Source organism: Orycteropus afer, unplaced genomic scaffold (genome assembly GCF_000298275.1).
Source record: "Orycteropus afer afer isolate SDZICR_OR568_19922 unplaced genomic scaffold, OryAfe1.0 scaffold00040, whole genome shotgun sequence".
Lineage (NCBI taxonomy): Eukaryota > Metazoa > Chordata > Mammalia > Tubulidentata > Orycteropodidae > Orycteropus > Orycteropus afer.
Window position 1 is genome coordinate 8,341,974 of NW_006921627.1, and position 72,089 is coordinate 8,414,062.

General features: G+C 43.4%; 1 protein-coding gene across 1 annotated transcript; it reads left to right on the forward strand.

The window, feature by feature from the left end:
* Window positions 1-32,785: 32,785 nt before the first annotated feature.
* CCND2 (cyclin D2) lies at window positions 32,786-59,650 on the forward strand. The gene is made up of 5 exons (XM_007937076.2): window positions 32,786-32,980; window positions 34,725-34,940; window positions 37,705-37,864; window positions 47,887-48,035; window positions 59,501-59,650. Exons 1-5 carry the CDS (start codon window positions 32,786-32,788, stop codon window positions 59,648-59,650), a joined length of 870 nt encoding a protein of 289 aa, XP_007935267.1.
* The last annotated feature ends 12,439 nt before the right edge of the window (window positions 59,651-72,089 follow it).

Consider the following 72,089-nt stretch of genomic DNA (forward strand, 5'->3'; position numbering starts at 1 on the left):
AGAGGACGATCAATGATGAAGCAGCTGAGGACCAGGTAGAGAGTTCTGACTGGGGATGACTGAATATCTTGGGTACAAGATGCACAGTGATGGACCACACCTCAATCTTGGATGCCTACAGTCTCATCCAGACTCTGCCACAGACAAGGCCTTGGAATGTGAGCAAGTCACTTAATTTCCCCAAGCTGCAGTTTCCTCATCTATAAAATGAGGGGGCAAGACTCAAGCATCCGTTTCAGCAAAAACATATGATTTTTGAAGATTTCAGGCAATCTGGAGCGGCACCTCATCAGATTTTGTGAAAAGTATATGTAAATCTTAGAGATCCCCACGTGGCACAAATAGTTGGCATTTGACTACTAACCTCAAAGATTGGTGGTTTGAATCCATCCAACAGTGCCACTGAAAAAGGCCAAGCAGTCTGGTTTCATAACAGATTACAGACCATAAAACCCTATGGAGCGGTTCAACTCTGTAACAGAGGGTTCCCTATAAGATAAGTTGGATGCAACTTGATGGCAATGGGTTTTGTGGACTTTTTTTTTTAATGTATAAATCTTACTTTCAAGGGAAAGAAATCATTTTAAATATACCAGGAGTGCTCCTCTCTACTTAAAGAAGCATCATGAAAAAATATATAGCTAAGAAACAAATGTTTGTGATGTGTATACCTTCTTCTCCAAGTGATTTGTGGCTCGTTACAGTAAAAAGATCAATTGACCAAAATGTTCAGCGATGAAGATGTTCCCAAGCTCCATTTTCTATTAGCTAAATGTTAAAAAAAAAAAAAAAATCCTTTATGTTTCAATTCTTGTTACAAAATATTTCTCAAAACCAGGAGTCTACTTTCCAATCCTACGAAGTACACAGCAATGAATGCAGCCTTCTTTGTGACCTTCAGTGGTTCTGGCTTGAGGGCACCATTCTGGGCACTAGGTCTCACTGTCCTGGACTGGAGAGGTAGACAGAGAGGGGCAGATCAGGTTGTCTACCCTGATGCCTTAGCATCGTCTGGAAAGTACATTTTCAATATCGATCCTTGTATGAGCCAGTGTTATTGCATATTCTCCTATTGGAGGACAAAAGAAAGAAAAGCAGTTAATAAAGTTCTGATTGACTAGTCAATTAATCAAAGTTTTATTGAAATGAGTTATCACCGTATACCCCTCATGCCCAACTGCTTCTTCTATTTCTCTTTGCTACCTTAAAGCAGAATAAAATTTCCTGGGACACTGCCTGCAAATCTCCCACTTCTTCCAGGGAGTACCTAATATTTTCTAGCAAAGATTCAATGTTATTTTGTCCTCTCAAAAGCACTCTATCTCAGTGATCATGCAAAAAGCTAATTAGAAGTGTCTCTGAAGAACCAATAAGCCAACATCTATTGAGCATCTGCTATATACAAGCTCTTGCTAGAAGCTATAGGAGACACAGAGGGGTAAGAAGAGCCCTGAGATCAATGCAGGAGATCCTGGGTGGAATGGGAGAACAATGTGGAACAAAAATGAAAATCATAAAAATGACCAGATTTACTGGTCTGATAGAGCCTGGTGAGACCCACTGGCTGCCCTTCAGGTCTGGAATTGAACTGCCCTGTGGCTTCTAGCCAAACAATAGACAGGCATATAGGGTGAACATTTACATCAGGTAGATACATTCCTTAGAATGATCGGATCAATTGTGAGAGAACAGAAGGGCAGTATTTGCATAGGAAGATAGCTCAGGGGGCAGGAATGCATAGGAAGAAGGACACAGGGAAGAGGTAACTACACGGATAAAGTGGGAAGAGAGCTGTTATACTGTGGGGAATAGCAATCAATGTCATAAAACAAAATGTTTATGAACTGTTGTATGGAAAACTAATTTGCTCTGTAAACTTTCACCCAAATGACAATAAAAATTTAAAAAGGGGACAGGGGAGCTGACTTCAAAGTACTTATCATTTGTTGGGTGACAAGTCACAGATACACCTTGGGCTCTGACATCAGACACACTGGATTCACATCCCAGCTTGCCACTTAGCTACTGACTACTTGAGACTTGGTTTCCTTTTCTGTAAAATGGTGATAATAGTAAGAGCTACTCATGGTGTTGTTGGAGAATTAAATGAGATGTTGTTGTTGTTGTTGTTGTGTGCCATTGAGTCAGACCCGATCCCTAGTGACCCCTCCTTGGGTTTCCGAGGCAGTATCACTACGAAAGTAGATTGCCCCTTCTTCCTTCCGGGGAGTGGCTGATGGGTTTGAACCGCCAGCCTTTTGGTTAGCAGTCAAGTGCCTTAGCCACTATGCTACCAGAGCTCCTAATTAAATGAGATAATCCCTGGAAAATGGTTACCACAGGGTTTGGCACATGGCAAGTGGTTCATTATAAGCATTGTCAGAGTTTCTGAGAAATGGACTCATGCAAGAAGCTGCTAATACCAGGAGACACCATACCAGAGAGGTAACAAGATAGCAGACACCCAAGGCCAAACAAATGGTTGTTGTTATTGTTGTTGGCTGCCGTCAAGTTGGCTCCTCACTCGTGGGTCAAGTTGGCCCCTCACTCGTAGTAACCCCATGCACAATGAAATGCTGCCTGCTCCTTTGTTATTCTCATGATCAATTGCAGGTCAGACTGTTGTGATCACAGAGTTTTCATTGGCTGATTTTTTTTTTTTTTTTTTTCAGAATTAGATCACCAGGCTTTCTTCCTAGTCTATCTTAGTCTGGAAGGTCATCTGAAGCCTGTTCATCATCAAACAGCATGCAGACCTCCACTGACAGATGAATGGTGGCTGGGCTTGAGGGGCATTTGCCAGAAATCAAACACAGGTCTTCCATGTAAAAGGAGAAAATTCTACCACTGAACCCCCACTATCTCCAAATGAATGGTAGAGAGGGTATATTTGCTCTAAGAATGGGGTGCAGGTGTTATTGAGAGTAAGGGTCCCAGAACTGACCCCTCATTCCAAACTAGAAAGAGGGTCTGGCTCCCAAAGTGTTTGAGGCTTCCATCACCCAAGGAACTGGTCTGAGCCTCAGCTCTCTGTGGACCGGTGCCCTGAATGGACATAGAGTGGCCTGGACCTCAAGGCACTTGGGTTTCTGTCCCCTGAATACAATTGTGAGCTCTATGGGTTTGGAGATGGTCAGTCAGGGAGGGCTTCATGGAGGAAGTAGCATTGTAGCCAAGTCTTCAAAGCTGGATAGAGTTCCAGGTTAGGAAACTGGAATAATGAAGAGGACAGCATAAGGGTGGCTCCTCCCTCTCTCTAGAGACCTCTCTCTTCTTAGGGTGAGATCCATTATCTCTTCTTCTAGGACTAAACATTGTACACTATTGGGAATGTACTCCTCTTTCTCTCTGAAATCACCCTTCTGATGCGCAAACAGAACCCTGTTTTTTTTCTTGCTTGGCTCTTGGGAGAGCAGCAACCTCAATCCCCTCTTCCACAGAATAGCCTTCTCAGATCTGAAGGCTGAGGTTGCCTTCCCTTGGCTTTGCTCCTCTCCCAGGGACCGCGTTCTGCTGGTCTCCTTGGAGCCCGTACTCATCTCTGCCCACTGCCCAGCATGAGGTGCCAATGCTCGGTTTGAGGCTTCCCTGGCTGGGACCCAGGCTTGTGGCTGCCATCTCCTTGCGTTCCTCACTGTGCTGCCCTGGAGGGGTGGGATGGGAATACAGCCATCCCTGGTGCCCCATCCCAATCTAGCTTGGGGACTTTATTCTCAGCACCCTGGCACCCCACTCATAGACATCATTGGGGATTTTAAGTAAAAAATGAAACACAACCTGGGCATAGCCTCCCATTTGTTGACAAAATACAAGCAGTAAAACATAATTCCAGCTCTGCCACTCACTAGCTCTGTAACCTTAGGCAAATTCTATGCCTCAGTTTCCCAATCTGTAAAACAGGGATAACAGCTATCCCTGTCATAGAGTTGTTGTAAGGACTGAGTGAGTTAATATAAAGGAAGTATTTAAAAGCATGCCTGGTACAGATTTAGGGCACTATTAGTATCATGCTGTTGTTACTATTATTGCTACAGTGGTTAAGAGTGCCAGTTATTAAACAAGGCTGACATTGCAGATATCATTTAATCTCTCTGAGCTTCCTTTATGTGGATAATAAGAGTACCACTTATTATGGATGTGGATAATAAGAGTACCACTTCATTAGATTATTGCAGGACCAACCAAGATGACGTATACTAATGGCTTATGGTAATGATTTAGCATTGCATTTAGCATATGTTGTTGTTGTTGTTGTTATGTGCCCTCAAGTCGGACCCGACTCATAGTGAACCCTCCTTGGGTTTCGGAGGCAGTATCACTAAGGAAGTAGATTGCCCCATCTTCCTTCCGAGGAGTGGCTGGTGGGTTTGAACTCCAGCCTTCTAGTTAGCAGTCAAATGCCTTACGCACTACGCTACCAGAGCTCCCATTTAGCATATAGTAAGTCAGAAAAAGTCTTCTTGTTGTTGTTAGGTGTTGTGGGATCAATTCCGACTCCTAGTGACCTCGGTGGCAGAGTAGAACTGTCTCATAGGGCTTTCTGAGCTTTAATCTCTACAGAAGCAGGTTGCCAGACATTTCTCCTAAGGAGCCGCTAGGTAGGTTCAAATCAGTGATCTTTCCGTTAGCAGCCGAGCACTTAACTGTTGCACCACGCAGTCTCCATAAAGGAAAAAGGCTCACATCACTTAAAAAAGAAGAAGAAAAAGGATAAAGAAGGGGAGGGGAAAGAGGAGGAGGAGAAGGAAAACCTTACATAAGAAGGAAGGGAGAGAAGGAGGAAAGAAAAGAGGGAAAGAGGAAGAAGAAAGGTGGGAGTGAAATAAGGGGAGGAAGGAGGAAGAGGGAGAAAGAAGGGAAAAAAAAAGGCTAGAAAAGTAAGGACTAAGTTCTTTATAACACAAACCAAACCCACTGCCATTGAGTTCATTGCAACTCATAGGGACCCCCACTGGGTTTCCCAGGCAATAAATATTTAGGGAAGTGAATTGCCCTGTCTTCTCACATGCAGCAACATCTCCTTGTCTGCAGTTTTCTTGAAGGCAGTGGTCATCCTCCCTTACCCTTACTGTGTGCAGCATGGTGTTCTGCATAGCACAATCACTGAAGTAAGTAAGTGATTGAACAGCGTTTCAAACATGCCTGTTGTTGTTATTAGGTGCCATTGAGTCATTTCCGACTCATAGAGACCCCATGTGCAACAGAACGAAACACTGCCTGGTCCTCACAATTGCTGTCCTCACAATATGCTTAAGTCCATTGTTGCAGTGACTGTGCCAATCCATTTCGCTGAGGGTCTTCCTGTTATTTGCTGACCCTCTATCAAGCTTGATGCCCTTCTCCAGGGACTGGTCCCTCCTGATGACATGTGCAAAGTACATGAGACAAAGTCTTACCATCTGCACTTCCAAGGGGCATTCTGGCTATACTTCTTCCAAGGTAGATTTATTCGTTCTCCTGGCAACAAAGATTTCTTCTGAAATGGTATATTCAGTATTCCTTATTCATTGTCCAGCTTTCGCAAGCATATGAGGTGATTGAAAAGACTGTGGCTTGAACCAGGTGCCCCTTTGTCCTCAAAGTGATATCTTTGCTTTTTAATACTTTCAAGAGGTTTTTTACCCAATGCAATATGTCCTTTTCTTGACTGCTGCTTCCATGGGCATTGATTGTAGATCCAAGGAAAATGAAGTCCTTGACATTCTAGCCCCAGGAAACCAAGGGAGTAAAATGAATCATTTTGAGAATTTTTGTCTACTTGTTCAACACACATTCATCCCACCTAGGAGGGTACCTGGCTCTGTGGGTGGCACAAATCGCAGAAACCAGCCATTAGGTTGTTTAGGGTAGTGGTTAGGAGACTTTGACTTTAAACAGACTTTGCAACTTACTGGCTGTGAGATTTGTGTAAATTTCTTAATCCTTCCTAGCCTCAGTTTCTTCCTTTACAGAATGGGGATTGTAAAAATGAACTCATGATGGGGTTGTGGGAATTAAACAAAGTACATGTAAAAGTCCTGACATAATGTCTGATAGAAGTAAGAACTAAATAAATGTTGGCCCTTATCATCAACATTGAGTTTTCTAAAGCCTTGAGGACTATGGGACATTCTTATTCATTCAGTAGATTTAGGGAAACTCTTGTACCTTCTTTGTAAAAGGGTCCTGTTAGGTCCCTGGGTAGTGAAAACGATTTGTGCTCATCTACTAACCTAAAGGTTGGAGGTTCAAACTCACTCAGCAGTGTCACAAAAGAAAGGCCTGGTAATCTGTTTCCCTAAAGATTATAACTGAGAAAACAGTTCTCGGAGCAGTTCTGTTCTGTGACACATGGGGTCACCATTAATCAGAATCAACTCAATGACAACGAGTTTAATTTGGTTTGGTCTTGTACCTTCTTCACTTTTCAGATTAGGGTCAGGTCGTGGTGTGGTAGTGGCCTGAGTCTCTGGAATGGCTGTGCCCAGTGGATGGACATCACTGAACTGTGGTGATCCTGTTTCAGGGTCATCATTCTCCTCTGGCTGCAACTGTCATTCCCATCATCATTAACCCCCTCCTTCTGCAGAGATGGTGAACACTCTGGCATTGTTTCTTCTGGCCAATGGCTTCTGTCTGGCCTGTGATTGGTACCCCCTAGATTCCTTTGCAATCCAGGCATCCCAGCTATGTCAGCGTGACTCAAGTTGTGTGTGTCTGACATCTGCATGGCCCCATAGAAGGCTGGCTACAACCAAAGGTTATTTGGAACACTGATGAATGTCTGAAGGCTGTCAGGTTATCTTTCTGGGGTTAGGCCATTAAAGTGGCATCTGATGTTTTATGGAACAAATGCAACAAACTTCAAGGTGAAATCCATGGGGCAGGTTCTATACATGGAAAGAATGCTTACCAAAGTAAACACAGTGGCAGTTAAATTTGGAGGATTTTGGTTTTGGGATGTTTTTTGTTGTTGTTTTGTTTTTCAAACCTGTGTGGGTTTTCTTCCACAAGGTTTTTTCACTTGAACGCAAAGCAGAAACAATTCCCTAAAGTGAAGCACAGCAACTCTGTAGCAACAGATTTGGTCAAAGCTGGGAATTCTGGGTGATCTATAAAGACTATGGATCCATCAATCTGGCTCATATCACCCCAACATGAACTATCTGCTCCATCCTTACATTCTCTACCCAACCTTCTCACACACACATACTAAGGAGAGTACTTTTTTCAAGCATGCTGAAATTCCCATGGGTGCTTTTTATTCCACGCCTTTAACATCTCCCTCCACCCACTCCAACCCCAAGGTGACTGATGCTCCAGCCCCACCACAGAATTTTCGGTCCTTAGAACACATTGCTATTCCCAGGCTTTGTTGCTTCTGCCCAGATCATCCTTCCCTTCCACCTCTGCCTGACATTCACCCAGCCAAGTGATCCAACAAAGAATCCAACCAAAACCAGACACACTGCCAGGCAATGATACAAAGAAAGGTTAGCAGACCAAGCATCACGGCCTTCCAATCCTTTAAGCCCTGACTCAAGTGCCACCCCCTCCAGGCAGCCTTCTCAGCCATCCCCTCAACAGAACCTTGCAGTCTCACTCTTCTCCCACAACACTTAGTGGACTCCTATTTCTTCTGTCTTATATGAAAGAGAAAGCTACATGTTTATGTGTCTGCTCCCCTATAAGGTTTTTGAAGATAGAGACTTCAATGTGCTTATTGTCTTTCTTGGATCAGAAAACCTCAAAGATTTTCCCCTCCTACTGACACCCAAATGTACAAATAAACAAGCACAATGATGCATGATGGAAGATTATAAAAGCAACAACAACAAAAAAATTGTTGGTAGAAGAAACTGCACCAAACTCCAATTAACTATAAAACTATAACCATTAACTATAAAAACTCACTGCCATCGTGTCGATTTTGACTCATAGCAACCCCTCCTTGGGTTTCCGAGGCAGTATCAGTACAGAAATAGATTGCCCCATCTTCCTTCCAAGGAGTGGTTGGTGGGTTTGAACCGCCATAGGCACTATACCACCAGACTCCTATTAACTACAAGAAATGGTTAAATTATTTGTCCTAAGGTTTAGTAAAAAGGTGTCTCTTGAAAAAAAAGGGAGTTCTGGTAGTGTAATGCCTAAGACATCTGTCTGCTAACTAGAAGCCTGGCGGTTCAAACCCACCAGCTGCTCCTCAGAAGGAAGACTGGGCAATCTACTCCTGTAGAGATACTGCCTCAGAAATGCAAGGAGGGGTTGCTATGAGTCATAATCAACTCCACAGCAGTGAGTTAGTTAGGTCTTGAAAAAAAATGAAATGGTTGAATTGTACATTCTGACTGTGGAGAAACATTCTGTGGTTGTAATGAATGAAATAAATCTTATATGTACTGGCATAGAAAGACTCCAAGAGATTATTGTCCAAAACAACAACAACAAATCAAGTTATAGAACAATATGTTTGGAATAGCCTGATTTGGGTTTTTAAACTCTGATGTCCAAAAAAGAAAACCAGAAGGTAAATCTTAGCAGCTCTCTCTTTGATATGATTAGGAAGATTCTGGGTTATCTGAAAATGCTGGGAAAGCAGGGGATTAAAACAATAAATAAAAAAGAATCATACAGACCTTAAACATTTTATTTGAACTTAATATGCATTTATTTAAAGGAGCTCCAGTGGTATAAGGTATTTGGTTGTTAAGGCATGTGGCTGCTAACCAAAAGGTCACTGATTCAAACCCACCAGCTGTTCTGTGGAAGTATGATAGTTGGAGCTGTATGTCAACTTGGCTGGACCACAATTCTGTGTGATTTAAGCAATTGTGATATTGGTTGTTCCCAAGATGGGATCAGATGTATATGTTTTGAGTAGCCAATCCACTGAAAGGGAGTTTCCCTAGGGGTATGGACTGCTTCCAGTATATTTATGGACATCCTGGGAAAAGAAACACTCTCCTGTGGATCAGTATTCTGTTGTACTGCCTACAACTGTCCATGAGCAAACAATCCACCATTTGGCCTGGATATCTTGGATTCATCATTCGTTGGAGTCGACAGCCAGTATACCGCCTGCCTGCCTTGAGCTTGTCAGCTCCTGAAGCTGTGTAAGTCAGGAAGAGCCTCCAGCTTGATGTTTGATCCAAGAACTTGGGACTTGCCACCTTCTATAAGTGTGTGAGCCATTTTCCTAAGATAAATTCTTTTTTTTTTCTCTTTCTTTCTATAAGCTTTACTGGTTTTGCTTCTCTAGAGAACCCACTCTAACACAGGAAGAAAGATGAGGCAGTCTGCTTCTGTAAAGATTTACAGTCTTGGAAACCCAATGAGGGTCGCTACAAGTCAGAATCAACTGGATGGCAGTGTTGGTTTCTTGGTGCATTTATTTACCTATCTTTTTGTGTTGGTCCAAAGACCGTTTTTTAGCATAGGTCTACTGATTGTAGCTCTATCATCCTTCATGTGTAAACCACACCCCTAATGTATTGTCTAAGATTTCCAGTTTTCTTATCTTTGAAGTTTTTCTCCTTCAGATGACACCCAAATGTACAAATAAGCAAGCACTATGATGCATGATGGAAGACTATTTATAAAAGCAAACCAAAAAAAAAATTGTTGCTGAGAGGAACAGCACTCAAATGGCCATTAACTGTAAGAAATGGTTTAATTTAAGGGCTTGACTTAAGAACATGGATACAGTAAATTGAGTTCAGGATCCTAAACTATGATACATAGAAGCCGTGTGACCTATGCATGTTAAATAACCTCTCTAAGCATCCATTTCTTATCTGTAACATATAAATAATAATAGTACCTGTAGGTAACTAAGGAAAAAAAAAAAAAAAGGTGATCCTGTGTATACAATGCCCAGTACTCAAAAAGGCTTAAACTCAAACTCACTGCCATCGAATTGGATCCAACTCACAGCGACCCTTCCTTGGGTTTGTGAGGCAGTACCACTACAGAAGTAGATTGCCAATATTTCTTCCAAGGAGTGGCCGGTAGGTTTGAACCACCAGCCTTCTCGTTAGCAGTCAGGTGCCTTAGGCTCTATGCCACCAGAGCTCCTCAGTAAGGCTTAGCTAATTTATTATTTTCCTTTCCTACCATTAGAGCACAGAAGATAAGAGATAGCAGGGGACAATTATACCTGGCACTCTGATCACCTTCTCATCCTTTTTTTTTTTTTTTTAAGGCAGCTTCATAATTTATATGAATTAGACATATAATAAGAAGATGATATTCTCCTTTCCATTTTTTGAGAGTGACGTTGTTGTTGTTAGTTGCCATCAAGTCAATTCTGACTCATGGGGACTCCAGGTGTACAGAACAGAACTGCTCCATAGGGGTTTCAAGGCTGTGACCTTGAACATCACCAGGGCTGTCTTCCGAGCTACCTTCTCATTCTGCCTCAAAGATGGTCAAAGTCCATAGATACAGGGGAAAATTAGTATACTCACATTAAACATAGGTAAATGAGAACCTACTAGGAGCTCCGGTGGTATAGTACCTAAGGTATTTGACTGCTAACCAGAAGGCTGGCAGTTCAAACCCACCAGCTATTCCTCAGAAGGAAGACTGGGCATCTACTTCCGTAGAGTTACTGCCTTGGAAACCCAAGGAGGGGTCACTATGAGTCAAATCAACTCAACGGCAGTGAGTTTGGTTTTGGTTTTATGTGCCAGTAACTGCATTAGGTGGTTTGCTTGGAGCTTAGTAAGTGAGTTTCTGTTCCAAAGAACATTACAATCTTATGACAAAGGGCTGGCTCTACATGGAGTAGTGGTAATAATATGGAGTGTCAGGGAGGATATTTTCAGTTGTAAATGATAAAACATTAAAACTAACAAAGTAGCTTAAATACTAAGTTGTTTCATTGGCTCAAGCTATGAAAAATTCCCAAAGTTGGGAACGAAGGATTTCAGGATCAATTTGATCAGGGCTCTGGTTTTAGCTCTCCTCACTGTTTTCAGCTCTGCCTTCCTGTATGTGTCGCTTTGTTCTCAGGTATGGTTCTCTTTACTTTAAAATAATAATAATAACAATAAGGCTCTAACAATTCCAGGACTCATATCTGGGACTACATCAACAAACTGAAGTCCTGGGAGTCACTCCAGACTAGCCATGTTCATGTACTCAACTCTGACTTAGTCACTCTGGTGAATTGGACAGGATTATGTTGATTGGCTTGAGCCAATCAAGGCTCACCCTTAGAACAGGTGATGGGGTCAATTTATTCAATGCTTCTTTCCCTGTGTTAGGCACCATGCTAGTTGCCTTTACATGGATTATCACATTTATCTTCACAGCCCTATAAAGCAAATGCTTTTATCTTGTCTACTTTATAAATGAAGAAACAAAGGCCCAGAGAGGTTAAGCACAGCTGTTAAGTGGAAGAGCCAAGATTCATACTTTGACCCTTTCCTTCCAGACCCCATATTCATAACCACTAAACCATAGCATAGGAACTCTGGTGCCTAAGGTATTTGACTGCTAACCAGAAGGCTGGCAGTTCAAACCCACCAGTCACTCCTTGGAAGGAAGGTTAAGTAATCTACTGACATAGTGATACTGCCTCAGAAACCCAAGAAGGAGTCACTATGAGTCGGATCCAACTTGACAGCAATTAGTTTGGTTTTTTTATTTTAAACCATAGCACAAGGGAGTGCCTGATGTGTTGTGTAGATAATACTTGCTGGGTAAGGGAGAAACACTTGGCTAAAGAAGGTAGAGCCTAAGTGATTTGATAAAGTACTTTTAGAGATAGGAATCATGCTATTGTAGAAATCCAAAGCATTAGGATCAGATAGACTGCCAATCTGCTACGTATAGTCAAGTGGCATTTTCCAAGTGATTTGACTTCTCTGAGCCCACAGATGCAGTAAGAAGCCATCAGAGTGAACAAAACTTCTGTGGGGAGAGTCAAAAGAGAGAATAAGTTTGAAAATACAACTTGGAAATCCCAAATCGGGACAGTAGAAGTCAAGTCAAATTCCATAGAAAATAAAAAGTCCCTTAGGGGGATGAAAAATAGGAAGCTACAAACCATGGACTCTCTATAGTGACAAAACCCAAAAACTCACTTTCATTGAGTTGATTCCAAATACAATTGCCCCCTAGGGTTTCCAAGGCTGTAAAACTTTACAGAAGCAGACTGCCTCATGTTTCTCCCACGAAGTAGCTGGTGGGCTTGAACCACTGGCCTTTTGGTTAGCAGCCAAATGCCTTAACCACTGTGCCACCAGATCTCCTTCTCTACAGTGACAAGTCCAGAGAAATTCTATGGCTCTCTTACCATGCCAACCCCAAAAACCTTCAAGAGACAGATAGAGAGGAAACCTCAGGAACTATAAGAATATCCTAATAAAGAGAATTCCCTATAATCACCCAATTCTGGAGCTGGATGGAACAATGACGATATATAATACAACCTACTTATTTTACAGATTAGGAAAGCAAACATTTACCCATAGGCTTGTAGGTAAAGTGCCTAGCACAGTGCCTGATAAATACTAGGTGTTGAATAGATAGTAGTTCTTTATTTTTGGAAGTAACTTATCCAAGGTCTCAGAAATTAGGTAGTGACTAAGGAAGATGAGAAGTCATGTCTTTAAATGCCCAGTTTAGTTCTTTCCATTGTTCTTAGCTTTTTTTTTTTTTTCTATGATAAGTTCAAGATGAAAGATACCAGATCCTATTGAAAGAAGAGGAAGAAGAGAAATGTAACCTCTTTCTTATTCAAAGCCAGTAGTCCTCCATAGTACACAAAGGGGGAAGAAAACTATCGTAGAAGGAAAATTCTGGAATAAGCACTGGACGAAGAGTTTGCATGAGGATTATGGACCTTCATCTGCCACTAAGTAGCTGACTGATTTAATCTGCTTGGGCCTCAGTTCATTCATTAACAAAATTCGAAAATTGAACAAAATAATCTCAGTTTTATTCCAGTTCTGTAATTCTGTGAAAGTAGTTTCCTCTCTAAACATCATAATGTTGTTGTGGTTATGTGCTGTCAAGTCAGTTTCAACTCATAGTGACCTTACGTACAAAAGAACAGAATGCTGCCCGGTCTCCGCCATCCTCAGAATCATTGCCAGGCTTCAGTCCATTGTCTCAGCCACTGTGTCAATCCGTCTTGTTGAGGGTCTTCCACTTTATTACAGACCCTCTACTTTTCCCAGCATAATATCTAATATCCTTCTCCAGGAACTGGTTCCTTCTGACAAACTAAGAGAGACAAAGTCTGGCTGTTCACAATTTTAAGGCGCATTCTAGCTGTAATTACCCAAGACAAATTTATTTGTTCTTCTAGCAGTCTATGGTACATTCAATATTCTTCACCAACACCACAATCCAAACGCATCAGTTCTTCTGATTTCTTTTTTATTCATTGTCCAGCTTGCATGTGCATATGAGGCTATTGAAAATACCATGGTTGGGGCAGGTGAACCTTACTCCTCAAGTGACCTCTTTGTTCATAAACACTTCAAAGTCCTTTGCAGCAAATATGACCAATGCCATATGTCATTTGATTTCTTAACTGCTGCTTCCATGGGCATTGGTTGTGGATCCAAGTGAAATGAAATTCTTGACAACTTCAATCTTTTCTCCTTTTATCATGATGTTGTTTATTGGTCGAGTTGTGAGGATTTTTGTTTCCTTTATGTTGAGGTGTAATCCATACTGGAGGCTATCGTCTTTGCTTTTCATCAGTAAGTGCTTCAAATATTCTTCACTTTCAGCAAGCAAGGTTTTGTCATCTGCATATCGCATGTTGTTGATGACTCTTTCTCCAATCCTTATGCCATGTTCTTCTTCATAGAGTTCAGCTTCTCAGGTTATTTGCTCAGCATATAGTCTGAATAAATATGGTGAAAGGATACAACTCGATGCACACCCTTCCTGATTTTAAACTATCCACTATCCTCTTGTTCTGTTTGAATAACTGCTGCTTGGTCCATGTGTAGGTTCCTCAAGAGTACAATAAAGTGTTCTGGAATTCCCATTATTTGCAATGCTATCCATAAATTGTTATGATCCACACAACTGAATGTCTTTGTATAGTCAGTAAAACATAGGTAAGCATCTTTCTGGTATTCTTTGCTTTTACCCAAGATCCAACAGAGCTCAGCAAAGATATCCCTTGTTTCACATCCTCTTCTGAATCCAGCTTGAATTTCTCACAGTTGTCTGTCAATATACTGCTGCAACCATTTTTGAATTACCAAATAGGGATCTCTTCCTGTCAGTTGGCCAAGTAACTGTCTTCCAAATTCCTTTGCATAAATGAGTGAGCCCCTCCAGCACTGTATCCATTTGTTGAAACATCTCAGTGGGTATTCTGTCAATTCCTGGAGCCTTGTTTTTCGCCAATTCCTTCAGTGCACCTAGGACTTCTTTCTTCAGTGTCATTGGTTCCTGATCACATGCCACTTCCTGAAATGGTTGAATATCAACCAAAATTTTTTGGTACAGTGGTTCTGTGTATTCCTTCCATCTTCTGCTGATGCTTCCTGCATGTCCAGTAGTTTGCCCATAGGATCCTTCAACACTGCAACTTGAGGCTTGAATTTTTTCTTCAGTTCTTTCAACTTGAGACATGATGAGCATGTTCCTCACCTTTGATTTTCCAACTCCAAATCTTTGCACATTTCATTGTAATGCTTTGTCCTCTCAAGCTGCTTTTTGAAATCTTCTGTTCAGTTTTTACTTTATCATCTCTTCCATTTCCTTTAACTATTTTCCATTCAAGAGCAAGTTTCAGAGTCTCTTCTGACATCCATTTTGGTCTTCTCTTCCTTTCCTGTTTTTAAAGATCTTTTGCTTTCTTTATGTATAATGTCCTTGACATCATCTCGCAACTCATCTAATCTTTGGTCACTGGTGTCCAATGCATCAAATTTATTCTTCAGATGGTCTCTAAATTCAGATAATGTCAAGATCATATTATGGCTCTTGACTTGTTTTCATTTCCTTCAGCTTCAACTTAAACTTACATATGAGCAATTGTTGGGCACAGTTGGGCCTTGGCCTTGTTCTGACTGATGATAATGAGCTTCTCCATAGTCCCTTTCCACAGGTACAGTCGATTTGATTTCTGTGTATTCCATCTGGTGAGGTCCATGTGTATAGTCGCCATTTATGTTGTTGAAAGAAGGTATTTTCACTGAAGAAGCTGTTGGTCTTGCAAAATTCTATCATGCAAACTCTGGTGCGATTTCTATCACCAAGGCTGTATTTTCCAATTACCGATGCTTCTTTTTGTTTCAAAAATTTGCATTCCAGTTACCAATAATCATCAATACATCATGACTGCAGGTTTGACCAATTTTAGACTGCTTAAGTTGGTAAAAATCTTCAATTTCTTCATTTTTGGCTTTAGTGGTTGGTGCATAAATTTGAGTTATAGTCATATTAACTGATCTTCCTTATAGGCTTACGGATATTATACTATCATGGACAGAATTGTACTTCAGGACAGATACTAAAATGTTCTTTTTGACAATGAATGAGATGCCATTCCTCTTCAACTTGCCATTGCCAGGGTAGTGGATCATGATTGTCTGATTCAAAATAGCTAACACCAGTCCATTTCAGTTCACTAATGCCTAAGATATGGATCTTGAAATTCCATTTTCAATTTCATTTTTTACAACTTCCAATCTTCCTAGATTTATACTCCATACATTTCACATTCTGATTATTAACGAATGTTTGCCATTGTTTCTTCTCATTTTGAGTAGTGCCACATCAACAAATGAAGGTCCCAAAAGCTTTACTCCATCCATGTCATTAAGGTCTACTCCACTTTGAAGAGTCAGCTATTTCCCGTTATATTTTGAGTGCCTTTGAACATGAGGCACACATTTTCCAGCACCATATAAAACAATATTTCCCTGCTATACATATGGTTTTCAGTGGCTAGTTTTTTTCAGAAGTGGACCTGGCCATGTCCTTCTTCCTAGTCTGTCTTAGTGTGGAAGCTCTGCTGAAACCTCTCCACCATGGATGATGCTGCTGGTATTTGAAATACCTTGACATCAGCTTTCTTATTTTGGCCCTTCTAGGTCCTCTGGTAGTGTAGTGCCTAAAATATCTGACTGCTAACCAGAAGGCTGGCAATTCAAACCCACCAGCCACTCCTCAGAAGGAAGAGTGGACAATCTACTTCTGTAGAGATACAGCCTTGTAAACCCAACAGGGTGGTCGCTATGAGTTGGAGTTGACTCCATGACAGTGAGGTTTTTTTGTCTTGTTTAAGTCCTTTACTAAGGAACTCTCATGGCATAGTGCCTAAGGCATTTGATTGATAACCAGAAGGTTGGCAGTTCAAACCCACCAGCCACTCCACAGAAGAAAGACTGGGCGATCCACTTCGGTAAAGATTTACTGCCTTGGAAACCCAAAGAGGGTTGCCATGCATTGGAACTGACTTGATGGCAGTGAGTTTGGTTTTTTGGTTTTATTCCCTTGTTATTGCTTTCTTTTGTACTGAACATATATTATCTAATGTGCCATTTCAATTCCATTGTTGTTTCACTTCATATATATATATGTTTAGTTATTTTCTCACTGTTTACCAGAGGGATTACAATTAACATTTTAACCTAAAACAATATTGTTCAGATTATACCAACTCAATTTCAATAGTATAAAAATGTTGTTCTACTATAGCTCTGTTCTCTTCCTTCTTTTGTGCTATTATTATCATACAAATTACATCTTTATACATTTAAGTCATCAACAGTTTCATAATATTTGCTTTATGCAGTTGTGTTTTAAATCAGATAGTGGAAGAAAAAAGTTACAGACAAAAATACATTTTTACTGTCCATTATATTTATCTATGTAGTTCCCTTTACCAGTGCTTTTTATTTCCTTGGGTGGGTTTGAATTACTACCTACTGTCCTTTCATTTTAGCCTGGAGGATTCCCTTTAGTATCTCTTGTACAGTAGATCTGCTGGTGACAAATTCTCTGTTTTTGTTTCTCTTGGAAATGTCGTATTTCTCTTTTGCTTTCCAAGAATAGTTTTGCTGTATATACAATTCTTGGTTTATAGTATTTCAACACTTTGAGTATGTTATACTGATGCCTCTGACCTCCATAGTTTCTGATGAGAAATAAATTGGGAAACTCACTGAGGATCCCTCCTACATAAGTAGCTTTTACATTACTCCCTCCAAGATTCTCTTTATCTTTGGCTTTTGGCATTTTTATTTTGATCTGCCTAGGTGTAAGTTTCTTTGAGTTTGCCCTTCATAGAGTTGTTAAGCTTCTTGGATGTATAGATTAATCTTTTTCTTCCTACTTAGAAAGTTTTAAGGTATTATTTCTTCAAATAGTCTTTCTGTCTCTTTATTTCTCTCCTTCTGAGACTCCCATTATGCACACATTGGTATGTTTGATAGTGTCTCACAGGTTTCTGAGGCTATGTTTCTTTTTCATTCTTTTTTCCTGTCTATTCTTCAGACTGTATCATTTTAATTGATCTATCTTCAAGTTTGCTGGTTCTTTCTTCTGCCAGCTTAAGTCATCTGTGAGTCTTTCTAGTGAATTTTTCACTAGAAAAATTCTATACTTTTCAACTCCAGAATTTCATTCATTATTTTACATAATTCCCATACCTTTATTGCTGTTCTTTATTTGCTAGGACATCATCCTCATATTTTAATTCTCTAGAGATCATTTCCTTTAGCTCTTTGAGCATGTTTATAATAAAAACCAAAATCAAAAACCAAACTCACTGCCATTGAGTCAATTCCGGCTCATAGTGACTCCCATTGGGTTTCCGAAGCTGTAAATATGTATAGAAGTAGCTCTCCCCATCTTCCTTCCATGGACCAGCTGGTGGGTTTGAAACGCTGACCTTCTGGTTAGCAGCCAAATGCCTTATTCACTATGCCACCAGATCTTTGTCTAGTAAATTCAATATCTGGGATTCCTCAGGTACAGTTTCTATTGACTGCTTTTTCCCTCTGTGTATAAGTCATATTTTCCTGGTTTTGTGTGGGTCTCATTACTTTTTATTGAAAATTAGACATTTTAAATAATGTAATGTGGCAACTCTAGAAATTAGACCCTCCCAGTCCAGGATTTATTATTGCCACTGCTTCTTGTTGTTGCCATTACTGTTAGTGTATTTAGTGACTTTCTTGGATAAATTTTGTAAAGTCTGTATTCCTTGTCATGTATGAGCACTGAAGTCTCCGCTCAGCTTAATGGATAGTTAATGACTAGACAGAGATTTCCTTAAGTTCCTTAAACCAATTTATCTCCAGGCTTTGTCTAGAGTATATTTTGGAGCATGCCTTCAGTATTCTGGTGGCAGGTTAAAACTCTGCCTTACTCATCATTTCCTGTTGCAAAGAGTCAGCCAGAGGTGAAAGATCAGGCCTTCTCAGGTCTTTTCTGAGCTCACTCATAGTCCTGCACAAGTGCATGGCCCTCTAGATTCTCAGGAATAAGTTGGAGCTTTTCAAACCCTCCTAAGGACATCACATTCTCCAGTTCTTCCTTTCCAGTTCTTTGATCAGTCCTTTGTTAGCTACAACTGGTATTGTGGCCTAAGGTAGCTGCAATGTTGAACAATTGTTGCTGATTGTTTTAGACAAACAGCCTGGGATAGGACTGTTTTTAGACAGTAATAAGCTCTGCTTCAGGTCAAATAATGATAAGTCCAGAGAATGGAGCTTTACCAGAGAGCCACCAGATAGGTCACATAGTGACTATTCTCTGGGGGTGGGTTTTTTGGTTTTGGTCCAAATCCATTCTGCCCCTTCTAATGGCTGGTAGGTTGTTGTTTTTCAAAGCTATCGTGGTTGCAAAGCTTTGTACTTCAAGCTACTGCAGACACATAGAGAGGGGAATGAGAATATTGTTGTTGTTGTTTTGTTAGGTGCCATTGAGTCAACTCCAACTCATAGTGACCCCATGTACCCCATGTACAACAGAACGAAACACTGCCCAGTCCTGTGCTAGCCTCACACTACTGGCTATACCTGAGCACATTGTTGCAGCCACTGTGTCAATCTATCTCACTGAGGGCCTTCCCACCTTTTATTGACCCTCTACTTTACCAAGGATGATATCCTTCTCCAGGTAATGATCCCCTCTGACAACATGACCTAAGTAGGTCAAATGAAGTCTGGCCATTCTTGCTTCCAAGGAGCATTCTGGCTGTACTTCTTCCAGGACAGATTTGTTCATTCTTTTGGCAGGCAATGGTACTTCAAGTATTCTTCGCCAACACCACAACTCAAAAGCATCAACTCTTCTTCGGTCTTCCCTATTCACTGTCCAGCTCTCACATTCATATGAGGAGACTGAAATACCATGGCTTGGGTTAAGCACACCTTAGTCTTCAAAGACACATTCCTGCTCTTCAGCACTTTAAAGAAGTCTTTTGCAGCAGATTTGCCCAGTGCAACACATAGTCTGATGTCTTGACTACTGCTTCCATTGGTGTTGATTGTGGAACCAAGTAATATGAAATCTCTGACAACTTCAATCTTTTCTCCGTTTATCCTAATACTGCTTATAGGCCCAGTTGTGAGGATTTTTGTTTTCTTTATGTAGACATGTAATCCATACTGCAGGTTGTAGTCTCTAATCTTCATCAGTAAGTGCCTCAAGTCATCCTCACTTTTCAGCAAGCAAAGTTGTATCATCTGTGTATTGCAGGTTGTTAATGATTCTTCCTCCAATCCTGATGCCACACTCTTCTTCATATAGTCCAGCTTCTTGGATTATTTGCTGAGCATACAGATTGAATAAGTATGATGAAAGGATAAAGCCCTAATGCACTCCCTTCCTGATTTTAAACCATGCAGTATTCCCTTGTTCTGTTCTAATGACAGCCTCCTGGTCTAGGTACAGGTTCCTCACAAGCACAATTAAGTGTTCTGGAATTTCCGTTCTTCTCAATGTTATCCATAATTTGTTATGATCCAACAGTCAAATGCTTTTACATAGTCAATAAAACCCAAGTAAACATCTTTCTAGTATTCTTTGCTTTGAGCCAAGATCCATCTGACATCAGCAATGATATCCCTCATTCCACATCCTCTTCTGAATCCAGCTTGCGTTTCTGGAAGTTCTCTGTCAACCATTTTTGAATTATCTTCAGCAAGATTTTACGTGCATACAATATTAATGATATTGTTCGATAATTTCCACATTCTGTGGGATCACCTTTCTTTGGAATGGGTACAAATATGGATCTCTTCAGTTGGCCAGGTAGCTGTCTTCCAAATTTCTTAGCATACACAAATGAGTGCCTCCAGTGTGGCATCTGTTTGTTGAAGCATCTCAATTCCTAGAGCCTTGTTCTTCACCAATACCTTCAGTGCAGCTTTGACTTCTTCTTCCAATACCATTGGTTCTTGAACATATGCCACCTCCTGAAATGGATGAATATAGACTAATTCTTTTTGGTACAGTGACTCAGTGTATTATTTCCATGTTCTTTTGATGTTTGGTGTATCATTCAATATTTTGCCCATAAAATCTTTCAATATTACCATTCGAGGCTTGAATTTTTTCCTCAGTTCTTTCAGTTGGAGAAATGCTAAGCAAATGAGAATACGGTCAAGTCAAAATGCCACAAAGCTTGCTATTCTTAAATTCAGTTGTATCCTTTGAGTGAACAGTCTTAATAATGTTGCAAGCCGTTGATTAATTTTCAAAGTTCTGAAAAGTTGACTTTGACCATTTTAGCCAATGTTTTCATTGCTTTGATGGAGGAGTTGATTTTCAGAGTTTCTTACTCCACCACTTGTGTTTCTACAAAAAAGAACTTCTAACAATTCTAGATCTCCAACAATACAATGGACAGCCTTTAAAGTGCCCATTTCACCACTAGAAGTATTCAAGCAGTATTAGTTGAACCACATAGCCTCTAAATGTCCTTTCAAGTCTCAGATACATAATTCTAGGATTTCACACACCAGATCCAGCTTTGCATAGCACACTCACAAAAAATACGTTTAATAAATATAGAAGGGATGAATCAATACAATACAGTATACAGGACACAAAGCTAGGGAGATAAATTTTTTAAACTATTAAAACTAGCCTGTTGAAAGTCTAATTCCCTTTTTAAAATGTGGAAAAGTTTGGAAAGATGACAGGTAAAGGAAAATCCATTTGGAAAGGCAAAGGTCACAGGCAGTGGTGCTGTGGTAAAAAGCAAGCCTCCCAGTTGTGAAGGACAAATTAGGAAAAATCATTAAAACAGAAATGAGCAATAATAAGTATTTAAGGCCATTCAGAAAGAAGAATTCTTTGTGAAATGGAATAAAATCCAGGAAAATGTTGACAGAAGGAACAAGAAGAATGAGTAAATTATAATGATACAGTTTAAATGTAAAGAATCCATGCAAAGGCTATTTCAGTCCCAGCTCTACCAGTGACAGGTTATGTAATTTTGGATGTAAATAAGCTGCTGTCTTACTTTGATCCTTAGATTTCTAAGGAAGAGTTGGAGTCAGTGTTTTGCCAAAGTTTAGTTATTTGCACACAACATTCAGATTTATAGCCAGGTTTGTAAGGCAATTCCTGTCCTTGTAAGCATACCAGTACTTTCCAAACCTCATCATTTGAGTACTATCATATCGTTTCCACAACAGTGTGCCCTCTGCACTACTATTTAACTCAGTAGTTTTCTTAAATTGACTCACCTTTTTAATTTAAATAATTTGTTGTTAAGAGGAATTTTATATCACTACTAACAACTGAAAGCCGGCAATACTATCTGAAGAATCTCAGGAACATGTGTTAGTTGTCTTTGTAAAAACGTGCTAATATTAGGCCATATCCACTAAAATTAAGACTATTCTTCCACCTACCACATAGAATAATCTTGTTGCACCCTTGGAGAACAATGCACTATCCTGCCTCGAATTCCAAGGTCTAATAAGGACCACAGATCTCTCACCCATCAGTCAGATGCATGAATTCCCCTCTTAATACCCTGAATGAGTTACCACAGGTCCTTTACCTGATCACTGGAGGCAAGCCCTGCCACAGTGAGATGGTTTCTGGAGTCAACTCATTGCTCCCTCCATGATACCATACACCATACAATTTTAAAAATTATATAGAATCTTGTTTAGAAACCATCCCAAATGTGATTGTTTTTTAAACACTAGTCTTTTCCTTCTCAACAGCCACATATTAAGAAGAAAGTTGTGTCTGAAAACACAATTTTGTGAAGTAATTGAGAGCTAAGTAGATTTCATTGGAGTGCACAGAACTAATGGATGAAGCCTCTCACATGTTCAAAGCAATTAAAGATAAGGGAGGAAAGTGGGACCTGGGAAAGTTTTACTTGTTTTTCCTATTTATTAGGACATGCCAGAAAGCATGGAAGATGTCTTGCCTAAGATTGCAACTCTGTGAAATTTGCTTCATTCCCTTTTCACCAAAAGAGTCACTTGTTGCTCCATGAGTTCCGTGTAGCTCAAAGTAAGCCTTGTGTAAAGAGGCCCAGAAGAACTCTGAGCTGTCACTGAGTCACCTGAGTAAGGGTCTGTCTGTATGTGCTCTAATGGGGACTCTGCTTGAGTTGTAGGAATAACATTTTATTAGTTTAACCTATGTGCTGGGATTCCCTTAGGCACGCTAAACAATCTTCTAGTTCTCAGAGCTCTACGTTCCACATAGTTTTCAAAGTTACCATCTTATTGTACTGACTTAGGGCAAGGAAAACAGCATCCATCAGCTGACAACAGGCACCAAGTGCCCTGCTATATGAAGAGCAGAGTTTAAGGAGTTCAAGCCCTTGGAGTTAGATGTATCTGAGAGTGAGAACATACCTCAATCCACAATTTAACAATCCTTATGTAAGACATAATATACGAAAGATGCTAGATAGATATGATTCCTAGACATGACGACGAGTGGTGCCTAAGGCATTTGACTGCTAACCAGAAGGTTGGTGGCTCAAACCCACCAGCCATTCTGTGGAACGAAGATGGGGCAATCTACTTCTGTAAAGATTGATAGCCTCAGAAACCCAGTGGGGGTCGCTATGAGTCAGAATCGACTCGATGGCAGTGAGTTTGGGTTGGTTTTCTTTTTTTTAGGATGATAATAAGGAGCTCTCGTGGTGTCATGGTTAGGGCATTTGGCTGCTAACCGAAAGGTCAGTGGTTTGAACTCACCAGCTGCTCTGTGGAAGAAAGATGGGGCAGTCTGCTTCCATAAAGATTTACAGCCTTGGAAACCCAATGGGAGTTGCTGTGAGTCAGAATAGACTCTATGGAAATGAGTTTTTTGAGTTAGGATGATAATAGAGCCTTTGGAATTTTAGAAGTGTAAAGCTAGAAGGGAACTTAATGATCACTTATTGTAACCAGCTAATTTTGTAAATGAGCAAGTTCTTAATTAGAAATACTTAAGCTACCCCCAAGGTCACAGTGCTACGGGTGGGAGAGTAGGAAGCAGAATGCCAGTATTCTGACTTCTAGCCCAATGTTGTTTCAACAACATGATGCTTATAACATCAATCATTAGCACTGATTCTAGGAGACACCCCAGCTAAGAATCAGAGGTCTATATTCTGCTCTGTCAAGGTCTGGGTGACCTAGGGCAAGTAAATGAGCTACTTTGACCTTGAGGCCCCTAACCAAAGTCAGGACACACTAATCGATACCCTGTCACAGATTCAGGGAGGCTGCATTCATACAGAAAACAGATGCTTTGGGAAAATAACTACTCAAAGAAAGGAATGTTGCTCAGAATGATGGACTAAGGGAACATCTTTATCTTTGGCTACTTTAAAAGGACTAACCAAGCCCCAACCATTGGACAGATATCCACCAACTATTTCTAATAAATTAGGAACATGATTTTAAAACAATTTAAGAACATAATTTTAAAAACTCATGAAATCCAAGTAATAATTACTTGCCTCATCTGAGTTTTTTTAAAGAGAAAATAAGATTTCCATCTCCCTGGTTTAGGGTAGGGTGCGTAATATGGATAAAACACAGCATCTCATTCTATCCCTTTTCATTTTATGGTTTTCTTTCTTTTATAAAGACATTCACTTCTCTGAGAAATTAATTCCTTCCCATGCATTATCATAAGACAATGTGATTCTCAGTGGGTAGGGACTGCATTGCTCAACTCTTTCTTCCTTCCCATCTGCCTTCCAAAATATTTATCGAGTATCTACTGTATGTTTACTGCATCCCCAGTGCGTTGTGCAGTGTTTAGTGCATGCTAAGGACTCAATTTTCATCATATAAATGAATGACTAAATCACAGAACCCAAAGGCATTCTCCAAAGCACAGAAACCTCAGCATATTTGACTTCCATCAAAACCATTTAAACCCTATCTTACAAAACCGAAGTGTGACCCTTACACGCTCCAATGTATCTTTGCACAGACCTGTGATGTTATCAGTTTAACACATATGTGATCTCTCAGCATGAATAACCTGGATGAATGCTATATAGAATTTCAGTTGCAGACTCCCAGATACAGAAGGCGTATTCAATGACTGGCCAAAATATCATGAGGTCCTACAGTCCATCCCCCTGTCTTAAAGCAAGACTGCATCAAATCCATAGCAGAGAATGATGCTTTCCTAAATCGGAAAGATTTCCACTAAATGAAACAAACATAGTCTGCTTAGGTAAATTCTTGAGGGTCTAAATGGAAGGTCAGGCTGATTTCTGGAGGTGAGTATGGTTTTCATTCCAAGTGCAGCAAATTTCACTGGAGTTCTATACCAACTTATTTAAATAATTTGCTAGATGACGTAAAATTGCTGGTAATTACACTACAAAGAGTTAACTATATGAAGTTTTCTTATACAAAAGCCAGTAAATTTGAGCCCTATTCTATTCTCTATTAGGGATATTTTAAATTAGATATACCATTTTATTTTTAAAGAGAAATATTAGGAGAATATAAATTCGGAAGGTGAGGGGGAAACAGTAGGAAAACATGCTTTTCCCCAGTTTACTGGAATCACACAATAGAGATCATGTGCTGCTACTTGATACAACTAAATTTCCTGAGTTTAAATGATTCTAGGAAGACCCACACACAAAACGGCCTGCAGCAACCTAATCCATGATCTAGACTCCCCTCTCTCAAAATATTTTTTTAAAAATAATGTTTCATGATCCTGAAGTAATTGGCGGGCATGGGATGCCAGATGTAGGGCATTTCATCTGAAATCATATGTAAAGTAACCCAAACCATTTGCTTGAGAATGTCTTCCTTGATGCTAGGAAAGACTTTTGGTCCTGGGTTTGCTTTTGCTCCACGGACTAACTGGGGCTGCTTTCAAAAATGGAAACATATGTGGGCACGATGAAGCAAAGACAGGCTTTAGAAGTGAGACACAGGCATTTCCTTTTCAATCCTATTTAGTTTTATTTTTCTCCTGTAGGCTACAGATATACCAAATTTTGGTGACTTTTTTATTTTCAAAAGGGCAAAACTGAATGCTTTTGGTGTTACTTCTTAGCACAAAAACTTCACTTTAATATCCATAATTTCTTTAGTGTTTGATAACCAGTGAAGGCTCACTGCAAAAAGGGAATAAGGAGGAGAATAATAACAATAATAATAAACTATTGTTATTAAATAGGGCTTATAAGAACTCAATTCTATATATCACAAATAAAAATTGGTTTATGGCTGATCGGATCACAACAGAAGTGTGATGTGAAATGGGTAACATCAGAAATAAATGTGGATTTTCTGTTTTAATTTCACCTTCTACATAAGCCCCTCTGCTCTGGATTTGTGCTTTTCTAAGTTGTTTACATAATGCATAGGCTCAGACTTTGTTTCAAGTTCATATAAGAGCAGATGCCCCTACTTAAGGCTAAGCAAAGAGGAAATGCATTCTTCACAGGACTCTAAATCCAACCTAGCTTGGATTGTACAGCATACTTATACAAACTGCTTGTTTCAGGTCAATCCAAAAAAATAAAGAATATCTCTCTCCAGAGGTGCACATTTTGAAGATTATACAACTTTAAAAACAATCTGTTCCACATTTTGAAACTCATTCCATTTAATGCCAATAAAAGGCCATCAAGAAAATAATTTGAGAAAAATTTTCAATCTACCTCCTGAAAGTTGTCACCAGGGGAAAAAAAAAGGCTAAGAAAACTATTTCTCCTATTTTATCAATCAGTTTTAAGTTTGGAGTACAGGAATTCAGCATGTGGTAGAATTATGTTATAAATTGTACTAACAGATGCTGGCAATCCTTGTGTTTTAAGAGTGAGAATTACAATATGAAATAAGGAATATTTATTAGAAATATTTTATATTGCTTCAATTTGGTTGTAACTCATACACACCTGAATAAAACCATGAAATCAAAAGAATATTCAATCATAGTGGGAAAGTGGCTATTTTCAAGGGGAATGAATGTTTGAACTTGGACACCATGAAAATTTTTAGAAAACAAATAAAAATTACTGTTCCTCAAAAAAAACTTCTAGTGCAGGTAGTCCTGACATTTTACTAAGAATTTACATTTACCAAGTCCTTAACTTGACCTCCCATAACTTAAATGTCTGAAAAGAAGCTGGAGCAAAATTTAAAGAACATTTGTCTTTTTGGTTTTTAAAATATTTCTTTTGGTTTCTTCCTTTTTAAATTTTTAATAATTCTTTTTTTTCTTTTAATCTTTGTACACACAAACCAAGTGACCATCAAATCAGGCACCAAAACCCAAGCGCTCTTAAATACAATTGTCCAGGCTCAGCTTCAACAGCAATTACTGGCATTTTAATTAATTTTAATTCGTTTCTTCAGAAGAAACAAAACAAAGTCTTTTGGCTCAATCAGCAATCATTAAACGAAAAAGAAATAAATAAGTTAAAAATAGAATGAATGTGTTAAAACCAAGGAAGAAAGTAGTGCTCAGAACCAAACTCTGTCATCTTAAAAAATAAACATTTCCACACTTCATATCTGATTCAAACAGAAAGCTTTTCCCTTACATTTGAAACAAAAAAAAATCCACCTCAAATGCCCATTTTCAGAGAAGCCCCCAGCTTTCTGCATTTGATCCCTGCAGTCTTTTTAGCTCATTGAGGTAAAAGCCAGTTCACAATTACTGTTTTTCTTCCAAACCATTGACGGTTCCTTGTAAGTTTCAGCATAAATCTCACCAAGGGTTTCGAAAATAATGACACTTTTCAGAAATCATCCCCCAATTGAAAGTTTTTTTTTTTTTTTTAATTGCCAAATTTAGGGGAAATGAAGGTGCGTGGGCTCACCCTGCAGTCGCCGTTTTCTGCCCTTGCGGGTCTAGAAGGTTCTGCACCAGCAAAGATACCACATGGGTATCCAACAAGGGGGAGGGGAGCCGCCCTGCACTTTTTGCCCATCTATTTGTGGAAACTCTTCTGACAACTACATTTCTTCACAGGTTTGCTCCTAATACAGAGAAATTCATCCAATAGTACTCACGTCCACCCACTGTGGATGGATCTACGTACTTTTCATAGCATTAATCAGCCTCGCTGATATTTAACTAGTTAATGGGATAGGGAGGTATATGTCGCGTGTGTAAAATTCTTGGTGTAAAAGCAAATGTGCAATTTACTACCCGAGTAAAAGAAAAACTCAACACACGTATTTCTCTGACTAGAGGGAGGATACAAAGCTAGTGGCAGGGCATCACGACCAGCGATCGCGATATTCAGCCTGATGTCGGCATCAAGCGGAAATGAACCACCACCTAAAGAACGAACTTTTTTCCAGAGCAGAGAACTGCTCCCTATTGCAAAGTAAAAAAACAATAAATAAAAATAAATAAACTCCTTGGGGGTGGGAGCTGGAGGAGGGGCGGAAGATGGAGGGAGGGCGAAGGGGGAGGATCGGGAAAAAGGGTGGCAACTCCTGGGCAAACAAGCAAAGCCTTTTCCACCCAGCGAGCCAGCCAGGGACAAGCGACACTTCCCGCAACCCCGCAGCTCGCAGCGCCAACTGCGAGGGCGCCCGCAGCGCCGCGAAGGTGCCGGAGACTCCGCGGCCGCCGCCGCCGCTCACCCGCCAGCCGGGCCCCCCTCCCCCGCCGCTTCCTCTCGCTCTCCCAGCCCCTTCCCCCACGTGTGGGTGACGTAAAAATTCCGCGAAAAAGCCGCGTGGTGGCTCCCCGAGCTGAGGCGCGACTCCGCCGCCCAGCGGCCCCCTCCCAGGGGCGCTCGGGGGCGGCCAATCGAGTGAGACGCTCGGTTCCTTCTCCTCCGGGGAGGCAGGGCCCCGCTGATTTCTTTAGCCAGACGCCCCCCGCCCCAGATCTTTTTGGAAAATTCACTTTTATAAAGCAAATGCATTTCTAGGGCTATTTTCGGTTGTGTGAGGCGTGCCCTGAAGCTGAAGCAGACAGGAAGAGGGGGAAGTTCCAGTCTTTTTAGCCCCTCCACCCCCACCCAGGGAGGGGAGTAAGATGCTAGGTGGGTGAACAGACGGCAGGCGCTGCCTTTCTGACTCACGCCTACCGCATCTGCTGCCTCAGGAATACACCCCACTCCAAGCTGAAATACCCCGAACCGACAGTTTAAATAAACAGGCCGAGCTGGCTCAGCCCTCAACTGGATTCTGAGCTCCTCACCCCCACCCTGAGACCCGACTGGGGGAAGTGGTGATTGGAGGGCCCCGGAAGCGCGATCTCCGGCCGCGCGTTCACACCTGGAAGCGCGCTGCTAGAGTGTCCAGGAGCCTCGCAATGCCTGCTCGCCGCCCACCTTCCTGCCCTGTGCTTTTCATATCCTCAGTTTTCCCTCCTCACTTTTTTTTTTCTTTCCCTAATTTGCTTTTATTCCCTCCTCACTACTTCCCAATTCCTCTTTCAGTTCCTCCTCTAGTTCCTTCCCCTGCACTAGGGGAGTCAGGAACCGAAGTAGGGGACCCCTCGCTATCTACTTCTAAATGACCGTCGGGTTTTTCTGTTTTTAATTGTCTGACCATCCATCTCTCAAGGGAGAAATACCAATGTAACTTAATTCTTTGGGAAAGCTGAGGGGAGGAGGCGATGGCCCCCATGCCTGCATCTGAACTCAATCCCTCCAACCTGGCCTGAGCACCTCTGCATAGAGGCGGCAAGGCTCGAACCCGCGGGGCTCTTTAACTTGGAGCCCACGATGGGATCACCTGGCTGCCTGGCATCTGCCAGGTGAACTTGGAAGTGTGTGTGCTTAGCGTTGCAGGTTACTGCAAAAATGTGCCTATAAACACCTAACACCCGGCTGCACCCTATACCTACAGGGTTTTGTATACTTTCCAACCGAAACTACGAAACGCAAGGAGTGGGGGGTGGGGATCCTGCGAGGAGGCACAGAGAGGGAATAAAGCTCCTATAAAACTTGCGTTTGCTAAAGTTTAGCACCGATCCTACAAAAGACAGGTTTTTTGTTTTTTTTTTTCTTTTTCCCTTGACAGGTAAGAAAGGGATAAGGAAGAACCACCAAAATTCTGCCCCCCCACCAAGTGCCCAGTTTGACTTCAAAGCCGGAGCAAAGGCGCTTGCGCTTTTTCTCTAAACCTGAATGTACACTCAAAATGCGCACGTTTGCCCAGGAGGCAACGTGCCTTTTCCCGCGTGCAAGGCGGAGTGTTTTTTAACAAGCAAAACTCAGGTTTTAACACATGGTCGAAGTGGAGAGCAAAAGGGGAAAACTCAATTTCCAGTCCAAAGTGCCTGGAGAAGCTCCTGCCAACCCCTGCACCCTTTCACGCCCCACACCACGTGTTGGAGACTGAAAAACGACCAGGGGATGGCTACGATGCAAGGTTAATGTTCGGGAACAGTCCGTAATAGGAAGGGGAAGTGAATGGGGGAACTTAAAGAGGCTTTCAGAAGGCGAGCCTGCCACGCGGGAAGCGCCAGAACTAGCGGGTCTACATGAATGAACAGGGCCGCTGTGAGAGGGGGGCTTCCGCTCAGACCCCCCTCCGTCCCTCCCCTCTGCCTGCGCCCCCCCCTGGAATTTCTCCGTAAAGCAAGACCCGGGTGGGGGTAGGGAGAGAGGGGCCGAAGGGGTGAGAGGGCCCTCGACTCACTCTAGAAACTTGAGCACACACCACCCAGGCTTTCTCCCCCAGGGGGGTGCGAGGCCGTGGGACCACCACCCGCCTCTCAGGATGCTTTCCCCACAGGGAGGTGGAGAAAAAGACTGTGGTCGGTTAGTTATCAAGTGATGTCAAGAGCCTAGAAGCCTTCGCTCGCTTCAGCCCTTGCCTGTCGGAATAAAATTATACTTTAAAAATACCCTCTCTCAAACCGCACCTTCCCCGGACACCACCAGCTTTCTTTGATCCGCTCAAAGGTGGCCGAGGTGACGTTTAAGTCCTTCATGGGATCTTAAGTTAATGTATCTATCCGGAGTGACTCAAAAGTTTTAAGTGGGGAGGTCCAACTTGACTAAAATCAATAGGTGATTGAGAAGAACCCGACTGTATTCCTATGAACACTGTACTCAGCCTGAGTGTCATCCGCTGCGCGAAACTGTTGCATTCTGAGTTTGCAACTTGAGTTTTTCAGCGACCTTTTTTTTTTTTTTTAACCCCGAAAAGCTAATGGCTTCCACAGCAATTAGACATTTTTCTCACCCGCCTCGTCCCTCCCCTTTCTTTACAGACAGTAGATCGGATACTAATTCCCCCAGCTATTGATAAGGTCGCGGGCGCCCCAGCCTCTCCCCGGCCCTCGCCAACCCCAGTCCCCGGTCTCCCTCCGCCCTCCCTTGGCTTCCTTTTGATGTAGCGGGGAACGCGTCCTACTAAAAAAAAAAAAAAAAAAAGTAATCTGCCCGGTAACAATCAGCGCGCAGTAGCAGGAGCCCCAGAGCTATTGGCTATGCAAATAGAGGGAGGGGAGACTGCGCCCCAAACTCTTACTCACCCTTTTAAAGCGATATCCCCCCCCCAGCCACCCACCCCTTCCGCCCCACCCTCGTTTAAAGAGGCTGGCTCTGGGGCCTGAGTTAATCTCCTGCACCTCTGGTTTATTCTTTCTCCGCCTTCTCTTTTCTACCGTCCCTTCTCTGCCTTTCAGCTCACCCTGCCTGGCCTCCCTATCCCCCCAAGGCACACCCCGCTTGCGCTCCATGCCTCTATTCGGTCCCCCATACTCGGCGATGGAGGTCCTTGGTCCACCTCGGTTTGTCCAAACCACGTCAAGCTCAATGCACGTGCCAGCGCGGCCAACAGGTTGGGGCCACTGAGCTCATTCTCCTTCTCCCAAAGTGAAAAAGCACTGAAATGCTGGGTGGGTGGGTGGGGGGGTGAGGAAGGAGGTAAGGAAACACCACCATCTACTCTGTCTACTCTGTAAAGACAGCCTTGACCGAAGGATGCGTTTCAGCACGTGTCAGAGCTGCGCTGGCTCTGTCCCCACCACAAACCGGCTCCTCGGGAAAAAGCCCTAGTTTGGTGGATGAGGTGTAAACCCGGAGGAAGCGGCAAACATGCCGGCGAAGGACCGAGGGTGGAAATCTGGGGCCTCCGAGGAAAGGAAGGGGTGGTGTTGTTTGCGCAGGGAGAGAGAGGGGGAGCCAAACCTAATCCCTCCCTTGCCCCCCTTCCCCTCCCCCTCCCGGGCTATTTCCTAGAAAGCTGTATCAGTGTGGCCACGCTCAGCGCAGACACCTCGGGCGGCTTGTCAGCAGATGCAGGGGCGAGGAAGCGGGTTTTTCCTGCGTGGCGGCCAGCCGCGGAGAAGCCGCTGGTAGCCCTGCCCCCGGCCTGCAGCCGCGCTGAACCCTTCACTGCGCCCCCCAATGACTACCGCAGTGCCCCTAAGAACTGGGTGGTTTCTGCTCAAGGGTCACATTCTATCACGTCGGAGAAACAGCCCCCTCCCTACAGCCCCTCTCCCTCCTAACACCCACTCTTTCCTCTTCTGACTCCCCACAAGTATGGGGGGGGGCGGTGATGCCCTTACCCTTTCAGTCAGGCTTTTGAATTACCTTTGAAATGACCAGGAGCATCAACTTCAGGTATATGATCCATACATAACTTTTATCTCTAGGTATGAATGGTATCTATTTTCTAAAATCACCTCTCTTATTTTTCACTTACGAGATCAATTTCTAAATTGTCTGAGCCTACCTCATCCTCAAGTAACCTACCCGCCATTCCTGGATCTTGACTACATGGGCAGGGGTATTTGGATCAGTTTTGAAGAAACCCAAGTTGGATGATCGTATTTTGGTCTGTTACACATACAGAATGGAGGGCATACATTGGAGAGCATATATAGGACTCGGTCTTTTTGTGGGTTCCCCTCTTCGAGGCCCAAGGCCTGCGGGGCTGGATAGGGGGAGAGGGCCTCGGAGAGTTAAGGAGGGGGGGGGGACCGCGTTTGAAGTTAGGTCGGGCCAGCTGCTGTTCTCCTTAATAAGAGGGGAAGGGAGGGAGGGAAACGGGGAGGGCCGAGAGGGGAGGGAAGGGGGAGGAGGAACCAGAGAGGGGAGTGAGGCGAGAGGGAGGAGAACTAACTGCCCAGCCAGCTTGCGTCACTGCCTCGGAGTGCAGAGAGAAGAGCGAGCTGGGGAGAGCAACACAAGTTTGAAGGGGAGGGCCGGCGCGAGTTCAGCAGCCCCCAGGGCTGTCCTCTCCCACCGCCTGTCCCTTTCCTCTCTTCTCTAGCTTCTCTCTCTGCCACTGACTTTCTCCCGAAAACCCTCTATTTAGCCAAAGGAAGGAGGTAAGGGGAACCCCCTCCCCTCCCCCGCTCCAAGGGAAAAAAAAAAAAAAAAAAACTTTTCCAGTCGGGAGAGTGCAGGGAACGAGTGCGCGCCCGGTTCGCCATGGAGCTGCTGTGCTGCGAGGTGGACCCGGTCCGCAGGGCCGTGCCGGACCCCAACCTGCTCTACGACGACCGCATTTTGCAGAACTTGCTCACCATCGAGGAGCGCTACCTTCCTCAGTGCTCTTACTTCAAATGCGTGCAGAAGGACATCCAGCCCTACATGCGGAGGATGGTAGCCACCTGGATGCTGGAGGTAGGGCTGTAGGCGATGCTCTCTAGGAACCATGCCCCCACCCCGATTCACAGTCCCCACGCAAGGACCCAATAACTGGGACAGGGTAGCCCCTGCACCAGCCTCTCAGCTCCCGGGCGCGAGGTTACCCCGAGCCCTTTGGCGGGACGCGTGGCTTCATTTTGGTTCCTTGCTGGGTGCAGGATTAACTTAGGGGAGGGGGAGAGGAGGGGTGAGGAAGATCTGGGGGAAACGAGGCTGTCCTGGGGCGGGGGTGGGGGCGCATCCCGCGCGCGTGTGGCTGCATGTGGCTTCCTCTTCTTCCCACCCCCATCCCGACCTGCCTTCTGCGAAGCCGCTGCTGCGTTGCGAGCGGTGAAGAAGGCAGTAGGAGCGCGACATCGCGACCCACACAGTAAAAAGCAGCCCCTCAAAATACTAAGGCAAATTCGCCCTAGCTTCAGGTCTCCCGCCTGTAGTCGCGGCTCCGCGTTGGCACTTAAGGGGGGGAGGGGAGAAATGGGGAATTCAGGAGCCCCGGAAGTCACACTGAAGAACCATGTGTTTTAGGGGAACCCAAAAGAACCACTTCTTCACCCTTACACCAAAGCTTTGCCGAGCAAGCTGTGTGCCCACGTATGCACAGCTCTGGACCTGCCGTGGTTTCGCCATGTTGCTTTGCAAACTCCGATTGGAAAGGCTGGAGACGTCGCCCGCTCCCCCTCGTCCCCCAGTATCCCGTCCACCCCACATCTAATCTTGCCCTTTTCTCCGACCCCACCTCACGAAGGTTACTTACAGTTTGGCTTTCCAGCTTCCTCGGTGCGGAGAGTTGGGTGGGGTAGGAAGGGGGGAGGAGGTGTGTTGGGGGGAGGATATCGGGGCACCCCCTAAATGAGAGGTCAGATCCCCCCGTGCCTCATTCCGGAGGCTCTCTGGCCCCCGTCTTTTCCCCAGCTCGTCCCCACGTTCCCTAGTTTCTGCCCTTGTGGGCCGCAGCCGGACACTCCCGCCGCGGTTCTCACCCCTTCAAGTTTCCCCCCGGGATCCAGAGCCCCAGGGGTCGAGATACAGACCTTTCCGGCACCCGAAAACTCCGTTTCGGGAAGCCTGGATCCTCCTTGGGGTTTTAACGCCAAAAGGGCTTTTCTAGGATATTTCCTCGATTTTTAATTATTTTTTCAAACTGTCCCCCCTTGCTCCTACTCCAGCTGCCGAGGCTGCGGCGCGCTTCCTCCTCTTCTCCCTCCCCTCTCTTCCCCACCTCTTCCCACCCAGCCCCCCAATAGCGGCGCCTGGGCCGCAGGGACCCCCCCGGGCATTTTTTTCAATTGTCGGGAATGATAGAGTAGGGTCTGGGGAACCGAATGGCACCAAGCAGGAGACTCCCGGAGCCTCCAGAATATTTTTATTGATTTTTTGAAAAGATGACGAAATCCAAAAAAGAGAGTGAGTTAGAGTGAGCAAAAGAAGTGAGTAGCGGAGGGAGCGTGGCTCAGTCGCTGCGCGTTTCTTAAGAGTCCTCGTTTTGGATCTTTAATGCACCCGGCTTTATAGGCTCTGGATGAATACTCGAACTTTGATGGATTATTTAGATTTACCCCCAATTTTCTCATCTTTATTCTTATCACACATTCTGCTCCCCTCCCCCTCCCTACAAAAAAAAATTTGTTGTTGTTTCCGTAGATGGTATTTTTTTATTCTGTCTCTCTTTTTCCTGTATTATTTTCTCTCTTCTTCCAATCTTTTCCCACTCCCATTATAGGTCTGTGAGGAGCAGAAATGTGAAGAAGAGGTCTTCCCTTTGGCCATGAATTACCTGGACCGCTTCTTGGCTGGGGTGCCAACCCCTAAGTCCCATCTGCAACTCCTGGGTGCTGTCTGCATGTTTCTGGCCTCCAAGCTCAAAGAGACCATCCCTTTGACAGCAGAAAAATTGTGCATTTATACCGACAACTCCATCAAGCCTCAGGAACTGCTGGTAATGACTGTCCCTTCTCTTTCCATTCTGTTTTCTCGTTCTTTCCTGGCCTAAGATGCCTTCTCCCTACTCATCCTCAAATATTCTTAGGATCCAAAATTAGCCCACCAGGAACATTTTTCATTCTTCTAACATGTCTGTTTTTTGTGTTCCTACTGTGTGCTGGGCACTGCCCTAAGCACTGAGGCTAAATAAGACTATTTTGGAGATCTCTGTGTGTGTGTGTAGAGGAAGGATGGTGCACAATGGCAGTCCTTCGATTAAATTCCAAGTTTTAAATCACTGAATTCAGAGAATATAGTCTTAACATCTCACAAGGTAGGAATATGTTCACATGATAGGAATGTGTTGGTGGTTTGTCTAAGAACCCACCAGAGCTCCTTGAGTTTAAAGGGTAGTGTCTTATATATCTATTTAGTCTCATGGTACCTGCGTATAGTAGCTGTTCATGAAATATCAGCTCATTTGCTTTTGAGCAAAGTCAAAATTGGCCTTTTATTGGAGGATTCTGGGGCCTGGGTTCCTAGCTCCAATGGGGTTGTGACCTCTGTACAACCCTGGTGGTCCGCGTTTGACTTTAGCTTTCTGCCAGGGAACCTTTTTCCCACAGGTCTGTATCTTTTTCCCACAGCACCATACGTTGGATATCCATTTCACAGCCGCACTGAAATGGTGGAGCGGCTCTGAGACTACCCCTTCAGTGATCTCCACACCTTTCTCTATACTGTTTAGAAAAAGGGGCCCCCTTTTTTCCCTCTTCCCCCATCCTTACTGACATGGCTTGCACAAAGTCCGCAGAGCTAAGGCTGGCTTCTTGAAAGTTGGCTCTTTGTGCAGGGCCTTCCTTTCTGGGGCTGTGCTGCCATCTAGTGGTAGACATGCGCAAGGTGGGGGAGGAATTGCCGAGAATGTGGAGAGGGGCATGAATGACTTCACCTTTGAACCGCTGCCAGATTTCAGCTGCTTCTGGTTTGGTCCGGGAGGCCCAGAAAGGTACTTTCTTCTGGGAGATCTGCTTCCTTTAATAATGGTGCAAGAAGAGTGGCTTTTACTCACATTCCCCTGTGAGAAGAAAGGACTGGGATTTCAAACCCGTCTTTGAAGACGCTGATTGTTTAGTAGTCTATCAGGGATACTCCAACCCTCTGTAAAAAGCCAAGACAAACTTTAGCACCTTGTTAAAGTTGAAATTGTTAGAAGAAGAAATTTTTAGAATCGGGATCCAGTTTGCTTTCCTCATGGTGGTGCAGGAAAATTGATCTCCCGTCTGGTCCATACGTTTCAACATGAGGGTGGATTGAGGTATTCTTTGGTCCACTCCAGTTTTTCCAGGACAAGCCAAGTCAATTTATTTTATTGTAAACAAATCTGCCTTTATTCCGTGTCTCATCTCTTTAGCCCAAAAGTTGGGATCTGGAGGAGTCTCCCTATTTTACAAATGAGAAAGCTAAGGCCCAGGGAAGGGAAGGGGATTGATTGATTACCCCAGCCACAGCACCAGGTAGTATAACAGAAAGAAGACTTGGGATTCTGACACTGGCTTAGCATATGGTTTTTAGCTTTACTCAGTGGAAGGGACTCAAGGTTCTTAGAATGTATTGGGGGGGCCACTAGTGAGCTGGTCTCTGTTTCTCATTCTTATGAAGAAAAATGACTGATAAGAAATATTTTCCCTCTAACTGCCCATGTTTTTAAGATTTCTTTCTGATTTGTGTCCTTTTTTAGCAAGATTCCCCAAAAGTATCTATAGGGGGATGAAACAGTTTTTTTTACTAGGTAGGCTACTGGTCAGAGGCCCAAAACAAGACAGGTCTATATTGCCGCAAACTTGGACTAATGGATTCTGTGACTTTGGACAGCTAACTTCACTTTACTAGAGTCACCCTCATCTGTACAGTGGGGTGGCCAATAACAATCGCAGTGTCCCTGGGTGGTGCAAACAACAAAAGCACTCAGCTGCTAACCAAAGGGTTGGAGGTTCAAGTCCACCCAGAGGTACCTCGGAAGAAAAATCTGGCGATCTTCTTCTGCAAAATAGCCATTGAAAACACTGGAGCACAGTTCGAGGTCGCCATGAGGCAGAGTTGACAGCAACTGGTTTAATGACCATGCTGGTCCTTTGGTCGTGATTACAAAGGCCTGAGAAACATTTAGGTGAAAGTGTGCTCTGTGTCATTTCCCCATGGTTTCTGCATGATGTGTCAAGGGGAAAGTTTTAACAGCAAAGGGAAAAATGGCACTTTTTGGCACCAAGTAAAAGCAAGCTAATTGGTTGCCAAGGAGTTGGGCCAGAGGACCTGATTTTGTGCTTTATCTGTATGAATCATTTTTCCATGAGGATTAAAAAGATTAATGAATCCAGTAATAGAGACATGATAAATTACCACCAAATGGCCTCAGTGACCTTTGTAGTGTCTTATTATAGGTCAGATTTCTGGGTGGGCAGAAAGCAGCGTTGCATGGAAATCTAGGTTGGGTGGGAGTAGGGTGGGGGTGCAAGAGAGGAGAGGAAATAGAAGAAAGGGGAGTCTTCGCCACAGCTACCTGGGCACTCCTTATTTTCCATGGAGCCTGACATTTGAAGGATAAGAAGAGCTGTCGACAGTTCAAAGCTTTAGGGGCACATTGACAAATGGGCCTGCCTTACAATCTTAACAGTATCCTAATGGGTGTCATTAAGACAGGTCTGGATCCTAACCTCCAACCCTCAACACCAAGTCAGGCTTTGGATTTTAAACTCTTCTTTTCCTACTTGACTCACCAGGAGTGGGAGCTGGTGGTGTTGGGCAAGTTGAAGTGGAACCTGGCAGCTGTCACCCCTCACGACTTCATTGAGCACATCCTGCGTAAACTGCCCCAGCCAAGGGAGAAGCTGTCGTTAATCCGCAAGCACGCACAGACCTTCATTGCTCTGTGTGCCACTGGTAAGAACAGGCTGGAGCTGGAGAGGGAGGCGAAGCAGCTCTGGGGGGGCAGGTTATGTTGGGTGTGTGTGTGTGAGGGGGGAGAGATGGGGAGGGCACACTGCTACTAAATTTCATGTCTTTGTGTGTTTCTAGAAGGGTGGTCTAGAGTCTAAGCATTTGTTCCTGAGTGGTGGTGTTTTCTTTATCAGGGTTGCTACATTCTCTTTTGCTGCTAAACTCATAAATGGTTTATGAGGACAGGTGTGTGTGGTAAGGGAAAAAAAATTAGTGCCTGTTAAAGTATTCTTTATGGTGTCTAAAGTGCTCTTTGAAGATTATATATACTGCTCATTGGTTGTGTTTTAAATCTTTAATCTTTTGAGGAAAAGGATGGCTTGGAGATAAGCCCAAGAGGAAATTTCAAGGGGGGGGGGGCTGGTAGGGGCAAACATAGGTTAAAGGAACAATGTCAAGATAAAGATGCCGCTGCTGCTCCGAGTAAGGGAGACCAAAGGAGTTCTTTTTACTGTAGAACATTTATTGCCTCTACTGCATAATTGACTTCCAGCAAGGATTCACTTTTGGAGTACTGGCATCTGATGCCCTCACTTTATGTGTTTTGATGTGGAGGGTACAGCCTTTAAACTAGCAATAGCCACTGTTGCCTTCATGTTAAAAGTTTTCTCTCTACCCTATTGACCCTACAACTGATACATAGTTCCTAGGGGCCCCTTTGTTTCACATTTTCGTAATAAACCAAAGGCAAGGATTTAATGTTGCCTCATTAAATTGATCCTTAGCCAGTTTCTAGCATTTTTTTTTTTTTCCTTAGTTGTAACTATAGTGAAGACCCCAAAACCTTTCTTACCCAGGGGAGAGAGGGTGTCAAGAGTTCATATGTTCACATTCAGAAACGTTTAGTAAAGAACAGTTTGGGAAGATCTTTAAAAGTTGTCCACCTCAAATCTGTCAAGAATAGCTGAATTGTATGGGTGGGACTGAGGGGCTACGTTTTTTTCAATATCTCATTTCGTGTTGTTGTTGCATTTGTAGCAATGATTGATTATAATGTGTAGTGCTAGACCACTAGCCAGAAGGTTGGCATTTTGAATCCATCCAGAAGCACTTTGGGAGACAGGCCTGGCAATGTGCTCCCAAAAGGTCACAGCCTTGAAAACCCTATGGAGCCGCCCTGCTCTGTACATACGGGGTCACCCTCAGTCAGAATCTACTTGACAGCGGCTAACCACTCCTCGGAAGGAAGGTTGGGCAATCCTACTTCCGTAGTGATACTGTCTCGGAAACCCAAGGAGGGGTCGCTGTGAGTCGGGTTTGACTCAATGGCATATAACAACAACAACAACAACAAACAACAACAGTGTATACGTGCTACGTGCTCTATGTTCACCTCCAAATGCTGCCATCCCCCAGTTCTGATTTTATCTGTGAGCCAAGGTGTTATGACCTGACTTTTCTGTCTGCCTGAATCTATCCCCAGCAGGCCCCCTGTGCTCTGCACACACTGGCCTGCTCGTATGATGCCAGGCCTCTCTTATTTGGTCCCAGGAGACAGATGCCCTCCTTGGTGACTTTATTTAGTCCTGCCCTTGTGGACCAGAATCAGGCTTCATAGAGCATGCATGTGCCCTGAGGCCCTTTGCAGGAGAGTTAGCTGCCCTTCCTGCAGCCCTGGGGACCCTTACAGTCTTTAGACAGTGATCATTCTTTTGATTCCTTCCCTTCTCCTGCTGTTTGGCCTGAGTCTTAGAGGTCAGTCTCTCACTGACTTGTTATTTTGTCTCTCAGGCCCCACTGTCCCGTCCCTCTTGTCATGATTCACAGTGGGGGAGGGGTTAACCATTCCTTTCGTTCTGGCCCTGGGATGGCTGACCCGTGACCCTAGCTCTCCCCCATTGCCCAGCTGTTGATAGCCGGAGTCTGCTTTGACCTTGTCTCTTGACTGACAGATCTTTCAGGGTCTGTCCCCTCTTCCTCCTCTCTGTCCACTGATTGGGTTGGGAGTGGTGGGTAGAATTACCCACGCACAGGCAGATCGCCGGGTTCTTTAAGGGCTCATTCTATAAAGTTGGGGATTCCATCCCCCACCTCTGGCCTTCTTGCACGCAGATCCTTGGGGGTGGCTGCCAACTTTGAGGCCAGAGTAGGGAGCCTGGGATTCAGAGGCTGAGGACAGAGTTCTGAGGGAGGCAGAGAAAGTCATGAAGATCCATTATTGCCTTGAGGGGCCTGGATGTAGAAAAAAAATCACCTTCAGCCAAATGAAAACCTTGCATCGAGTCCTGAGCCTCAGGTGGAGACTGATCAGAAGTGAAGGAGGTTCTAGGAGAAGTTTCCTGGGTCTGGAATGCCTCTCTCAGAAGGCCTTTCCCTGGTCTGCACTTGGGTTGGTTGAATGACTAAGTCCCAGAGGTCCCCCCTGCTTGGAGGTTACAGCATCATCTGACTGTATAAAAGTCAAGGGCTGCCTTTGTTGGAAGAAAACCTTCCAGGAAGATGAGATTCCACATTTTGGGGGCCTGTGTGTGGAGACAGGGTAAGTACCTAAAACTGTGTCTGCAGATAGCAGGCAGAGGGTGACTGGGGGCAGATGGTGGGAGATAGTGAACTCACACTCCACGCAGTCCCTTCCTTCATCTTACCCTCTTGCCTTGCCCTCCCAGTCTTGGATGTGTTGCCCTGGAGCTGATGAGGCACCTTCAGCCCCAGGGTCTTGGAAGCCCACAGGGGTCTGGGGGAGATGGTAGCCAGCCTCCAGGCTGTGTAGATAGTTCATGGGAAAAGCTTGTTGTGAAAGAGCTGGCAGTGTTTCTGCAGTCTGTGGAGAGCGTATGTGTGTGTGAAAGGGGAAGAGAATGAGCTTGGGAGAGCACAGAGGGGCTGCAGAAAGGGTAGCAGAGTGTCCATCTTATGTTACTGTGCTTGGGGATAAGATGGTGGCAAGGCAGAGAGGTGTGCTCCTTCCCTTCCAGGCCTGGCCTGAAATGGCTTCTGAAGAAGAGATTGCCTCAGACGGCCTGGTATTTCCCCCACCCCTACCCCCAGCTGGTCCTGATCACTGGAGACATCTGGGAGGAGACCTTCAAAACTTCTAGCTCCTGCCATTCCCTTTCCTAGAGTTTTTGATGCTGGGGAGGCAGAACCAAGCTTTAGTCCTGTGAGTTGTGGCTCTGATGTTAGAGCCCTCCATCCAGGTCTGTAAATGAGGGATGAGGAGACCATTTGAGATGACTCAGGATTGCACTCCTGCTTTGGGGGATTGTTGACACGTGATGTCATGTGCAACAACAGATGATTCCAGTTAGTCTAGAAGAGCCAATGGGTTTGAGCTTGAACTTGATGGGAGTAAGGGTGGTGCTTAACTTAACTTCACTACCCATGGTACCCCACCTACCTCTCTTTCTGCTCTAGGAGCTCAACCTTAAGATGTTGCCCTGAGCTATTTGTGCCACAACTATGAGTAGTCTCCTCCCAGTTCCCCACCTCAAGGCCTGACTTCCAGTGGTAATAATAATCCATTGTGCTTTCCCATCTTCTGGGTTTACCATGTGCTTCACCTAAAGGTGTTTCATTAGTTTCTATCCCCAAGTTACAGTGAGGGAGTGGTGGTCCAGGACGGGTAGGTGTCTTGGCCCTTGATCCAGACTAGAAGGAGCTGCCTCCACAGCTGAGAGGTCATGGGGCTGAGAGGAAGTGGCATGTTGAACCAAGAGTCTCAGTTCTTCTGTTAGCGCCCTATGGGGACAGGCAGTATGATGCTGGCTATCTCACTTCCCATCTGGCTGTAAAGTGATAAGTAGCAGGCTGCTTGCCATGCTCCAGCCATTCCCTCTCCACCTTTTCTACCTCTGTCTTTGGCGTTAAAGTGGCATTAGCTGATCATGGCAGTCCTGCATTAGAGGACAGGATGTGCTGAACCTACTCTGGAGGTGGCAGATGAGGTGTGTGCTGCCGCTGATACTGACGTCATTTGTGGACCAATGAGAACCCTGGGTTCTGGCCTTTAAACTTCCACCTGACTACAGGTTGGAGGGGGGAGTGATGGGGGAAACCCTGGCTAGGGCTTCCCTGTTTCTCTTCAGCCTTAGAACAAGTGTCTCTCTCCCCCTAGTGGTGAACAAGAGCAGAGCTGTCACTCTTTTACTTCAAGGATTCTGCCACCATGGCCAAAATAATGAGGGTTTAGCTTGCTGGGCAGGGCCATGTAATCCTTGGTTTTAAACCTCTTTAACTCAGAACTCTTTCTTCAGTGAAATCGGACCAAGAAGTGCAGATACCAAGTTGATGAATTGTGGAGTGCTTCTCCTTGTTCTTGCCTATGTGGGATTTGCCCAAAAGGGACTCTGGTGGCAACCCTTAGAGGTTAAGCTACACGTGTGAGGTCATACACCTTCTTGGATAATGTCATGACTTTTGACTGTCAAGCCAGGGCCTTTTCTTGTGGGCTTTTTGTCCACTTCTGATTTGAAAGACTACCCTGCATTCTTCAGCAGTATACGGTAGGTGACCTTGAGGAGCTGTTTAACTTCTGGAAAGTTATAGAGAGTACCAGATCAGGAGTCCATGGCTCAGTTTTAACCCCAGGCCTGACATTCATAGTAAGTGAAACTAGAGAAATCCTAATCTCTTAGGATTTCACGGATTCACCTGTAAAAGGTGTTTGAACCAGATGAATTTTAAGTTCTTTTTTAATAAAGCTCACTATCCCTACCACTAAACTGAATAAGGGAACGAACCACATTAGAGCCGGAATCCCCCTAAGGTATGCCTCTTGTCTCTGCTACACCAGGAGGAAGGAGGGATGCCCCAGGTCTCTACTGCAGGGCATTGTTCTTGGGCTCTGGGTTAACCACACGTGACTGAAGCTGGGATGTGCTGGGACTGTTGTTGGGGGCTTCTGCCCATCATTCATTGTGTCCTTATGGGCTCTCTCCAATTACCTATAAGGCCTCAGTTTCTCTCATGCCTGACAAAACAGCAGGAGGCTTTGGGAACTCAATGAGGTCATTTCTGGGACACATACACAACTGGATAGTGAAAGCTTCTCCAGAAAGCACAGAGCCCTCATTCTTCCCGGCCTCGGCGTGCTTGGCCTGCTCTCGGCATCTGCCTGCAATCCAGGGATGCTGGGCGCCTTTCTCCTCACTCTCCAGACACTGAAGAGAATCTCCAGCAGCCACATAGCCTGTCCCCATTCCACAGGAAGTGCCAGTACTAATGCGTGATGATGATGATGAGGGCTGACATTTATTGCTCACCATGAGTCAGGCACTTTCACATGGTTTATTTTAGTTAATCCTCAGAACAACCCTATGAGGTTGTATCATTATTACCCTTATTTGCAGATGAGAAAACTGAGGCTCAGAGAGCCAGGTAACTTCTCTACCTTCACACAGCTGGTAGATGGTGAGCTAGAGATTCAATTTCTGTCTGACTCCAGAGCAGCTAGCATTCTGAACCGTGAGCTGGAGTGCCCCAGAGGGCCTGTCTCTGCTTCCGTGGGAGGTGAAGCAAAGCCCTAGGCACTAGGGTGATCTCTTCTCCATGGCCAGGTGTGTTGTTCAGGTCCCCAGATGCAGCAGCCTGGAGGAAGAACATGCCTGAATCTAATGGGCATTGGAGATAGGACTTGGAGATGTGGACTCAGTCATCAGAATCCTTCCCATCTCCTTGGACACACTGTGTTTCAGAAGCGTCTCCCATTGCTCCTATTCACTTGAATGCCTCCTTTCTTTGAGAAGTGTCTCTAGAAGTTACCCATGTGGTATACATCTTAGCCATTCGTCATGCACCATGCTGTGTTGTATTCCTATCTTAGAAATTGTTGTCCCAGCTCCAAGATGACTGATATTTTCTTTGGAGTGGGAATGATCCTTGTCCTTGGCTCCTTTTTTTTTTTTTTTTTGATATCTACGGTGCCAGGAACAGGGAGGAACATGTAGTAAGTGACTTGGTCAGGATGATCACTGATCACTTAATGGTCTTTCACTCTGCTTGCAGGAGGAGGTGGGTCTCAGGAAGTCAGTAACAGCTCACCTTTCCAGGTGGGCAGCAGAGGGTAGAGAGGAGAGACCCTCACTCCTGAGTGTGACTTCTGCACTCAAATGCAGCTCATTGGTATTTTTGACCAAGAAATTTAGAGGTTTCTATCTGGCTTTTATTTGTTAAAATTAAATACTAATAAAATTTTACAAACTTTTTCATATTTCCCCACCTACTGAGAAAATTTTCATTTTCTGTGTATCCTTCTAGTTCATTACATCCTTATGTGTATGTGTAGTTATATTTATGTATTGATGGTTATATATGGATGGTACAGAAATATATGTATCTGTGTGTGCGCACATGCATAGAAGTGCATGCATGTGCGCATACACACATATATGTATATATATATACATTTCCCCCCATTGGGAGGTTATAGTCTTGGTCATAATGTATATGCTTGCAATTTGATTTTCCGGCCCCCTCCCTCGCCCCAGGTGCCTATAGTAAACATTTCTCCATCCTGTTACATAGCCAAAGTTTCAAGTTTTCAGTATTGGGTTGAGTGGGATTTTCCCAGGGTGGGGGTAGTGAACTGCAAGGATGCAGCCCTTCAGATGTTTCATTGTGTTTTTTCTCTGTTCTTTTCCCCCTAACCCAGCAGACATGGGGGGGGGGTTGTGTTCCCTGAGTGTGGTCCCAATGCCATGTGGAACTAGTGCTGCTCTGTGGCAAGGGATGGATGATGTGGCTTTGCTGGCTGGCAGGAGCCAAGCTGCTTTCTGTTGTCTCTTCCTTGTCCTTTTCCTTGGGGGTCACTCTCATTTAGAGCTGGAAGGCACCTGGGGCATTACCCAGTCTACTGTTAGCAACCTTTTGACCTCTAAGCCATGAAAGAAGAAATACATTTTATCTCACAATTCACAGTGTGCATACATGCACATAAAACTCGATACAAAAGTTTCTCAAAACAGTGCTTACTGTTACTTATGCAATGTGTTCTGATACATTTTATTCAATAAAATAAAATACTGGTTATGAACCACAACTGGAGTTCATAACCTCCTAAGGGTTGCACATGGAAGCTTGAAAAACATTGATCTGTCTAAACCCTTATTAGATGAATGAGAATACAGAGGGCCAGGGAGGAAGTGACTTGCTCAAGGTTCACCTAGCCTGGGTCTGGCTTCAGTGCTGATGCCTCTGTAATTGACTAACCCAGAGGAAAGCTGAGCAGGCACTAGGGGGCGGCACTGGTTTCTGCTATAACGGGCAGCAGAGGAGAGGAGAGCAGCTGGCCTGCCCCCCAGTGGCTCTTATCTTGCTGTGAGTGGGATCTGCCTGTCTGTGAACAGCTGAAGCAGCCATACTCACGCACACAGTGCTCCCCAGTTCTGTGGGGCAGGGGGACAATGTCTCCAAGGGAGAAGGCCTCTGTGCAACTTCTGGCCCTGGCCCTCACACACACAGACAACCCCTCCCACCCAGCACAACCCGTGTATACCTGGTGATGGCTCCTTAAAGGTTTATGAATATGCTGAAAATACCAAAAAAAAAAAAACAAAAAAACCTCATGCCATTGAATCAGTTCGACTCCTGGCGACCCCTCCCTGGGTTTCCAAGGAGATGGTAACGTGGGCAGTGGGACTACAAAGATAGGCACGTGTGAGCTTTACTTCCTGGTTCTGAGGCTTGTGGCAGAGGGAAGGGGGGTGGCCAAGGATACTTTCCTGCCCCTTCCCTACCAGATGCTTCCACCCGGACTTCTGTGGGCCTAGGGCCATGAGCTGGCTACCTCCCTTGCATTATGAATGTCACAGGGGGGAGCTAACGAGGTTATTGGGCAGAGAAACACCCTCATGTGGCCCCATGTGGAAGCAGACCTACAGCAGAGCAGGAGGCAAGGAGGCCAGCTTTGTCACACTGTCCCTGGGAAGAGAGAAGGCACAGGAAGGGCCAGGGAACAGCAGGCTTTTGGAAGAACACCGTAACACTCATCCCTAAAGAGATAGAAATGGTGAGTGTGTTAAGGAAAAACATGCAAAAAAGCACTGGAAAGAAAGCCAAGGAGAGAGACAGACAGACAGACGTGTTCTGCCTTCATAGGAGGGCAACCCTGTATGCTTCGGTGACCAAGCTGGGAGAATGGGGTCACCATTAAAAGTGCATGTGTTATGACAAAGTATGTGTTGTGGTAGAGCATTGATTAGGAAGAAGGTAAAATATTAGCTTGAACTGGTTTTGTAGGTCCACCCTAATATTCTTCCTATAATTTAAAGTACGGTCTATGTCTTCTTTCCTCTGTACACACATACACTTCCACTGCTAGGTATAGCAAATTCACTGGAGTAATGTGAAACTAAGGAGCCCTATGGTACAATGGTTAAGTACTTAGCTGCTAACCAAAAGGTTGGTGCTTCAAACCCACACAGTGGGTCTACAGGAGAAAGTTGGCCATCTGCTTCTGTAAAGATTCAGATGAGGTCACTCTGAGTTGAAAATTTGACTCAGTGGCACCCAACATCAACAACAATGAGGGGCTAGAGAGCTCAAACCATGGATGACTTGCTCCCTGCCAGATCTGTTACTAGGATGAGTGGCAAAACTATCCCCTCTTTTAACACATCAATATACGGCAGGAGTAAGGGCATCTTAAGCTCTCAAAGCCTCAGATTCCTCACCCAACCCAAGAGTAATAATTATGCACTTTGTGTTATTAATGTGTCGATTAAATGGGACATGATGTGTGTCAGGTACTGTGCATGCTGGTAATTGGTGTCATGTGTAACAGTAGTAAGATGTGGATGTCTTCATCTCCCCTTGATGGATGGAGAAATAGCTGCATTGTAGTCAGCCAGGCTGTTCCGGGGACAGTTCAAAGGAAGCCAAGGTGTTTGAGGCCCAATGTCCAGTGCATAGCAGCATACTCTGTTTTTGCTCTTGGAGAGATGAAAGTAGGGAGGGGACTTCTGAGTCCCTCAAATTTATTCTCAGTTTTGCGCTTCTAACAAACCATTTTTGCCACCAAGAAAATGGTACCCTCAGGCACATGAGCCATAAAAGCTAAGCCAAGTGAGGCATTGGGTTAGAATGTGAAGGGTCATCTTTTGTGTCTGATTCAAGTCCTGTCCTCATGTTCTTGGAGTCCTTGGGATTGGGCCAGAAGTTGTAAACTGTGAACATCAGCCCTTTGCAATGCTGCTTCTCTCACTTCCTTCCCTTTTTTATGAAATAGTCTTTTTCTGTTGTTTCTGAGCATATGCTTGCCCAGAGAGTGTGGCAAGATCTCTTTTAGAGTATCAGTCTTCGTAAAATCTTGCCTGATCCCCCACTTGCGAGTAATTTTTCCTATTTACCGCCTCTGGAGCCCTTGGGTTATGCCACTTGGATGGCATAAATGGTGTCTGATCTGTATGTTGGTCTTAACATCCCTTGCTTCATTCTACTCCCAGGGAGACCCTCTCTCACCCTGCCCCACCAGAGCCTGCCCCACTAGAGCTCAGACAAGTATCTTGCACTTGTCCCTGCTAGCCTTTGATATGACTGTGAAACTTTGGTGCTTGAGGAAACATGAGTTCTCTGTGAATTCGTTGTGTGCCCTTACATAAGCTCTGCCCCTTTCCTGCTTAGACCAGTACCCATGCCTCATGTCTTCTCATTTTAAACCTGGGATAGCCACCGAAAACCAAACCTGTTGTCATCAGGTGAAGTCTGACTCATGGCAACCCCATATGTTACAGAGTAGAGCTCCTCCTTAGAGTTTTCTTGGCTTTAATTTTTATGGAAGCAGATTGCCAGGCCTTTCTTCCCTGGTACCCCTGTGTAAGTTAGTAGTTGAACATGAGCCATTTGCACCACCCAGTTAATAGCTCAATGATGACAAATAATAAATAAGTAGTGGACTTCTTGTGAATGAAGGAGTCAGAAAGGATGTGCCTATAGCTGTATTTGCAGACTGGGGAATTCCTGGAACCAAATTCTTCCCATGCCCTGACCCTTTCCTGGTTTTTTTGCCTTTTTTTTTTTTTTTTTCACAGATTTTAAGTTTGCCATGTACCCACCGTCAATGATCGCAACTGGAAGTGTGGGAGCAGCCATCTGTGGGCTCCAGCAGGATGAAGACGTGAGCTCGCTCACTAGCGATGCCCTGACGGATCTGCTAGCCAAGATCACAAACACGGACGTGGTAGGTGGCCAAGAGTAGACCTTTCTTTCCTCAGCTCAAAGAAAGATGTAGTGGGTTTAATTGTGATGCATCAGGGGCTTGTTTGTTTGTTTCTGTTTCCTGAGATGAACTTCCACGGTAGTTCTAAATGGAGCAGGTGAGGCTTCATCTTCAGTTCCAGTAAGCCTGCACGCCATAAGATGCAGAAAAGAACCAAGCAAGCAGATACAAGGGGAGAGGGAAAGGTGTTTACTAATTTTCCTGTGTGGCATGGGCTTCCCCGTGGGCCTGAATTGCTGCTTCACTTCCATTTATGTACACGCTGTCAGACTGCCTCTTCTCCAGTGTGGAGCGTGAAACAGTGCTACATGTTTGCTCACACAGGCTAAGGCTGCAAGGGCTCTAGAGGAGATGGGACAATTAGAACAAGGAGTTTGCTGCAAGAGAGGAGGAAGCAAAGGCTCAAGCGATGCCCCCTGCCATTAGCGGGGTGTCTGGCCTTGGGCAAACCTCTCCACCGCTCCTGTCTCTCACTTCCCTTTCATTCAGTGTGGTAATGGATTAAAAGCACTTTAAAAAGAATAAAGTGCTATACAAATTCAAGGAACTATTATTAGCTGGAGATTTTTCCATTCTGCGTGCCCTGTGGACAGGCCAGAGGCAGTTAGTTACCTTCTGGTTGCCAGAATCTGAAGCTCATTAGAAAAAAGGTTTTGAGACAGACCAGGGTCAAGTGGAGGTTGTGAATTCAGCTGGTAGGAAATTCCAGTCCTGGAAATTTCAGAGCCAGAATGTTCCTGAGCGATCAGAGACAAGAGTCCCTATATTTTATAAGGAGGCCTAGAGAAAAAGAACCAGCCTGGGGACTTGGGGTGTATAGAGGTGAGGGGGGAGTGCAGGAGCAGAGCTGGAACTAGCACGTGGACGCTCCAACTCCCAGCCAGTGAACTTTACACCTCACCATGATGTGGCTACTGGGTTCTTTTTGTTTGAGAAAGGCCTTTGGTTTAAAGACAGCTCGAGAGAGGGATGTCGGCTTTGAGGCCTTCGTGAGTCACCATGGTGAGGCTCAAGAATGCAGGGGAACTTCTCAATGACACCCTCTGGACATTCCAAAGGGATTTAGAATGCCCTAATGTGGGAATATATTGAGTTGAGGGATAACGCAGTGTCCACTCCCCATGGATGATGCCTCCATAAGGGGTGCCGGACAGAAGGTAAACGCTCAGAGGGCCTGAGGCTGCAGCTGGCTTGCTTTCTCACCACCTCCTGTATATTTTGCCTTGGGATTTGTTACCAGAGCAAAGGAAGGCTGCAGGGAAGTGTTTGGGGCCTGACAGAACAAATCTGGGGTCCTTCTCCGACATACTTTTATCTTAAAATTTGTCTTTAAATGATGAAGGCCCCAAAACATGCTTTTTTTAAGTATGGGCTCTAAAATGCAGATTAAAAAGACCCCTACAACAGCTTTTCTAATCCTCCCAGGAAAAATCATGAGCAGAACTTAAAATTTATAGAAATGGTACACTTCATTTTTTTATCTAAATATCTCCTGTTATGGCAGCCATACCAGTAGGCCTCCCAACCAGCTGGAGACAGGCCCTTCCTTTACCCCCAGAGACAAAAGTGTCAGTGACAGGAGTTTGACCCCAGCTTTGTAACCTCTTTCAGATATTTATAGACCTGCTCTAATTGGCTGATGTGTCTCCCCACCTGTCTCCAGCCTTCCCCAGATCTTTCTTTAGTGACCCTTGATGAGTTCAAATGGGCAGAGGTCATTCCTGGGTTGAGGAGGGCAACCATGGAGGCTCTAGGGATGTGCTTTGCTTTTAAGGACTGCAAACCAGTCTGCTAGCTCTTCCTGGAGAAACTCTCTGCCCTTTTCAGATACTATGTAACCAGCCTATTCAAGACAGCTATGAGACTGGGTTCAGTGGATACAAAGTCAGTTTAGAGGTCTCCCACTATACACTCCAGCTACAGAGTTGTACTTGGTTTCTGTAATGGGCCTGGGCTGTGTTTCTTAAGTCTCTGGATGGTGCAAAATGGTCGAGCCCATCCAGAAGTGCCTTGGAAGAAAGGCTTGGGGATCTACTTCTAAAAAAATCAGCCACTGAAAATCCTGTGGAGCACAGTTCTACTCTGACACTCGTAGGGTCACCAAGAGTTGGAATTGACTCTGTGGCAACTGGTATTTCTTAACTGGAGTGTCCATGCCTCATTCCCACTAATGGGCCTGGGCCAAGCAAAGCCAGTAATGTTAAATAATTTAAACATTTTAATACTAAAAACAAAGGATTAAGGTGCTTAGTAGAATGCAAAATTCATGCCACTTTTTTAGGTAAAATTTGAGACCTCCATAATTCCCAAGCTTCCGGTGTCCTCAGAACTCCCTGGAGGTACTTGTTCCATTTCCTAGGATTTTTTTTTTTTTTTTTTCTCTTTTTTCAAGTGTAAAGTTTTGAAAAGCACTGAGTTAGGCTATTAGTGTGTGCACACCTTCCCAGTTGTTAAATCTCCTTCCATTCATTGATCATCTTGTGAGGAGGTGAAGACTGGAGTAAAGTAAATTAAAAGGACGAAAACTCAGAATGCATTAGTGTTTGGAAGTAGGTGAGTTGTGTTTCCTGAGTTCTGTTTGCCATTTCATGAGTCAAGAAATTTCAAGCACTCACTTTTCATTTATTCCTGGAATTAATTATTGAAGGCTCACTCCCTGCGGATGCTGTTAGGTATATTATAGGTGAGCAAGGCATGGCCTCTGGGCACCACACCAGAAGTTGGCCAGGGTGGACAGGAATGCATGGAAAACTAGAGATGAAGTTCTTTGTATGAGTTAGCGATTACAGGGGAAATCAGGAGCAAAAATGTTCAAAGCTTTAGCGAATTCTTTAAGATCATGAATGAAAGAGTCATAAATAATGTATTATTAACTAAAATGCTGTAGAGTGTCAAACTAGAAGACAACACTCCTGAGACCGCATATGAAATGGCAAGCTTTCAGCAGAGTAAACTTTGCAACAAAATAATGCCCTGCATTTTCTTCAGGGCTGCACCTTGGAATGCCCAGAGGTTCGAGTTGAGCTCTCCCTTAGAGAAGTCTAATACTCCCAACCCCATTTTGCCCTCTAGCTATACTGCACTGATAAATAGGGATCAGAAGGAGCTCCATTTGCCCTGGCATCCCCCAAGTTCTGCTCTTGCTCTTCTGGGCATCATAATTTGCAATCTCTTCAAGCTTACAGTGTCCCTAGCCCTGTAGGTGACAGATCGTGGATTGTCGGGGATTACACTGCTGAAGAAGGATCCCTTGGATTTGTTTGGGACTGCCACACACATTCTCTGGCTCATTGGCCAGCAGTAGATAGCTTTGGTAGGACGGAGCCATGCGGCTCTGAGAATGTTGGTCTTTGTTGCTCCTTGTGGTTGCCAAAATAAACCGGAACGCTTCATTCCAAAGAGAAAGCTGAGTGAGAAGCCTGACAGTTTTACAGGGAATAAAAGTCTCAGAGGGTGGTATATTTTAAGTACTTTTTTTTCTTCCAACATAAGTGTTGCTAAAAGCAGACATTAGCCAGTTCTGGCTTTTGGGGGAACTTCTACCGGGGCTTCCGTTGCCAAGGGTAAGTTTCAGAGGAGGGATCGGCTGCTCTGGTTCCCTGGTGAACCTGTCCCGGCCTCCCCAGGCAGAGTCGAGGTTCCTCTTCCGTCCCTCGGTGCTTTGTCCATGCCTCTGTGCCAGCATTTATCTCAGTGTTTACTTGTCTATAGAACCTCTTGAACAAGACCCAACTGGCAGAGTCATGGGGGAATGGTGCTGAGGAGAGGGAGAGAAGGAGGAAGGAAGGAATGAAGGACAAAGAGGGGGCAGATGGGTCTCAAGTATGTTTCTGTTTCTTTGGTATCCCCAGGCCTTTGTGTTTCTTAGTATTAATTACAGTAAAACCTGTGAAAGTCAGAACCTGGCTAAGATGGGAACCTGTCAGAGAAGGAAAGTGCAAATATTTTCCACTAAAGTGAACAATGGGAGCTCTGGTGGCGTAGTGCCTAAGGCATTTGACTGCTAACGAGAAGGCTGGTGGTTCAAACCCACCAGCCACTCCTCAAAAGGAAGATTGGGCAATCTACTTCCATAGAGATACCGCCTCAGAAACCCAAGGAAGGGTCACTATGAGTCAGATCCGACTCAACAGCAGTGAGTTTGTTTTTTCTCGTTTAAAGTGAACAATAGAAAAATGTTAAGACTGTACCCTGTCAAAGGTGGAAAACTTGTGAGACCCAGAAAAACAGGGCAATCCTGTCAAGTTTGGGCTCTCTTTGGGTTGTCGGAGCTCTGATGTTGTAGTGCCTAAGGCATTTAATTGCTAACCAGAAGGCTGGTGGTTCAAACCCTCCAGCCACTCCTCAGAAGAAAGATAGGACAATCTACTTCTGTAGTGATAATACCTTGGAAATCCAAGAAGGGGTCATCGCTATGAGTCGAAATCGACTCAACAGCGTATTACAACAACAGCAAATCTTAGTTTGAAACCCTGAGTTTAACCCAGCTTTATCTTAGAGTAATTATAATTTTCACATGACACAGTTTCACTAATTCACTTCCATTAAAAAGTAGAATTGATGCTCACAGGTCATAAAGATGTGGTAAAGTTATTGGAATAGATTCTAGTCATCTGGTCATTTTACCCATCCTTCTCCATCTGGGTCAAATGAAAAATCTGTCTCATGCTTAAATATCCCCCTGGGAAGGTGCCGTGATGCCCCTTCCTAAGAGTCATCCTGGCATGTTCTGATTTTGGTTGTCAAATCAGGTATTGAAACCACTTAGCAGTGCAGTGGAAGAAGTCTCAGTTTCCACTACGTGCCATTCATAGGGTCCTCAACATCGTGTTTTTGTCCTTAGCTAGAGGCACCAGTACCCTCGCTCATTCACACTTTTCCTGCTCTAAAGGCACCTACAGTACTGATACTGTCTTTTGTGCACTTACAGGATGTATGATGGTCAAGAACCTTTGAAGAGTTGCTGGAAGGAAAACTGGGGGTGGGGAGGTAGAAGGAATAGAATTGGGGGCTGATGGCTCCCTCTCCTGCCTCATTTTTTCTGTGGGCCTCATTTTGTATGCAAGGAAATAAGCCAAAGAGCCTGTGAAGAAAGGAAGAATGAGATAGTTTCCTAAGTTGTCTCTGCCTGAGTTGGCCACGGGTCTGGGGTTCATTCAGCCCTTTATTCTCCCGTTGAGTGCAGTGCGTGTGTGGTGACAATGGAGTGATGCAGTTACACTGAGGGCTAATGGTAGGAGTTCCGTCAGCCCATTCATGGAGGCAGAGGAGGGTGCAGGGCTTGGAGTCCGAGCCAGCAAGCAGAGGAAGTCAGAGGCCCGTGTAACGAGCTGGAGATCACAAACACTGCTGTCAGGGCTCTGAAGCTGGGGGCGCGGGGGTAGTGGGTAAAGGGGGGCCAGAGGAGGGGGAGCCTATCATCCTAGAAGTTGGAGGTTTGCCCGACCTCCAGCGCTATGGAGTGCCACCTGTCCAGGCTGACAGACGAGCATTATGGCTTTCCTTTTAATCAGCTTAATTTGGGGCATCTTAACACAATGGCTGGTGCTTTTGGAGGCTGCCGGAAAGCGGAGGTTCCTGGGCCACTGCACTTTACATGCATGTAGCATCTTTTCGTTGGAGGCACTGTTTTTTTTTTTTTTTTCCTGGCCACTTGGGCTGTCTCCCTTCCTTAGAGCTTCTCTACCCGATACGTCTTTACTTAGAGCCCAGAAGAGAGAGAGTTGTATGGGGAAATGAGGTCGGAAATTGGAGGCTTGCCCTCTTTAAGGCCACCTTCAGCTTTGAACTAGGTGTAGCTGGGGGCAAGCCACTTCGGTTCTCCAGCTTCAGTGCCCTTGCTGTAAATAAGATTTAGATTTGGAGTTTTGACCTCCAGAGGCCCTTCTGACCCTTACTTTCTCCAATTCTGTGCTTGCTTACATTGTCTTTTAATCCTGACCCATGTGAAGTATTGTGATTCTATTCTTCTCCAGCTTTGCCTCTTCCCTTCAAGCTCTTTAACTCCCCTCACCTTCCATTTCCTCCTCCCAGCTTGATCTCCTAACAGAAGAATCCTGGCTAGATTTGAGGCAGGGCTTCTCCTTCCTCCAAGTCACTCCTCCCTGCCCATCCCATGCAGCCCTCTTGCCCTGCTGCTTTGGAGGCTGGGAGCTCCTGGGGCAAGAATGGGGCTGTGTGGGATTTGTTTCTCTAGTTGCAGATAACCGCACTGTCACACATGCTCCTCTCTCTTCACTTTCCATCTGCTCACAGGACATTCTCATGCCTTTTAAGAGCCCTTGAAGGATCCCTATAATAATAAACAAGGGTATTAATATGCAGGGAGTATGCTCTGTCTCAAGGAAGGGGATGCTGGACTTCTCTTCACCATCAGTGAGTAGAATGGTCTATATCACTGTACAACAAAGCTCTTGCCCTCAAGAAGTTTTCATCTACCCAGAATGAGAGTCACACAATTGAAACTAGAGGTGATAATAGCCAAGTTGTGAAACTTCTCTGAGAAAAGAAGTGGAACCTGAAAGGGGATAGGGGTAGGCTGAAATCCTCGAGAGCTTTCCAGGTATGGGGAACACTATTGAGACCCAGCTTGGGTCTATAACATGGTCAGTCTAGAAGAGAATGGGAATGAGATTCAGGGTCCCTCATTCCTGAGGTATGTCTCCTTAAGTCATCATAAGGGTCAAAAGATCCCAAGCTGGCAATAGATAATACTTTAGATTGAAATTAAAATGGGCCTGAAGAGATAGTATATGTTTTGCATGAAATCTTTGTTTTGTTCAGGAAAGCCTGTGCACATGTTCTTGGCTGGAGCATACATAAATCTGACTCTTGATGCACATATTATCATGACGTCCCTTGGCTCTGAAAGTTCAGTAGACGTGACTGCCAAATGTCCCTGCCTTCCCTGTAGGATTTTCTGAGAATGTTTCTTTAAGGTCTCAGGCTGGTGGAAGGGAAGGCTGAATACCAGGAAAAGCAGCAGTCTTGGTAACTCAGAAGGAAAGAAGATGCTTTATGTGGCCTGAAGTCAATTTCTTTTGTGTGCTGGAGCCCAGTCTCCCCATTCGAAGACCACCTATCTTAGGGATGCTGGCGTGGTCATGTTATTGGGGTAGAGGATGTGCTGACCCTGATTACCTCTCCATAGGACCAGAATAGAGCCTCCAAGGAAGGAAGACCACTCAGGAATGGCTTTGTATAGGTTTCTTGTTGGAGAGTAAGGTCTTACACAGAAACTTCACATCAGAAAGTACTCAGCAATTGGCTAAGCATATGAAGGCTTTAGATACATCATGGCTGACACCTAACAAGCTTTTTAAATTTTTTTTCTATTTAATGGTTCAGAGTTCTTTTGTCCACATACCCCTCCCCCACACACACACCCACATGTACACACAAGGTCCCTCAATCACCTGAGAAGCCTGTCATCTTCAGATAGCAGAAACTCTCCTGCCTTACGTTTCAGATAGGATTGTCTTCCATGGAGGCAAGTATAAGTTACTACCTCGATGTATAAGTTACTTCCTCTACTTCCTGGAGGAAAATTAAAACAAAAGAAAAACTCATACCCTTCAGGCATTCCTGAAGCACATCTCCAGTGGACGGGCATCACTCCTTACCTTCTTAGGTTCAACTGATTGTTCTCTGCAGGAAAAAAAAAGAGACAAAGAAGAAAATAGTGTTGAATTACCCCACGAGGTTGTGCGAGACGGGGTGAACGTGCTGCTGTTCCCAAGCCTCGGCTCCTGCTCACTTCGCAGGCTGTGGGGATCTCACCTCACCATAGTGAGTCTAGTGCTTACTGATAGGTGTTATTCCTGCCAACTGACCCCTGAGAACAATTCAGTGCCTTCATATGGTGTGCAGAAACAGCTGTCTATTCCAGCTTTGGAATACAAACTGATGGTGTCATGTGGACCATCTCTGATGAGGACCTTCCTAAGGAACATTCAAAAGAAACCTGGATCATCTTTTTTTTTTTTTTTTTTTTTGCCTGATATATTGACCCTCACATTAGCTTTGCCTCTACTTAAGATTATTTTAGATGACTATTAATTTAGATGATATTTAGTGTTTGTAAATAACCACCGCTGAAGTGCAAGTGCTTTTATACAAACATGATGCCCTTACCCTTTACTATCTAACAACCTTCAACAAGCAGTGATCATAGCCCAGCAGGATGGGTCTTAGAAGGAGGGACATGGGGAAGAGCCAAACGGGGACACAGGTGAGACCTATCAGATTTCTGTTCACTGGTTAGGTGCATCAGACAGAGTGGAAGATAGGACTGGGAGATACCAAAGAAGAGTTCAAGAGGTGCTAGTAATAGTAAGCCCTTGGTTGCAGTCTCTGACTCTTATCTCAGCTTTGTTCAGGGTTGGCAGGGAGACCTCTGCTGCTGGGTCTTGTCTGTCACCTTCAGTACTACATTCCCAGTGCCTAGCACACAGTAGACATTTAACGTATCTTGAATAAATGTTAATCCACACCTCACTTGACCAGTACCAGTTGCCATGACTCATGGTGATGCCTTGTGTGTCAGAGTAGAGCTGTGCTCCATAGATTTTATGGAAGTTGATCACCAAGTCTTCCTCTAAGGCACCTCTAGGTGGACTAAACCACCAGCCTTTGGTTAGCGGCTGAATACTTAACCATTTGCACCATCCAGGGACTCCAAATTGAGATCAGTGAAGTTGAATAATTTGGCTGCTATGGCCCAAGTAAAGCAAGTGGGCAGCAAATACTACCTTCCCTCATTTTGTTATTCTTAGATTTCAGGTGATGCTTCATTTTTATCCTTAGCCTTTGGTCTGCTAGTGTTCCTTACCTTAATTTTCATAAAAAGCTAGAGTTAGAAATGTGGAATGGGTGATAGATAGGAAAGGAAAATTTGGAGGTATGGAAACTTTGTTCCTGAGTAGTTAATTCCAGCCATATTTTAGATCTTTGGAATAAAGATAAGGCTTCTGTGCTTGGCAAATAATAGTATCTGGGCAGTGAGGGAAAATCACGGTGAAACTAACAAAAGGGAGATAAATATTAATCTCTGAGAACTGTTGCTGTTGTTATGTGCCGTTGAGTCGGACCCCACTCATAGCGACCGCTCCTTGGGTTTCCAAGGCAGTATCACTATGAAGTAGATTGCCCCATCTTCCTTCCAAGGAGTGGCTGGTGGGTTTGAACCGCCAGCCTTCTGGTTAGCAGTCAAGTCCCTTAGGCACTATGCTAACAGAGTTTCCTGTGAGGACTGAGAAGATTCAATTTAACACATTTTCCATGTGTGTACATGCTCAAGAAAGAGCAGAAAAGCAGCCTTGCAGAAGGGAGAGGTTGGACAGTATCTGCTAACAGCAATTTCTTTAGCTCGAACTGCAGTTACGGCTATGATCCACATCCCTTCCTAGTGACACCTACGGCTTGCCATTGCATCCGACATGGCCAGCAAAACGCCTCCTCTGCCTGGGCAAACACACTCTGAATTTTCCCCACCAAATATAGACTAATAGAGCAATGCTGCAAATTCTTGTTTATTCCAAAACTGGACATCTTAAATGTTCAGAATTTTGTAAACATTCTGTATTATGTTTTTATGAGACATACCAACCAACCAAAAAACCAAACCCATTGCCATCAAGTTCAGTTTCGACTCAGGCAACCCCATGTGTTACAAAATGGAGATACTCCGTAGGATTTTTTTGGCTGTAATCTTTACAGAAGCAGATCTTCAGGCCTTTCTTCTGCAGTGCTCCTAAGTGGGTTCGAACTGCCAACCTTTAGGTTAGTTGTTGTTACCATGTGCTGTCCAGTTGACTCTGACTCATATTTGACAGATTATAACTGTTCCTTAGAGTTTCCAAGTTGTAATCCTTATGGGAACCGGTTGCCAGGTCTTTTCTCCCACAGAGCTACTAGTAGGTTTGAACCACCAAGCTTTTTGTTAGCAGTGAGCATTTAACCACTGCATTACCAGAATTCTTTTTTTGGTTTGTAGTTGAGTGCAAGCTGTCTTGAAGGAAGTACAACTTTGAACTTCTTTCAGACTGTCTTGAAAGAAGTACAGAATACTCCTCAGAAGATAAAATGGCAAGATTTTGTCTCCTGTACTTTGGACTTGTTACCAGGAAGGGCCAGTCCCTGGAGAAGAATATCGTGCTTGGTAGAGCATCAGTGAAAAACAGGAAGACCCTTAATGAAATGTTGACACAGGGGCTGCAACAGTGGACTCAAAGATGGCATCAATCATGAGGATAGTGCAGGACCAGACAGTGGTTTGGTCTGTTGTACATAAGGTTGCAGTGGGTCAGAACTGACTTGATAGGACCTAACAACTACCAAGTCGAATGCAAGTCTTTTGTGCCAATGTAGTCAATAAGGAATCTAGGATTGGTACATTTGGTCCATTCGCTTACTTCTTCCCTGTTCCTCAGATAAGGTGCTGAATTCTACTGCTGTAGCACCCCTGGTGTCCTTCCCCTTTTCTCTGTTACTTCCTAACTTTTCCAAGTAGAATGCATCTGGTTGGCCCCTTGAATACCATCAAGTCGATTCTGACTCAGAGTGACCCCTACATTGGGTTTCTGAGGTGGTAAATCTTTAATGGAAGTAGATTGGCCAGTCTTGCTTCCGTAGAGTGGCTGGTGGGTTTGAACCACCAACCTTCTAGTTAGCAGTCAGATGCCTTAGGCACAGTGCTACTAGAGCTCCTTCTTGAATACTAAGCAATGCAAAATACCTTCTAAGTAGACCATCTACGTCTAGGCCAGTGCTTCTCAGATGCCAATTTGTTACAAATTATTTGGGGCCCTGTTAAAATGCAGATTCTGATTATATTTGTCTAGACTGGGCTGAGATGCTGGATTTCTGACAAGCTTCCAGGTGATGCTGATAGTGCTGGTTCCCAGACCCCACTTGGAGATGTTAGGCACTGTAGGTGCTGCAAGAATGTGTCTCCTTTATTCCACATGTATTTCTACACCCACTTTCACTTACAACATGGTTAGTGGCCAAAGACCAGGTTGTTATGTAAAAATCAGCATGGTGTGAAAATGGAGGATAACCACATCACATCACAAAATGGAGGATGAATACATCACCATGTAACTGACAAATTAGTATGTAACTGCCAAACAACTGAGTATCATGGCCCAGCCAACATGACTCTCGGGTCACACCTTGGCATTTGTTACTGCCAGGTGTACGTCGCCAATGCACAAAATAGCTTTTTTGTGTGTGCAAAATAGATCTTTTTACCATTGTCATAAATGTGAAATATCGAATAACAAGACAGTCGGTAAATGAGAAATAGGTGTACAGGAAGACTAACATGGGATTATGTGAAGTTTGAATTATGTATATTCATAAAATGCTGTGTGCCCTGTGGATCTTGCTTGATGACCTCTCTGGTTTGGGTTTTTCTTCTCCAGGATTGTCTCAAAGCCTGCCAGGAGCAGATTGAGGCGGTGCTGCTCAACAGCCTGCAGCAGTTCCGTCAGGACCAGCGAGATGGTGCCAAGTCAGAGGATGAACTGGACCAAGCCAGCACCCCTACAGACGTGCGGGATATTGACCTGTGAGGATGACAGGTCCAAGTGGAGAGGCGCATTCATAATCTGCTCTCTCCTTCCCTCTGGTTGTATTTTGTTCTTTGTGTTTTAGGACAAAACTTAAAAAAAAAAAAAAAAGTCTGCCCCCACTTAGATCATATTTAAAGATCTTTTAGAAGTGAGAGAAAAAGGTTCTATAAAACGGAATAATTAAAAGCATTTGGTGCCTATTTGAAGTACAACAGAAGGGAATCCCTTATATATGCGAGCAGTTACTGTTTGATTATGTAAATGTAATAGTAAAATGCTTTCAGGAAAACCTGCCGAGTAGCTAGAGAAAATGTACGCCTGCAATATGGGAACAAATTAGAGGAGACTTTTTTTCATGTTATGAACTAGTGCATTGACACCCCTTTTAGGATGATTTCAAGGAACTGTGTGTGCCATTTTGGCTTGATTAGATTGCAAAGCAATGAACTCAAGAAGGAATTAGAAACGAGGAGGGACATGAGGGGGAGGAAGCATAAAACAATCACTCAACATGATTGAACCATTTTGGACGTAGAAGCACCTTTGCTCTTGACCACCTGTTATAAATGGGAAATGTTGTTGGAGCTCTCTATCTTACATACTCTTGCTGTCGACAATAGCTGCTACCTAAAAAAGAAGATGCTTTATTTTGCCAGTTGGACACAGGTGGTTGGCTGGCTTCTGGGTTTCAAGGTTTTTAACATCTTGCTTCTTCTTCCAAACATGGTTCATTGCAGACACCACCATATTTTTATCTAATGGGGAATTCTAGCTATGGGCCATAACCAAAATTTGTATGAAACAGAGGCAGATGGAGGTCAAGGGTGGGATCTGGAATGCAATCTTTCATCTTAATTTTTTCAAGAGGGTCATGTGACCTTGGCATCCTTTATTAGGAAAATCTGTTTTTTTTGGTGCTGATTGACATGTCTGGTCCACAGTTTAGCATTGTTATAAACCATTCCATTCGAAAAGCACTTTGAAAAATTGTTCCCAAGGGATAGATGGAATGGTTTATGCAAATCATGCTGAATCGACTCCTCCCCTCTTCTCCTTCCCTCTTCCCCTCCTGTTCCCAGTCTGGGTTACTATTAACTTCTGGTATCTGACATTCTCTGGTACATAGTACTGGCATCTCTGCCAGAACTCAAGAGACACCCCTTTCCACTGACATTCCCATCACGACATTCCTCACAAATGCCTAAAAACAAAGATCTGTTACCATTCTGATGTCATAGAAGGATCTTAATTCCCACCTATATTACTTCTCCTTTGGACATGGAAAGAAAAGTTATTGCTGGTGCAAAAGACAGACAGCTGAACATCAGGGTGTGGCATTTTGTTCCCTTTTCCGTTTTTTGTTAATTTTATTGCAAAGTTGTATTCAGCGTACTTGAATTCTTTTTTTTTCCTCTCCACTTCTTAGAGGCATTCAGTTAGCAAAGAGGTTGGAGCAACATTTTGTTTTTGTTTTTGATTTTTTTTTTTTTTTTTGCACAATTGCAATTGACAGGTAATGAAGCTATTTGTTAAAATATTTTACCTTTTTAAGAAAAAAGAAACATCAAAACAGGGCTAGTTTGAAGAATTATAAACAGATTCTGCCTTGTTTCATAGTATGAGGGTTGAAGATGGAGAAAAATCTAAGGGTCTCATATTTTTCATTTTATTTTGTTCAGTTTTTTTTTATTTTAATTTTTTTTTTTTTTTGCGCTGCTACAGAGCTAAGATTCATCCTTATTCACATTAACAGTACCTAGCTGTAATGTTCACAGAGTGTGCTGCTATTTTATAAACATTTTTATAATATATTATTTTACTGCTTAAATTCCAAGTCCTGAAGTAGAGGTTGAGATATGAGTTCTTCGTACTGGAAAAGCCCTTCCATAGTTTGTTTTCTTCTGGTAGCATATTCATGTTATTGGTTTTTGTTGGTTTTTTTTTTTTTTTTCCTAATCACATTCTTCAAAGACAGAGTACTCTTTACCTCAGGTTTACTGGACAAAATCAATAACTACAAAAGAAAATGATTCACATTTTTTTTTTTTTTCATAATACCTCACGATCGTATAGTTCTGCTTGGGAGCCCATTAGTACGGGGAATAGCGAAGGGGATAAGAGGCTGAACTCCTCTTTGATGTGGAAGGCGGGCTAGATTTGGTCCTAGATCTCACACCCAGGGACCTACCTTTTCAGTCATGAAGGCCATCAGGCTCCCATTTTGACTCCGTATCCTCCTCATGATGGAAAAAATACATGGAACGAAGCGATCCCTTCAAGGCAGACTTTCAGCACAAACATTGATGCAGTGGCTTTAATTTGCATGTAGGGACCAGGTATCAGGAGACTGACTGAAAGAATTGCAGCAGGCTATCTGGAGACCCTCCTCTTGCAGCCCTTTCAAAAGCAGGGCTTTCTTCTGCTTAGGGCCCTTTCATCTTTAAAGTCCTCCCTCCCCTACTCTCCCCTTTCCTGATGTGGATACCACCAGTTTACGATAATTGCAGAGGTTTTCCTAAGTCTAAATCGGGGTATGTGAACCTCGCAGACAGTGTTTGTGCTGATTCCTTCTCTCACCTCTGTCTTAGACAGTGCCAAGCACCAGGCAAAGGCCAGGTCCCCTGTTAAGTGGTACTAAATGGTTTTCAGGTTTTAAATGACATTGAATTGGCATGATAGGAAAAATAGGTTTGATGAGTAGTGGATAGTAGTTGAAGGAGGTAGAGAGGTTGCTTCTCTGCAAAGATGACTTCCGAATGAGTCAGTTTTTCTTGAAGGGTGTTTAGAAGTGTAGGGTTCAGGACTTGGTGAGTTAGTAAGACCCTGGAATTCTAGGGAATTTCTGGTGGGGCAGTGGGTGGTGAATTCTAAAGCTTTGGAGAAGAAAGCTGAGCAGCCAGTCAGTTGGTTTTTTTATCAAGAGGCCACTTTGCACAGGACACTCTTTCTGGGTACAAAGGACCCCATAGAACAGAGAAGGCATGGCCCCTGGAGTTCTTGGGTATCTTAGACCCTAAAGAGAAAATGAAGTGCAAATTTATTTAAGTTACCGACCCCTAAGTTCAAGCAGAAGCAACAAATGAACCTGACAAGGAAACAGGCCTACCAGACTCTACTTATGGTCTGTGACTTTCCACGTTTCCTTTTTCCATTGGGGCCTTCTTGTTTTTCTCCTTCCACTTCTTTCAGGGCATAGTGTGGTGGTAGGTGTGGACTTGCTGAAGGAGATGGATACTGGGTTGTCTGTCTTTTTTGCCTGTTCCCTGCTTACACAAGGAAGGAACCCTGGGTTTCTTAAAGTGACTGATGCCCTCGCAGATTTTGGTTTTCTTGGTAGGAGTTTCTTCCCAGAGGGATTCAGTCCTCTCTATGGATTTGAACCTGCGCCTTTTTCCTCCCCCTCTTTCTTATCTACCACTTAGGGTGTTCCAGATCTATTCTTGTCTTTTCCTACTTTGTTGTCTGTCTTTCTTGTCTTTTCTTTATACTTTTTGTTCTTGGTCTTTTTTTCTCCATCAGTGGGGGCTAAGTTATTCCCCTAGCCTGCCAAATTTCATTCCTTCCCCTATTTTGGCTAAAGTCTAGGGGAGGAAGATTCTAGTATGCCAAAAATATATACCAAGCATAATTAAAATTCATGCAGGTTCCTAATAGCCAAGAAGCCTGCAGGTGAAAGCAAGGGACCGTTCCCTCAGCAGAATGTCTCACATTTGCTGAGACTCAAGCTCCTTGAAAGAAGGGGCTGCTCTTAGAGGAAGCTTTATTTTGGAACTGCCCCAGGACCCAACTGAAGAGCACATCATGTCTTATAGCTGGGCCGCCCTTGGTCTACATGCTTTATACCAGAGGCTCTGTTCTGCCTCTTGTCAGCTGGGTCAGCGGCTATGGCCTCCAACAGGCTTACATGACAAGGCCAGAGTGGGAAGCAACCTTGTGTGCATCACACTGCATCCCTTTGCTAGCAAGAGGGCTACTCTGCAGAGGAAGCAGTAGCTTTCCTTTGGTCCAGCACCTTGAGAACTTCCCTGGACTGTGTCCTGGTACCTCTGGGACAGACAGGATAAGGACATTTGGCTGGATTGCATGACTTTCTCAAAGAGGGCAGAGGAATTTTCTCTCCATGGGCCACAGGGGGCAGGGATGGGAGAAGAAATAGACTTGCACCTTATAACATGTAAATATTTGATTTTCTAGTTCAAGAATATGATATTGGTAGTGTGGGAATGGGAGTCTAGGAACAGGGAGGAAGTCTGAGCAAGCCAGTTGGCTTCTAAGCCAAAAGGATTCCTCTTTGTTTATCTTTGAGTCAGTCCAAGCCTGAGAATAGCTTTAAAAGGGAAATTAATGCTGAGACGGTGAAGTCCCCCTAAGCCAACAAACTCTCGGTAGCTACAGAATGCGTGCAGGCTTCTGTTGGTGTGGACTGGGAGCAGTTGTCAAGAGCTGCACAGGCAGCCATCCGTTTGTACAAAATAGGGTAGGAAGATTCAAGAGGATGTTTATTACTTCTTTATACCATGTGACTTTTAATGATTCTGGATTCTAAACAACCCAGAATAGTCATTTCAGCCAGAACTGTTCTCCTACATTTGTGTGTCTCTGCTTTTAAACTTGGCTGGGCTGTCAAACTCAATTCTTGGCTCAGGTTTAAAGAAGCCATCAACAAATGTATACATGCACGCTGTAGCTGCAATCTTGACTCCTTTGCCTGCAGCCTACTGTGGAGAAAAAAGTGCCTTACTGACTGTAGCCATTACAATAGCCAGTGTATTTCGACAGGTGCCTGTCCTTAAAAATTAACTTCAGTTCTTTATTTGTTTTTTTTTTTACTACTGGCCAACTCTTAAATCCCCAGCAAATCACCGGGCCATTGGATTTTTTCCATTATGTTCATTACCCTTTTATCATGTACCTCAGATCTCTTTCTCTCTTTCTCTTTCTCTCTCAGTTACACAGTTTTTAGTCTCAGACATTTTTTTTTAACTTTTTTTTTTTTTTTTTTGCTTTAAATGAGTGTGATGCCATATCAAGTCAATGTTATTCTCTCACAATGTACTCTTTAAGAGGTGTGGGTGTTTATTTGGTCGGGATGCTAGAAAGTGCTAAAGTAGCATGATCAATACAAACAAAAGGTTTTTAGGAAGTATGAAAAAAATGTTCTATTGGCTATGATTGTGACGTGATAGTCAGCTGCCTTTTAAAGAGGTCTTATCTGTTCAGTGTTAAGTGATTTTAAAAATAATAACCTGTTCTTCTGATTAGTTTGAAGATGGATTTGAAAATGGTTTTTGAATGCAATTAGGTTATGCTATTTGGACAATAAACTCACCTTGACCTAAATGTCTCTGGCCATATTTTGACTTATTTATAGACCAGCAGTCTTCAGAGTAAAGGTGCTCTGGTGGCATAGTGGATAAAGCATTCAACTGCTAACCCCAAAAAAGGTTAGCAGTTGAAACCTATCAGCACCCTGCAGGAGAAGGATGAAGCAGTCTGCTTCTGTAAAGATTTCCATCCTTGGAAACCCTGTTGGGCAGTTCTACTCTGTTCTGTAGGGTTTCTATGAGTCAGAATTGACTTGATGGCAGTGGGTTTGGTTTTTTGGTTGGGAGGAGATCACCAGGTCTTTTCTTCCAGAAACCAACTGGTGGTTTCCAAGCACTGACCTTTTGGTTTGCAGCTGAATGCTTAATCATTGAGCCACCGGAGCTTCTTTGGCCTCAGGTGATAGCCCCCTAATTATTGCCAGCTTCTCATTTGGCTGTGAGCGAGACGGGAGAGTCTCCTGGCTTTGGAGATGCCAGAGGGATGTAGTGGCATCTCCAGACTCTGGAAGTCTCTGGAGAACCTGGGCAGGGCTCCTACCCCTGCACTTTCATGGCTTCTTCCCACTGTGCTCAGTGGCCCACATCTGATTCCTGCTCCTTTCTGCCTCTCTCATGTGAGGATTGCCAGGCCACAAGTGCTTTTGATGAAGGGTAATAAAGCACAGCCTGGGGTCATCATCTGAACACATAGGAATTAATAGTCGCTCTTGGACCCTAGCGTCATGGACCAACATCTTTCCATGGAGTGATGGGGATACAAGAGGTATTGGCTTAATAGACATTTTGATATTACTATAAAAATGCATTGTATCATTTCTAACAAGATGGTGGAGTAGGCAGACAAGCTACACATAACCATCGACAACAAGTAAGAAACCAGTTAAAACAGATAAAGAAGATAATCCTGAACCCTGAGCTTTGAAGGGGAGGATGAAGAAGTAAATTAAATACCAGCTAGTACAAAGATCTGAATTAAAACAGCAAATAAGGAGACAAATAGAGCTGTGGATTGTCAGTTGGCATGATAGTGTGGCCATTTTCACAATTTGCAAGTGGTGTTCTTAGGCAGGCAGCAACCCGATAATCGGCATCACTTGCTGAGGACTGCACAGACACCTGCATTGGTGGCTGATAACCAGAAAGATGAGGTATTTCCCTTGTTCCCCTTGTACCCCACACCCTCCTAGTAAATGGAGGTGTGGCCATCCCTCACCCCCACCCACCTTTTGGATTGTCAGGAATAACACCCTGCTACCAGTTGCCTTCTGGGAAGGCAGGAACTTGTCCCAGCACTCCGCATCCTTTTCCCAGCCACCTTTTGGACCAGTGGGAACTTTTTCTGAGACCAGGGACCTTACTCCTAGTTAGATTTTGAGACAGCAGAAATTTTGTCTGGAACCAGATGTCCTGCTCTCAATCACCTTTGGACAGCAGGAACTGTTTCTGGGTCCGGGTGCTCTGCCTCCAGACACCTTCTGGACCAGCAAGAACTTGTCTTGAGATAAGATGCCCTGCCTGCCCCCTGTTGCCTTCCGGGTAGATAGGAACTAGTTCCAAGATCAGTGGCCCTTTTAGCAGCATTTGGGGCTAATAGGAACTTTTGCTGGGACCAGGCACCATACTACACCAAGCCACCTTTTGAGACAGCAGGAACTTTTTCTAGGAGTAGGGATCCTGTGCCCAGCTGCCTTTTGAAATAGCAGAAACTTTTCCTAAGACCAGACACCCTGTCTCTAGCTGCTTTTTGGGCTGGCAAGAATTCCTTCTGAAAAACTAGATGGTTTCCAGCTACCACTGTCAACCACTTGGAAAGGGATCAGTGCAGGAGATCCTGGATAGAGTGGGAGAAAAGGTGGAACAAAATTCAAAATCATAAAAAAAAAAAAAAACAGGCTTACTGGACTGATAAAGACTGGTGAAAACCTATGGCCCCTAGTCACGCTTAAGGCCTGGAATTGAACTCACTTCCATGGCTTCCAGCCAAACTATAGACAGACATATAAGGTGAATATTAGCTCCAGAGGGCAGGAATGCATAGGAAAGAGCACACAGGGAAAAAGTAAGCACAGGGAGGAAGTGAGAAGATAGCTGTTACATTATGGAGACTGCAATCAAAATGTTGTATGAACTGCTATATAGAAAATGAATTTGCTCTGTAAACTTTGACCCAAATCACTTTTTTTTTTTTTTTTTTAAGAGAAAAGGAAGAACAAGAAAAAACTCCTTCTGAAACCACCACAATTTGGGATGACAGAATTTTTTTCCAGGTCTGGTACCCTACCCCCAAATACCTTCAGGGTCAGCAGGAACCCTTCTGAGATTAGGCATCCTGCCCCCAGTAGCCTTCTGGGTAGGCAGGAACTAGTACCAAGATCAGGTGCCCTGCCCATTGCTATTTGCTTGCCCAGCAAGAATACAGCCCAGATGCCCTGCCCACCCTCCAGTTTTGTTTTTGTTTGTTTGTTTGCTTTTAAATTATTCTTTTCCTCCCTTCTGTCTTTTTTCCCCCTCTTTCCCTACCCTGGTTCTTTTTTCTTTTCCATTGTTCTTGGTTCCTGTCTTTTTTCTTTTATTCTTCCCATCTTTGTACAATTTCTGTTTCTTGTTTATGTTATTTTTTCTCTTGTTTTAATGTTCTGGTGTTGTTAGGTTTATTTTTTTGTCCCATCAGGTAGGAGAGAGCAACTGTGTCCACATGACCCAACCACATCTGCACCTCCTACAGCCCCACCCACTGGGTGCTTACCAGTTGGTGCAGAAAACTACAAGGTGACCTCAAAGAAAATTATCAAAATAAAAAAGAGGAAAGGCACAAACACTTATCAAATACTAAAAAAAGTTAACCAACCTAAGGAAATTATTTTAAAAAATTTCATAAACAAAATGAGCTCAACACAGAAAATTATACAGAACAAAGAAATCAGCAGCAACACACACACATACACAAAACATATAACAAAATAAATTCATATGCACTGATAATTACACCATATGTAAATGGATTAAATGCATCAATCGAGACAGTTGCAGAATGGATGAGAAAACATGATCCATCAATATGCTGTCTACAAGAGGCACCCTCAAACATGAAGACAAAAAGAGACTAAACATCAAAGGTTGAGGGAAAAAAATTCAAACAAATGGCAATTCAAAAAAAAAAAGCAATAGTAGCAATATCAATTTCTAGTAAAATAGATTTTAAGACAAAAACCACCATAAGAGATAGGGAAGGACATCATGTAATGATTAAAGAATCAATCGAACAAGAATACATAACTGTACTAAATATCTATGCACCCAATGAAAGAGCCCCAAAATACATAAATCAAACTTTAACAAAGTTGAAAAGAAAAATAGAGGACTCCACTGTCATAGTAATAGTAATAGTAGTAATAGTAATTAGTGAGAGTAGGAGATTTAATACACTACTTTCAATGAAGGATAGAATAACTAGAAAGAAACTCAACAAAGACATAGACAAACTAAACAATACAGTCCACCAACTTGACCTTATAGATATCTACAGAGCACTTTACCCAACAACAGCAGAATATACTTTCTTTTCCACTGAGCATGGAACAGCCACAAAGAAAGCCTCAAAACATACTGCAAAGCATCTTCTCAGATCACAATGCTATAATATTATAAATCAACAATAGGAAGATTGATGAAAAAGAGCAAACACATGGAGGCTGAATAGCATCCTCCTTTATAGAAGAAATAAAAACAAAATTTGAAATTCCCTGAATCAAATAAGAATGAAAACACAACATACAAAAGTATTTGGGACAGAGCAAAAGCAGTGATCAGAGGGCAATTTGTAGCAATAAATGCACACATCAAAAAAGGAAAAAAAAAAAAAAGCCAAAGTCAATACCTTAACCCAACATCTCCAACAGTTAGAAAAAGAGCAGCAAAAAAAAACATACAGTCACCAGAAGAAAAAAATTAATAAAGATTCCTGCAGAAGTAAATGAAACAGAAAAACAGCAGAAAGAATCAACAAAACTAGAAGCTGGTTCTTTGAAAAGATTAATAAAATTGACAAATCACCAGCAATTTTTACAAAGGAAAAAAAGGAGAAGATGAAAATAACACAAATAAGAAATGAAACAGGTGACGTCACAACAGAACCAACGGAAATCCAAAGGTAATATCAGAATACTATAAAGAACTGTACTAACATAGACTGAGGTACAAAAGTTGAGCATACCCATAACAAAAGAAGAAATTGAACAGGTCATAAAAACTACCAACAAAAAAAAAAGTCCTGGCCCAGATGGCTTCAATGGAGAATTCTACCAAGCATTCAGATAAAAGGAGACACCAATCCTACTCAAACTATTCTGGAACATAGAAAAAGATGGGATCCTCCCAAATTCATTTTATGAAGCAAGAATAACCTTGATACCAAAACAAGGCAAAGACATCACTAAAATGGAAAACTACAGACCAATATCCCTCATGAATATAGATACATAAATCTTCAACAAAATCCTAGCCAATAGACTTGAACAACATATCAAAAAAATAATACATCATGACTAAGGATGGTTCAACATTAGAAAAACAATCTACATTATCCATCACATAAGTAAAATAAAGGAAAAGAGCCACGTGATCATATCAATTGATGCAGAAAAAGCATCTGATAAAACCCAACACTCTTTCCTGGTAAAAATTCTCAGCAAAATAGGAATAGAAGGGAAATTCCTCAGCATAATAAACCAACTGCCAACATTATTCTCAATTGAAAGAGACTGAATGTATTCCCCTTGTGAACAGGAACCAGACAAGGATACTATCTATCATGGCTTCTATTCAACATTGTATTGGAAGTCCTAGCCAGGGCCATAAGGCAAGGAGGGGAAATAAAAGGCATTCAAATTGGTAAAGAGAAAGTAAAACTATCCCTATTTGCAGATTATATGATCCTACATACAGAAAACCCAGAGACTCAGCAAGAAAACTATGGGAACTAATTGAAAGATTCAGCATAGTGCAGGATACAGGATCAACATACAAAAATCAGTTGGATTCCTCTCTACCAACAAAGAGATCTCTGAAAAGGAAAACAATACCATTTACAATAGCTTGCAAAGATAAAATACTTGGGAATAAATCTTACCAGAGACACAAAAGACCTATACAAAGAAAATTTCAAAACACTACTGCAGAGAACTATAAGAGATCTACATAAATGGAAGATCTGCATAAATGCTCATGGATAGGAAGACTGAATATTGTGAAAACGTCAATTCTGCCCAAAGCATTCTATACATTCAATGCAATCCAGATCCAAATTCCATCAGCATTCTTTAAGGACATGGAAAAACCAATCACTAATTTTATATGGAAAGGAAAGAGAGCTCAGTTACTCAAAGCACTACTTAAGAAGAACAAAGTAGGGAGTCTGACACTCCCTGATTTCAAAACCTATTATACAGCCACAGTAGTCAAAACAGCCTGGTGCTGGTAAAATGACAGGCACATAGACCAGAAGAACAGCTGATCTTTGACAAAGGACCAAAACTCATTAAATGGGGAAGAGACAGTCTCTTTAACAATTGATGCTGGCAAAACTGGATATCCATTTGCAGAAAAATGAAACAAGATCCATATCTCACACTCCGCACAAAACCTAACTCAAGATGGATCAAAGATTTAAATATAAAACCTAAAACTATAAAGTTCATCAACTATAAAACAAAGGTAAATTAGAGGCCCTCATGCATAGGATAAAGCAACTATCAAACATAATTAAAATGCACACAAGAGCAAAAGAATAAACTAGATGACTGGGACCTTCTAAAAGTTAAATTCAAAAATCTCTAAAAAAGTAAAAAGAGAACCTACAGACTGAGAAAACAATATTTGGCAGCAACATATCCAACAAGGAGTTTATCTCTAAAATTTATAGAAAACTCCTCAACCTCAAAAAGACAAACAAGCCAATTGAAAGATGGGCAAAAGACATGAACAGACACTTCAGCAAAGAAGATGTCCAGGCAGCCAACAAACACATGAAGAAATGCTCATGATCATTAGCCATTAGACAGATGCAAATCAAAACAAAAGTCAGATATTATCTCACCCCAGCAATAATAGCAAAATTTGACAAGACAGAAAGTAACAAATGCTGGCAAGCATATGAGAGATTGGAACTCATATGCTGCTGGTACAACCACTATGGAAAATGGCATGGAGCTTCCTTAACAAGTTGGAAATACAAATACTATTTGATCCAGCAATCCCACTAGTAGATACATATACTAAAAAAGTGACAGCTAGGGTACAAATAGATATATGCACATTCATGTTCATAGCAGCACTATTCACAATAACAAGGAGATGGAAACAACCTAAGTTCCCATCAACAGATGAATGGATAACCAAATTATGGTACATACACATAATGGAATATTATGCAACACTGAAGAATAATGAAGAGTTCACAAAATCCCTCATAATATGGATGAACTTGGAGGACATTATACTGAGTGAAATTAGTCAGTCACAGAAGGACAGATGTTGTATGGGTGCACTATTGTAAAAAGTCAAGGAAAGGTTTACACATGGAAGGGAAATTTCTTTGTTGGTTACCAGGGAGGGAAGGGGAGGAAAAATTGCTAGATAAGTAAGAGGCACATATTGATTTAGGTAAAGGGAAAGTGAGTAAGTAAGTGACTAGCACAATAACACTAAGGAAAAGGAAGACATGGAGAGGCACACAAGAGGTACAGACAACAAAGGTAAATACTTTTATATAATATCGTATTATTAGAAATAACAAATAATAATCCACCAGTGGATACATAGGTAGACTGGCAAAATGATCAGGCAAAATGGAATACATAAGGAACATATAAGTTTGTCAGATGACATTTCTACATACTTGTATGTGCTATAAGAATGTCCCTATAGATAATAAAGCTAAAGGGACAAAGCTATGATAACTTCTTAGCCACAACCAAACACCTTGAGGGAATGAGTCACTGGGGCTGTGGGCTCAGCACCATGGCCACAGAGAACATCAAACCCAATAGGTATAACATAGTTCACAGAAATTTTGTTCTACATCCTACTTTGGTGAATAGTGACTGGGGTCTTTA

Excerpts from the sequence above, each read along its gene's own strand:
- CCND2 (XM_007937076.2), top strand. The coding sequence starts at position 32,786 with ATGGAGCTGCTGTGCTGCGAGGTGGACCCGGTCCGCAGGGCCGTGCCG. Across the intron at positions 34,941-37,704 it reads TCAAGCCTCAGGAACTGCTG|GAGTGGGAGCTGGTGGTGTT; the intron begins GTAATGACTGTC and ends TTGACTCACCAG. Across the intron at positions 37,865-47,886 it reads CATTGCTCTGTGTGCCACTG|ATTTTAAGTTTGCCATGTAC; the intron begins GTAAGAACAGGC and ends TTTTTTTCACAG.